The 60,542-nt window shown below is 39.0% G+C and overlaps 1 protein-coding gene across 2 annotated transcripts; it reads right to left on the bottom strand.

Annotated features, from left to right (window-relative positions):
* Positions 1 to 1,017: 1,017 nt before the first annotated feature.
* NDUFS4 (NADH:ubiquinone oxidoreductase subunit S4) lies at positions 1,018 to 44,626 on the bottom strand. 2 transcript variants are annotated; one of them, XM_081322123.1, is made up of 5 exons: positions 44,470 to 44,626; positions 37,469 to 37,547; positions 12,098 to 12,270; positions 5,769 to 5,842; positions 1,018 to 1,232 (listed from the first exon to the last, which is right to left on the bottom strand). In XM_081322123.1, exons 1-5 carry the CDS (start codon positions 44,589 to 44,591, stop codon positions 1,129 to 1,131), a joined length of 552 nt encoding a protein of 183 aa, XP_081178249.1. In that variant the 5' UTR covers positions 44,592 to 44,626; the 3' UTR covers positions 1,018 to 1,128. The 2 variants fall into 2 exon arrangements, with proteins under 2 accessions (XP_081178249.1, XP_081178250.1); XM_081322124.1 differs by lacking the exon at positions 44,470 to 44,626 and adding an exon at positions 38,133 to 39,032.
* Positions 44,627 to 60,542: the final 15,916 nt, after the last annotated feature.

The raw sequence follows: 60,542 nt of genomic DNA, 5'->3' as shown, positions 1-60,542 counted from the left end.
ATGCGACCATCCTAGAAAAGTGGAAGCGGAGGAAGGGAATGAGCTGAACCGATGGCAGCACCCCAAAAGCCTGAGTGAGAGACGGCTTGAGCTGCAGGGCTGAGTGGAAGTGCCAGGATCAGTGCCAGGCTCCAGCTGGAGCTCGATGCTGATCCTGGCGCTTCTGAGCCCAGAAGAAGCGCCGATCAGCTGGAATGTTGCAGCATCTCCAGGGTCTTGTGATTTACATTCAGACGCTTGGCAACTGATTCATATTTATGACGGTCACAGGGTCCCAGGGTCATGTGAAGTGACCAAAACCTGCTGCAACCACCCAGCAGACAGGGGGGGGGGGAATAAAAACCAAACACCTCCCACCCCATCCTCGCTGACAATCCTCAACAGAAATGCTCACACCAATGAAAACCTCAGACAGGAAGAAGAGCACCGCCGGGCGGGCAGGCAGGTGTCTTGCTTGGCTGTGGCTTGGGGGGCACTTTTTTCAGTACCATTGTAACTTCGAACAGTCACCAAGCGAACTGTTGTAAGTCGAGGACTACCTGTACTTCATCACTTTTTCCTTTTTTTTTTGGTCATCAAGTTTTTGACACCTTGCTAGGCGACTGGTGGTACTCAGATGTTGCCATATCCTAAAAGTGGTACAATGGGTGAAAAGGTTGAAAAGCCCTGTTGTATATAACGAAGTAAAAAAAGCCCCACAAATGACTAATTATGTATTAACAGCTAACATACATACATACATACATACATACACACACACACACATATGAACATATATATATGAACATATATATATATATATATGAATATATATTGAATTATAAAATTATTCAAAAGCCAAGGCTTGGTCTTTAATGCTGCAGCTCATTTCAAACATTCCTTTTAATGAATTCCACGTACAGCAATTTCCTAGAGGTATGAACACCCCAAATCTCCTCTCTAAATATAGGGAAGTTTGTAACAGGTTCAATTGGAGACATCAAAAACATTTTAAATAGACACCACAAGACGCATGAGTAGTTTAAAGGTCAAATTTATTAGGAGATTAAGAGATGTATTATACATGGACTATAAATACAGCACAGCTGACTTTATTCACAGTCAGATGCAGAGACAACCAATGCCAACCTATTTTGTGGACACCCTTGTTCTTTTGTTCCAAGAAAAGTTTGCGCCATAAGACTTGGATTTAGGTTTTGGAATCCTCTGCTCTTGAACATCATAGCTCCAGCCTAGGAAAAAACATGTTGAGAATTCTAAACAACACACATATAGTTGGTAATAGTGAGCAAGTGCAACACAAACAAAAGTAACTTCAAACTTTTAAGAGCTAACAGAAAAGAAATACCAACATATTTGATATACAATATGCAATTACTAGTTTATTCTTTTGCAAAAGGCAGTGAACAATAATCCTTTAAGACAGATATGCCTTAAATGTGTCCTACACCTGTTCCCAGGTTTGTCAGATCTCAGGCACTGTGTGTTCCAACTTTCACCGCTCCTGCTGATGGACCAGGACCGACAGTTGACACATCAAGGCTGTAATCTTATGCATTCACACCTCTCTATCAGATGTCAAGCCAAGTTTTGAAAATATGCCTGGTAGCAGAAGATCCCAATGCCACAAGGAAGCAAGAAGGACAAAGAGGTGAGCTTTGGAGAATTTAGAATGTGATCCCTGAATTCAGAATCAGCTGCTTCACATAACAGGAACCTTGCTAATTTTTCCATAGCTTCACATTTAAAACAAATGGAATTGCCTGATACTAGTCTTTTAAATTGTTGTTTTCCAGCTGTAAACATTATTCTGATTATATTGCTCTGTCAGATTCAGAAAATGGATTTGCATGATGATAATTCCTTTCCCTACAGAGGCAGAAAGGAATGGGCAGTCCGGGACAGACACACAGGATCAAGGAAGGGTAAATGTGATTAATAGACTATTCACACCCCAGTAAAAGTGCAGTAATGATACTCTGCACTTGCTTCTGAGAAAGTTACCTGACAGTGGGAAAGGATAATAGGGAATGAATCTTTTTTATTTTATTCACTTTTATATGCAAGATGTAATCTAGAGAAAATTCAGTTTTAGATCTATACATTTCCATGCAAAACTGTTCACTAGATTATCCAACATGGATCTCTATAAATCTTTTGGCCTATATTTCTTAAAATTCTGTCAACATTATGTGTTGTTAGGGATAATTTAAAGAAACTTTATTCTGAAGTTAATATATATTAAACAGGAAGGCAACTTTTGACTTTAGTTCAGGAATGAAATTGAGTTTAATAACTGCATGTTTGCAGAGTGTAGAAACAAGTACATAAAAAATCACAGGATTTGGCATCATTTGATCTGCTTGAAAATCTCTGCACTCATGAGGCCTAATCATGCAATAAGTGAGACTTATAAACCAAGATAAAGATGCCCAGGCACGGGCAGATGGTAAAACATCTCTCACTCACATTCACTGGAATTAAGCCAATGTTCTTAGTTCTCACTTTAGCAAACCGATTTTCTTGTCAAATATTTGTAGGAAATGAGATAAAGTAAAATGTACAGATTTAGTTTAACACCCACATTTATGGGAGATGAAGGCTTATAAGAACTACTCCCTAAAAATTCTCAGTGTATTTAAGATGCCAGGAGTAACATATTCAATATGTTTTAGTTAAGAAAATTGCTAAATCAACATTTTCGGTCCTGCAAAATGGAGGCAGATGACCCCCAGTTAGAGTTTGATCCAAGAGCTGATCTTCCACTAAAAGCAACAATATTAACTACAAATGCATTTGGGTCAATATAAAAGGGGGAAATAGCCTGTGCCTGCAAAGATGAAGTGAGGAAAGCTAAGTCTCAAAATGAACTAAGGCTTATGACCAAAGTCAAAAATAACAAAAAAAGCTTCTTTCAACATGAAAAAAAACAAGAAAAAAGTTAAGGAAATGATTGGTCCATTAATGGGGGAAAGTGGCAAGAAAGTGACAAGCAACAGGGAGAAAGCAGAACTATTTAACTCATTTTTTGCATCTGTCTTTACACAAAGGGAAAAAAAACAGTCCAACCTATCAAAAACAGTGCCATAAAAAACAGAATAGAAACACAAGATAGGTAAGAAAATGATAAATGAGCACCTGTCCAGCCTAGATGAGTTCATATCACCAGGACCAGATGGATTACACCCCAACGTTTTCAAGGAACTGGCAGATGTGATTTCAGAACCACTGAACTATATTTTTCAAAGATCCTGGAGCACTGGGGAACTACCAGAGGACTGGAAAAGAGCTGATGTAGTTTCCATATTCAAAAAAGGGAAAAAAATAGACCCAGGAAACTACAGACCTATCAGCCTGACCTCAATACCTGGCAAGATTCTGGAAAAGATAATCAAACAACGAATCAGTGAACACCTAGATGCAAACAAAGTCATTACTAAAAGCCAACATGTGTTTGTGAAAAACAGATCATGCCAGACAAATCTTATTGCATTCTTTGACCAAGTGACAAAATTAGTGGACGAGAGGAATGCTGTGGATATAATTTACTTGGATTTCAGTAAGGCATTTGATAAAGTAGATCACAATCTACTACTTGATAAGATAGAAAAATGTGGGTTAGATAGCATTACCACCAGATGGATTCGTAGCTGGCTGACAGGCCGTACTCAGCGTGTGGTCCTCAATGGAACCGCATCTACATGGAAGGAAGTGTGTAGTGGGGTGCCCCAGGGCTCTGTTCTGGGCCCAGTGCTCTTCAATATCTTCATTAATGATTTGAATGAGGGGATAGATGGGGAACTCATCAAATTTGCAGACGACACAAAGCTGGCAGGAATAGCCAATAGTCCAGAAGATAGGCTTAAGATACAGGAGGATCTGGAGAGACCTGAACACTGGGTGCTATCTAACAAAATGAAATTCAATGGTGAAAAAAGTAAGGTTCTACATTTAGGCAGGAAAAACCAAATGCACAGGTATAGTATAGGTGGCACCTTGCTCAGTAGTAGTGACTGTGAGAGGGATCTTGGAGTCCTAGTGGACAATCACTTAAATATGAGCTAGCAGTGTGCTGCAGCTGCCAAAAAAGCCAACACAGTGCTAGGCTGCATTAACAGAGGGATAGAATCAAGATCATGTGAAGTATTAATACCACTTTACAATGCCTTCGTAAGGCCACACTTGGAATACTGCATCCAGTTTTGGTCACCACGATGTAAAAAAGATGTTGAGACTCTAGAAAGAGTACAGAGAAGAGCAACAAAGATGATTAGGGGATGGGAGGTTAAAACATATAAGGAACGGTTGCTGGAATTGGGTATGTGTAGTTTAATGAAGAGAAGGGCGAGGGATGACATGATAGCAGTGTTCCAATATCTCAGAGGCTGCCACAAAGAGGGAGTCAAGCTATTCTCCAAAGCACCTGAAGGGAGGACAAGAAGCAACGGATGGAAACTAGTCAAGGAGAAAAGCAACCTAGAACTAAGGAGAAACTTCCTGACAGTTAGAACAATTAATCAGTGGAACAACCTGCCTCCAGAAGTGGTGAATGTTTCAACACTGGAAGTTTTTAAGATGAGGCTGGACAGCCATTTGTCTGAAATGGCATAGGGTTTCCTTCCTGAGCAGAGGGTTGGACTAGATGACCTTCAAGGTCCCTTCCAACAACAACTTCTTCTTCTTCTTCTTCTTCTGATGATGCATATATCAAATTACTTATTAAGAATCTGTTCCTTGGTGTTGGTTTTAATTTCTAAAGCCATAATGGCTATCTGCAGGACCATTTACTACAGATGGATCCTCCCCCTTCCCCCTGTGACCATGTCTTCATTAGGGATGATCAGGATCATCCCTCCAAAGATGCTTTTCTCAGTACTGGCACTATGGCACATCCATCCTGTCTATTATGATAAAATTGTGTCATAATGTGACACTATTGGGGAAGACAATGTTGGATACAAAAAAACCCATGCAATCCAGCACCAGAGCTTGGTATCAATAAAGGTAAGTTTCCCTTTTCCAGTTGTTGCCGACTCTAGGGGGAGTACTCATCTTCATTTCTTACCTGAAGAAGTCAGCGTTGCCTGAAGACATTTCCATAGTCATGTGGCCAGCATGACTATACATCAAGGTGCACGGAACGCTGTTACCTTCCCACTGAAGTGGTACCTATTTATCTACTTGCATTTGCATGCTTTCAAACTGCTAGGTTGGCAGGAGCTGGGGCAAGTAACAGGAGGTCACCCTGTCACGTGGCACTCAGGTTTGAACCCAGGCTGTCAGCTATCCAGCTCAGCATGTTTAACCACTGAACCATCGCACTCCCTTTTGGTATCAATATTCCAAGCAAAATGATACACAAGGGAAAAATCTGCCTGGGATGTTTGCAAGCTAAGACACCAATCACTCTGTGCCAAGGTAGTGAGGATGACTTAGAAAATGAAAGTGACAAGGATCTATGAAGGGCAACTGAACAATTTTTACTACTGATGAGGTTCAATATGTTTTATTATCAACAATATCAAGTGTTAATCCAAACTTCAATTTCAAACAATGTAAGAGAATGTTAATATTTGAATGTTCTACTTCAGAATCATATAGCAGTTCCTGTTGTGCAGTACTTAGTACACTAGGTACTGCTACCCACTCAACAGAACACATCTGCCAAGATGAAATTTCAGCCCAATGCCACTGCTATTTCTTTCTGCTAGTAGCTCAAACTCCCCCTCTCATTCAATAGCATGCACTCTGGTTGCTGCTGTACATACCATTTTTTTCAGCAAATGCAATAGCATCTTCTTTTGTAGAGAAAGTTAGCTGGATATTGGACAGAGGATCCGCTCTGTAAATAATAAAACATGGAAATAGCAGGTAAACATTTAAAAGTTGCACTATGATTTCAGAAAAACTATTAAGATAAATATTTTCTATTGCCAAAATGGCACAATCATTGGCTCCTGTAAATTATCTTTGTATCTCTGAGAGAAAAGGCACATGAAGTTTCAATAGTCACAAAGGTGCTTTTTCAAAAGGCAACTGGACCAAAGGTTCAAGATCTGAAGAAGCTACTCGGATGAGCAGTGAAATGTTTTCAAGGGAAAAAACAAAGAAAGTTTAATTGCCTTCTGAAGCACTTTTGGGACAACCATGACCTGGATGACTGAGAATCTCCATAGACAGCTTCAAAAGAGATTCCTAATGGACATATAGAATGAAAAGATACTACGTATGGTTTTAATGAGTGTTCTGAACTGAGTTGGGAAACCAATGGGCAAACCCTCTGCTTCTGAAACTAAGTAATAAAATTCACTAGTAAATTCTAACAACCATATTCTGTACTATTTGAAGCTTCACAATACATTGCAGTAATGCTGATTAATATTTATTAAACATCACAGCATCTAGACATTAAGAGATAGCAAAAATGGGCAAAAGTATTTGGGTCTATAATAACAGTACTAATGCTGTCATACTGGGAATTTGAGGACAATCCTATCCAGAACTGAAGGATTAACAACTCCACAAATACAATGACAGCACTTTCCTCTTCTTGGAGTTCAGCTCCTGTTTATTTACTATCACCTAGACCATTGTCAAAACCAGACACTGGTTCAGCAGCTCCATGGCCTCACCTGACTCATAAGGCAAGGGAAAAGTGCCATCATATGCTGATCACATTTAACTCCAAATCCCTAGGTGACCACATCTAGTAGTTTCAGAGAGGTTGTTAGAAAAACAACAGATGGTATAGCATAGAATGGAAGCTTGTGGGCACAATACAAGTGTGCCTCAGGCCTGGCTGGAAATCCCATGGATTTTTAAAATACAGATCTGGCTAGAACAACCACACAACCTTGCATGCATTCTTTATTTAAATTTAAATCATATTCTCTATCCAAAAATTGAGACAAATTGCTAGCTGCCTGCTTCTAATTCTAAGTTTCACAACAGCTTATGTGGGTTAGAAATGCATTTTATGACACCAGAAAAAGGAAACAAAAATAATCTAGTTTTTCTCTGTGCATTCTGATTTTTTATTTTAGAGGAGGAGGAGGAGGCTGAACCACAAAAGGGCCAAGAATTCTTAGCCTTCCATTTTCTGAGTAAGCCAAACATCCAAACCCACAGTCCGGACTGAAATGTTAAACATGTGCTTACTTAATTTTTCAGAATATCTCTTTCATGAATAACACCACCACAGTCACTAAAATAGAACTTCTAGTACTACCAAGGGAAGCATGATGAATTCTCAGAATTTATGAGAATAAATCTGTTACAGCAACTCTGAAATTATGTAAAATGTGTCTCAAGGTTATAAAAGTCTGTGTGCAATTGCTTCATTGCAAAAAGTCCTTTTGATCTGCAACTAAATCTTCATAAAATCTGCAGTACTTTCTTCAGTGATGCAGAACTAACTTTCTGACTTTAGAAAGCAAGGAAATAGGTGACAGATGAAGAAAGACTGTAAACCAAATGGCTTCTTTCATTTATTTCATTGATAAAAAAATTAACAAATTGTTAAAGCATTATGGAGATACTACCACATTTATTATACAACAAAAATGCGTCCACTCTCATATTGAGGGCAGCAAGTTTTGAGCTAAGAATGTGAGCAGTTATAATACAAGTTGGAAAATCTTATTTTTTTACTGAAGTCCAAGATCCCATACTGCTTTACTAAGATAAATCAAGATTGATTTGTTTTCTTAAGACACAAATCTATCTAATACAGTACAATAAGGTAAACTAAGAATGTTCCCAAAGAATTTGCTTCAGCCAGTATCTAAAGTGGCATAGTCCACAAAGAGGCAGCCTAATCCTAAAAGTAAGAGTCTTAAGGAACCCAGGTAATTACTTTAAGAACCTAGATCAAATATTACCTAAGCTGGAAGCATCTCTACTGATACATATCTGCTTGTCACATCTGTTTGCAACTTTTAGCAACGCTTTCACTGGAATGTATTCTCTATCTGACTGAATTGATAAGATGTGGGGATTTATCATGTTTATATAGTCTACAGATAAACCAAAAATTTGTTGGAATATAGTGATTATTTCACAGACATTGCTTAGTCACATGCAAAGGGAACAAATCAGATCCTGCAAATTACCACAAAATGTGTTTTATCTATAATTAGTAAATTATATCTTTTATTGTAATTTCTTTAATTGTTGTGAATTGTCCAGATTCTGGGCTAAGATCCATTGTTGTTGTTAGCTGCGAAGTCATGTCTGACCCATCGCAACCCTATGGACAATGTTCCTCCAGGCCTTCCTGTCCTCTACCATCTTCTGGAGTCCATTTAAGCTCACGCCTACTGCTTCAGTGACTCCATCCAGCCACCTCATTCTCTGTCGTCCCTTTCTTCTATGGCCCTCAATCTTTCCCAGCATTAGGCTCTTCTCCAGTGAGTTCTTCCTTCTCACTAGGTGGCCAAAGTATTTGAGTTTTAGCTTCAGGATCTGGTCTTCTAAAGAGCAGTCAGGGTTGATCTCCTCTAGGACTGACCGGTTTGATCGCCTTGCAGTCCAAGGAACTCGCAGGAGTCTTCTCCAGCACCATAGTTCAAAGGCTTCAATTCTTTGGCGCTCAGCCTTTCTTATGGTCCAACTTTCACTGCCATACATTGCAACTGGGAAGACCACAGCCTTGACTATACACACTTTTGTTGACAGGGTGATGTCTCTGCTTTTAGGTGTGCTGTCTAGATTTGCCATTGCTTTCCTCCCCAGGACCAAGCGTCTTTTAATTTCTTGGCTACAGTCCCCATCTGCAGTGATATTGGAGCCCAGGAAAATAAAATCTGTCACTACCTCCATTTCTTCCCCATCTATTTGCCAGGAATTGAGAGGGCCAGATGCCATGATCTTGGTTTTCTTAATGTTAAGTTTCAAGCCAACTTTTGCACTCTCCTTCTTCACCCGCAACAAGAGGCTCTTTAGTTCTTCTTCACTTTCTGCCATTAGAGTGGTATCATCAGCATATCTAAAGTTGTTGATATTTCTCCCGGCAATCTTAATTCCAACTTTTGATTCATCTAGCCCTATCTTTCTCATGATGTGCTCTGCATATAAGTTATTTATTTATTTATTTATTTATTTATTTATTTATTTATTTATTTATTATATTTTTATACCGCCCTTCTCCCGAAGGACTCAGGGCGGTGTACAGGGCAATAAATACAAAAACAATTTTGAACCAATCAGTGGTTCTGTGTCCAGTTCTCATTGTTGCTTCTTGACCCGCATATAGGTTTCTCAAGAGACAAATAAGATGGTCTGGTACGCCCATCTCTTTAAGAACTTGCCACAGTTGGTTGTGATCCACACAATCAAAGGCTTTAGCATAGCCAATGAAGCAGAAGTAGATGATTTTCTGGAACTCCCTAGCTTTCCCCATGATCCAGTGTATGTTGGCAATTTGATCTCTAGTTCCTCTGCCTCTTCGAAATTCTGCCTGTACGTCTGGTAGTTCTAGACCCACATACTGCTGGAGTCTAGCTTGTAGGATTTTAAGCATAACTTTACTAGCATGTGAAATGAGTGCAATGGTGCGATAGTTTGAACATTCTTTGGCACTGCCTTTCTTTGGAATTGGAATGTAAACTGATCTTTTCCAATCCTGTGGCCACTGTTGAGTTTTCCAAATTTGCTGGCAAATTGAGTGTGGGCACTTTTACTGCATGGTCTTTTAAGATTTTGAATAGCTCAGCTAGAATACTGTCACCTCCACTAGCTTTGTTGTTGCTCAGCTTTTCTAAGGCCCATTTCACTTTACATTCTAGGATGTCTGGTTCGAGGTCAGTGACCACCTCATTGTGGTTATCAGGGATGCTAAGCTCATTCTTGTATAGTTCTTCTGTGTAATTTTGCCACCTCTTCTTAATCTCTTCTGCCTCTGTTAGGTCCCTGCCATTTTGGTCCTTTATCATGCCCATTTTTGCATGAAACGTTCCCTTCATCTCTCCAATTTTCTTGAAGAGATCTCTGGTCCTCCCTATTCTATTATTTTCTTCTATTTCTTTGCACTGTTCATTTAAGAAGGCATTCTTATCTCTTCTATCTATTCTCTGGAATTCTGCATTCAATTGGGCGTATCTTTCTTTTTCTCCCTTGCCTTTCGCTTCCCTCCTTTCCTCAGCTATTTGCAAAGCTTCCTCAGAAAGCCATTTTGCTTTCTTGCATTTCTTTTTCTTTGGGATGGTTTTAGTTGCTACCTCTTGTACAATGTTGCGACCCTCTGTCCATAGTTCTTCAGGCACTCTGTCTATCAGATCTAATTCCTTAAATCTATTTGTCACCTCTACTGTATATTCAACAGGGATATGATTTAATTCATACCTGAGTGGCCTAGTGCTTTTCCCTACTTTCTTCAGTTTAAGCCTAAACTTTGCAGTGAGAAGCTCATGGTCCGAGCCACAGTCAGCTCCTGGTCTTGTTTATACTGACTGTATAGAGCTTCTCCATCTTTGGCTGCAGAGCACATCATCAATCTGATTTCTGTGTTGACCATCTGGTGATGTCCATGTGTAGAGCCGTCTCTTGGGTTGTTGGAAAAGAGTGTTTGCTATGACCATCGTATTCTCTTGACAAAATTCTATCAGTCTGTGCCCTGCTTCATTTTGTACTCCAAGGCCAAACTTGCCTGTTATTCCGGTTATCTTTTGGCTTCCTACTTTGGCATTCCAATCCCCCATGATGATAAGGACATCATTTTTTGGTGTTAGTTCTATAAGGTGCTGTAGGGCTTCATAGAACTGGTCAATTTCATCCTCTTCAGCACAGGTGGTTGGGGCATAGACTTGGACTACTGTGATATTGAATGGTTTGCCTTGGATTCGAACTGAGATCATTCTGTCATTTTGGGGATTGTATCCTAGTATTGCTTTTCCTACTCTTTTTTTGACTATGAAGGCTACTCTTGCCCGCAGAAGTATACCTGATGGTGATCTGAATTAAATTCACCCATTCCTGTCCATTTTAGTTCGCTGATTGTTGATGTTCAGTTTTGTCATCTCTTGTTTCACCATGTCCAGCTTGCCTTGATTCATGGATCTTACATTCCAGGTTCCTTTGGAGAAAAAATCTTTACAGCATCGGACTTTCCTTTCACCACCAGATACATCCCCAGCTGAGCATCCTTTCGGCTTTGGCGCAGTCACTTCATTCTTTCTGGTGCTACTAGTACTAGCCCTCTGATCTTCCCCAGTAGTATACTGGATGCCTTGCGACCTGAGGGGCTCATTTTCCAGCGTCATATCTTTTTGCCTTTTGGTACTGTCCAAAGGGTTTTCATGGCAAAAATACTGGAGTGGGTTGCCATTTCCTTCTCCAGTGGATCACGTTTTGTCAGAACTCTCTGCTATGACCTGTCTGTCTTGGGTGGCCCTGCACGGCATAGCTCATTGCTTCATTGAATTACGCAAGCCCCTTTGCCACAAGGCAGTAATCCATGAAGGGGTAAAATCCATTAGGCTATAGTAAATAAAGATGACTGTCTGTTTTGGCCTCTCATTTCTTTATCAGTAAAATTTAACCTAGCTTTTTTTCCCTTTCTGAAGCATTTTCTCACAGGTGCAAGGTCTGCTTTTTTCAAATCAACTGAATGTTGATCAATTGATTGGACAGGATTTGACCAACCAGTTTGTCCCTTGAGCCTGATGTCATGGGCTGAGAGTGAGTGACATTGCCCAAAGTTACCCAACTGGCTTTCATGCCTAAAGAGGGACTAGAACTCACAGTCTTCTGGCTTCTAGCCTGATGCTTTAATCACTACACAAAACTGATTCTTATGTAATGTACCGGTAGCTAATAACAACAATTTGATGTTGTCTGACTCTTGGAATTTTCATGGACTATTTAATGCAACTTCACCTGGTCATTTGTACATTTTACCACCCGATGACCCCCTTTCTCGAGTGTGAGAATCGCTTCAATTTCACATTTAGAAGTTAACAAAAAAAATCCCAAATAAAAATAACATCCTTGGCAAAAACATAACGTTATTAGAACTTTTAAAATCTAATCATGCTTGATAAATGTCTGTTTTAGTTGACCAAAGAATAAACTTTGAAAATGCTAACTATTTTATACTTACGAAGATGCCCAACCCATCAGTGGGTTTTCCCAACGCTCCCTTGTGTCAAATTCCATTTTCCATTTTTTTGTGTTATTAACACCAGCTTGCATGGCATTACGGGCTGGAACAAAAATATAAGCTTTTCTTGTTTTAATATGCTCCTCCGGAACACCAGTTAGAGGGCTAATGTCCTATGAAAACAAGAAAGAAGAGATAAACAAGTGCATTTTTAAAAATGCCAATGACTTATACTTTGGGGTAAGTTAATTTTCATTGAGAGGAATGAAATGCAGAGGTTCCAAATCTATTCATTATTCACGTATAGGATAACAAATATTCAAGAGTCTTTTATACAGCTTACATAGTCTTTCTGGAATTACAATTTTTCACTGAACAGAAGATCATTAACATTTAAACCTCAGGGATGCTATGGTACCTTTGCAATGCCCTGCTGCAAACATTTCTTCTGTAGTGTTTAGGCTAAAACATGTAGCACTACGGGGCACCCCAGAAGTCTTAATGCAGCTTAACACCATAGATTTATCTCAGTGCCATGACTAAGCAGTTTTGCAGGCAGTCCTTGTTCAGTGACTACCTTGCTGTGATTATCGTGATGACTCTAAATTCTATATTTCACCTCCACATTCTACACCACACTTGACTTATGTTTCAAATCTACAGCTTTTGGTACTGCCCAGTTGAATGAAGAATTTTGGAAAGCAAAAAAGTTTGCACATTTTTGTGCGCTTTTGCTGACTATTAAAAGTTTTGACTTTCTCCCCAAACGACCAAATTAACCTAGTAGAGTAATTCAAAACTACCACCTACTTTAGATTTTTGCCTGCACAATGCCAAAGGGGATGGCTTGAACCTCTTTCTTCTGCCTGTCTCCAAAACAAAGGCTGATCTGATACAAGACCAACTCTTAGCAGACAGAAGTAATCCAAACCAGTGATGACACGACTTAAATTTAAGGAGGCAAACAAATTTAAATAGCACACTGTGATTTTAAAAAATAAGCCTCCAGCTACCAACCTCAGTGCATCTGCTGTCAAAGAATTTAAAAGCTGTTCTCAGCAGACCATTCCTGGAAAAGGGGAGGCATGTCTTCCACTCCCCCCTCCCCTTTTTGTTTCACTTTATAAAATCAACTCAGAGAGATCAGTCACAACTGCCAAGTGTGAAATGTTTGTCTTGCATTTAGAACTAAGGGAGGGAAAACCCACAGGAAATTACAACAACACATAAAAGCTGAGCTCAGACTACCTAAAGCAAACTGTCAAAATATTTTAACTGTTTAATCATAAATGTTTCCTTTGAGTCCAAATAGTGTTTATATAAAATTCCAGACTAGTCAAAATATGAAGACACACCAATTATTAGTCAAAAAGTTGCAACATACAAAACTACACTCTCTTCTGACAGACAGGCATTATTGCAAAGGTTGGGCAATCAATTGTAGTACTTCACACAATTTGTTTCACCAATGGTAAAAATAAGGCGAGGCTTAACTGTTGCAGCTTGTCTGTTTATAAAAATCAACTGGCAATTTATTTACATTTACACAGATACATTCTTAAAATTAGGATTTGTGTGCCTCTGCATAAATATGTAACTGACAAAAAAGCAGTTTCTACCGATTCTAAAAGGGATGCCACAAAATTTGCAGACATATACATTAAGGAAAAATAACTTTATGTACCCAGCCTTCATACTATTTACTTTTGGAATAAACTATGTTATGGAAAGTGTAGAAAAATATTAAGAAATGGTAAAGAAAAAATAACCCTAAACATGAGGTAAGTAAAGTAGCTAAATTTAGTTTATACCAACACCATTCCCAATATTTTCCCACAATATTTTTCATTCTTCCAGAATGCTTGTAAAGCTTCTCATGCCCTTCTTTTGCAGGACCTCATCAACTCCATCCAATCACCACTTTCAACTGGGAAGACCATGTCTATATATCACTTCATACGTTGCCTTTTGTTCTTTTAAATTTTTTATTTGTAAGATTCATTAGCTCCATCCAACTACAGCTTTTCTGGTTTTTCCCATTCTCTTGACCCATTCACTCTGCTTCCAGGTATTAGTTTTATAATTCAATCCTCTTTCATTCTCTCTATATGACCCAACAATTTATGTCTTTGAATTAGCCACTCACTTTTGCATTTTGCCTTCCTTCCTTCCTTCCTTCCTTCCTTCCTTCCTTCCTTCCTTCCTTCCTTCCTTCCTTCCTTCCTTCCTTCCTTCCTCCCTCCCTCCCTCCCTCCCTGCAAATTCATGTACTTTCTGGGGAAGTCAGTTAAATTACTGTTGCTAGTCTTCATTGTCCTGTCAAAAGCAACTATCTTCACCACTCATACATTAATTTTCTTATTATACATTGCATCATACAATCTAACATTTCCTGTAAATACTTCAGATTCTTAACCAACAATTCAGGTTCTCCACATACAGTCACATCTGTTTCCCCAACCAATGTATGTAACATTATCACAAAGTTTCTTGATATATTTATCAATAAACAGAGTAAACAACATATACCAATGTGGACTAATTTGCTAAGTGTTACTCTCACTAACTTACTCTCATAAATGATTTATTTCTATCATATAGTGTAATATTGGTATTGCATTCAGCAACCAATTTTTCCTGCTAATGATATGGACAGTGCCATCAGTTTCAACATATTTTGGCCACAAGCCTAGTCAATGCTACAGTCAAAGCCCAGTTTTAATGCACATAATATCATGTCATTCTATACAAACTAGAATCTTCAGAAACTACTTTGCAAACCAATGTATTATTGTCCATATCCTACCAACCATAAGATACATAAAATATGCTTGAGATGCAATAGCCATAGAGGTGTTCCTGGAAATAATGTGTGACTGCAGCCCGATGCATTTTTTTTAGCTGCCATATGCATCTTAAAACAACAAAAAGAAGAAAAAGAAAGTTGTGGAAAAGGCAGCTGCAAGATGGGGCTAGGAGCAGCTTCTCCCATTTGCCATCTGTTTAATGAGATTTTTGTGAATGGCCACAGTGACAATTATTTTGCACATGTATAAGCCTCCTCATGTCAGTTTGTTAAGAGTTCCCATGGTATGATTCAAGATTCCAAATGTGTTTACCGGTCTTCAAAAGCTACTCCTGCAAAAATCTCCAGATCTTTATTGACCCCAGAGATATATTTGGATAAGTATGCATCTGAAGTTAAGACATCAAGGAGAAAATGCTGCAACTTCATTTTACATATTTCTGAATTTTCTTCCTGAACCAGAAAGAGAATATTTTATAAGTAAACCTATCTCATGTAGGATATATGAAAAGTATAATTCAATGAGAATATCTCATTAAAGGAAATTAGATCACTACTTGAAATAAGCAAGGAATGTATTAGGCTGGTTCACCTCCATGGTCTACCCCTGTGGTACTTGGTAAGAATGGGTTCAATGCACAATTTCCCTGTGTTTGTCTCCAATGGATGCTATGAGGAAATAAGACCATTCTGACTAAAAGTAGACACAATGAGGGAAGGCAATCATTGCCTATATTCATTCTTTTAAAATGAAACCTTTTCTAGTTTTCTCAGACATCACCAGGGCATTACTGCTCTTTCCACAGTCTTCACCCAGGGCACTTACAAAGAAAACATCAAACACAGAAGTATAGTAAGATACATGCCTTACAAAGCTGCTAGCATTAGCAAATTACTTTTCAATCTCAGTTTTCACTCCACTAAATCAATTTGCACAATGGATGCAAACTTTAACACAGTGGATCACAATGTTAAGATACTTAGATTATGCTTTACCAAACAGCCACCATAAAGAGGTATACATTAGAAGCTGCAATTTAGCAGGAAAAAAACAAATGTGAGCTACAATTTCTTCCATGGGAAAAAGAGAATATAAAGACTGTTTTGCAAGGCTGGAGGGATTAATCTGCTTAACTACCATAATGTGTGTCACTCAGGAGCATTTCACGAGCAAAAGCCAGACATCTGAACATTAGCTTGCTGGAATAATTTTCATTTTTTAACATAATCAATAAATTTAACTTTTAAATAAATACCAATCATGCTTTTTTATTTTTTGACAAATTACTAATAATCATCTTTTCTTCCATCAGAAAGTTCTATTGATCTTGAATACTGAGAAGCATGATGTATGGACAAAAAAAATGTAGGAGCTATGACTGATACTAGAAACGTATGTTCTGAACATAAACCTCATTTGATTTAATAGATCTGACTAAAATTGAAATATTCAAGAATAACATCTTCCTACTCCAAGTTGCATTTTGAAATGTATAACAATCTACTGTAGTTATTTCATCCACATAGCTTTAGCTGCTGACCAAAGAAACCATCTTTTTAGTCACATTTAAAAGGGTTAAATCTCCTGCTTCTAGATACTATTTAAAATATTTTAGGAATTGGGAGGGGAAAAAAACTAAATTCAATTCTCTACTATGTCACATCTCTGGAGGGAGCTGAAAATGGCTGTCCACCAACAGTTGCCATCCAACCTGACTGAGTTTGAGAGGATTTGCAAGGAAGAATGGCAGAAAATCCCCCGATTCAGTATGTAAAGCTGGTCGTGTCATACCCAAAAAGACTCGAGGCTGTAATTGCTGCCAAAGGTACCTCAACAATGTGATATTTCATTTTTTTCTTCTTAATAAAGTTAGAGAGATTTCTAAAATTCTGTGTTCACTTTGTCATTATGGGGTACTGAGTGTAGATTAATGAAAAATAATAATTTCAACAATTATAGAATAAGGCTGCAGCCTAATAAAATTGACAAAAGTGAAGGGGGCCTGAATACTTTCTGAATGCAGTATGTATGTATTCATGCATTTATGTGTACATGTGTGTGTATACTAATAAAACTTTATATATAAAATGAATTAGTATGGCACATAATTTTATTTTCAAGCCTACTCTCAGGTGTAGTGATCTAAAGAAGAAACCTTAAATATTCCTTTTCGTTTTCTTTTTTTAAAGAGTTAAGTATTTTATAATAGGACTCTTGGAGATTTAAGAAACTCCAATATAATAAATACTAGTATATAAACTAGTATTTATACCATATACTCCCCCAAAGGAAGGGGAATGGAATTACTAACTCAAAAACCAAACAAACAGTGAAATAATGTCCATTACTATGATCTTGCTTTAGTTCTCAATCACTTTGGCCAACTTATTATGACACACAAGTTTACAAGGTGAAGTAAAGGTTTTAAAGAAAAAGGCAGAATAAAAGCTTGTTTCTGCCCCAAGTTATTTATGGACATTTAAGTGTCAGCAGTTTGTGTTTCAAGAGACAGAAATACATCCAAAATTTCCCATCTGCACAATCCCAAAGATACCGTATAGCATCCATGTGAGCAAGTAGCTGTTTAACATTTTCCTCCTCTCTAAATAAAGGAAGCTGGAACAAGCGACGGGAAGTTGATGTCAAAATGCAGAAAACCTCCCAGCAAGCTCCCAGCAGCCACCCAAGATTCCGAAACTTGCTAGCTGCCCTCTTTTCAATGCCAGAATTTCACACATTTCAATGACCATTATGACTTCAAAGAATCAAATTTTCATCATTGTCCATCATCTGCCAGTTGATTTGTATAAAGAAGTTCTGCATGCACTCAAGACAAAAGGCTCCTTACTTCCATGGCTATGTATCAAGTTTAAAAGTACTGTTTGTGACAGTTGTGTCTGTGGTAAATTGGGATAACACTAAAGAAGTGCAGCTGCTCTGCAGGAGCCTCCTTTTTGGCTGCATTTCAGTTAAATAAAAACTGAATAATTAGTCCCTGCTTTTATTAAACTGAAAAAATGCCAGTGGCCTTCATAATTACTTCCGGTTCCCTAGCCTACTTCAACTCCATAATAGATCCTTGGATTAAAAAAAAGAGAAGGATTAAAGACCAAAAACCTCCCATATTTTTTTTGACAAAAGATAGCACAAATATGCAAAAATAATTTTAACTGTGATCTCAAAGATGATGCAAGTTGGCTGAACAGCGTGAATGTTAAACAAAGGCGTATAACAAATTTTATCTGCTGAACTTCAAAAATACTAATGTGAAAATTTGGGTTGCATTAGTTTAGTTGCTTTTCCCATTGCACTGCAGCCTTCTCCTACCCTTGATGGATCTCCATCATTTCCTGACAGGATGGTCCAGCTGCGCTTAAGTTTAACTATAGACCTGCTGGCTAAAAACTGAGGAAACTGCAGGCCCTTTTGAAAAGACTTCAAGACCTCGCTATGTAGCCAGGGCTGGAATTCAGATGGCTCCATTGTTCAGGTGTCCATTTTTATTTTCCCTCTCCTAGGGTTTGGATTTTGTTTTTATGATATTTATGAACATGGATTTTTATTCTGTTGTTTCTTATGTGATTGTTTTGTACCACAGAGTCACTGAGATTGATGGCTGTATAAATTTAGTAAATAATTCTGAAAGGTATTCAGGCAGACGTGTAATTTCTCCTACAGAAAGAAGTGAAGAAAAGTTACATAAACAGGTCTCCTATGAGAAGCAACCTAAGTAAGTTCATTTCCATATACAACACTGTTCAGTTGTGAGTTAATTCTCACAAACAGGTGCAAACAGGTCTGTTCCTTTCCTGTGTAGTGCAGTATGCACTGTGAACTAAGGGATGTGTGAATAATTCAGGGGTTCAAATAGAAAGACTCCTGGTTACTAGGACAACTGAAAACCAATTCCAAAAACAGGTACATCCTCTGAAAGTCTCAACACAACTACTTCAGAAGCTTTCCTATAATGTTTATATACACATGGATGGACTACACTGCCATGAGGACTGTCAGAAAAGGGGCTGTATATTTATTATTGAGACAACTTGGGGAAACTTTCAAAATAGTTGTACCAAGAGCTCTGGAGCATGCAGCTGTGTGTCAAGACAGCAGGCATTGTAAATCACTTCTTCAAATGTTTTGTACAACCATTGTATAAAGTATACCATACAGTGTTTTTCTGCCTCTTTGTATCTTCAGGCTTTTGGAGGATTTTAAAATATGTGGAAATGTGTATAAAATTTAGCCAAAACTACAAGGACCTATTTTAAAATAGCAAGAATGTTACCCGATAGAACACTTGTGAGATACGTGCTGATTTTTTAGTTGATTTTAAAATAAATTTTAAAGAATCACCATCCTACAATAATCAAACTTAACGGCCTCTCATAATTTACCTTTGATTCAGACCTCAAAGTAGCATGCTACTGATTTGCTTAGAAAGGAGAGTATAAAAAAGTAAATTTAGGAAACTCTGTTTTTTCCCCATTTACTTGCCTTACATAAATGATTATGTAGAAATTTTAATATCTGCTTAGCATCTCTGCCCTGAACTCCCTCCACTGGCACTATAACTAAACCATAAAAATTCTCTGAGCACATGTATCCTCTGGAGCATCTGGATATGGACCAATTTCTTCTTCACATTAATTCACCCTTTGTGCATTTATCCACAAGTGCATTAAATTCCATAGAATAAATAAATTCCATAGAATCTTAGAGCTGGAAGAGACCTTGGAGGTCTTCTAATCCAACACCTTGCTCAGGGCAGGAGTCTTATACCATCCCAATCAAACAGTTGTCCAGTCTATTTTTGAAAATGTGCAGTGATGGAGCACCCACAATCCCAGGAGGCAAGCTATTCCATTGATTAATTGTTCTTATTAACTTTTATATTTCTTTTTACTTCTACCTTGTCTCTGTCTATGACAAGTTTCCACCCATTACTTCTTGTCCTGCACTATGGTGCCCTAGAGAATAAATCAATCCTTTCTTCTTTGGGGCATCCTCTCAAGTACTGGAAGACAGTTATCATGTTCCCCCTGATCCTTCTCTTCAATAGGCTAGACATATCCACCTCTCTCAACCATTTGTCACACAATTTAGCCTCCAGACCTTTTATCATCTTTGTTGCTCTTTTCTGCACACTTTCCAGGGTTTCAAGATCTTTTTTGTATGGTGGTGACCACAAATGGTGATACTAGCCCTCTGTTGATGCAGCCTAGGACTGCACTGGCTTTTCAAGAGCACAAGACATTACTGCTGATGCATGTTGGATAATTAAGAAAGGTAAACAAAGCAAAAATAAGTCACTGTATGCTTTGTTGATAACAGAAAGGCCTTTGGTTGTGTCAAACATGTCAAGCTGTGGAATATGTTCAGAAAAAATGGGAATCCCAGAGCATTCCACTATCCTCATTGAGAAACTTTTATACAGGTCAGGAAGCTTTAGGGAATGTTATTTTTAGTCTTTTGTCATGATCCCATCATTCTCTGTTAGCCTTAGAGTTCTTTGTAGCTGCTTTTTACCAAAGGAAGTTGTGGCCCATTAAATTGCTCCACCCTGAAAGCAGATAGATCCTGTTGGTTTCTGAGGGAATTTGGGATTATTCCTGAGGCTCTGATGTGCTGGTTATCTCAGATAAGAGCACTCCTTCTACAAGTGGAACCCCAAAAGCCCTTTGGTTTTATAAGGATTTCTGGGAGATGAAGTGGCATATGAGATGCCTACAGCACTGCTGAAGGAAGATGAATATCAAATCTGATCAAGCAAAAGCAAAATTTTCTATTAAGGTTTTCTTCGTGACAATAAGGATGGTAAAATTTATTTTTCCACTCACTCTATAGATAGCCAACCAGTATCCTTGTTAAGGATACTGTAGATCTGATATTTCCTGAGAAGGAAGTAGGAGAAAAATCTGCAGGGTTGCTGTAAAGAATATGCTTTTTAAAAGTGTTTATATAGCCACCAACCTTATAACTAATTCTGGACAGCTCTCAATCAATATTCTCAGCATCTATAAAGAAAATTCACTCAGATCTGTTTGGTTCATCTTTTGGGTTTTGATCTTTAGTTCTTTTCCAACTGCTTGATCATTGCCTTCAAAGGTTGCAAGTAATTGACCATAATTGAGCCCAAAATTTCTGTTGCTAAGTGAAACATTTGTTAAATGAATTTTATCCCATTTTATGACTTCTTGTCACAGTTAAGTGAATCACTGCAGTTCTTAAGTTAGTAACACGATTGTTAAATGAATCTGGCTTCCCCACTTTGCTTGTCAGAAGTTGCAAAAGGGGATTATAATGTTACTTTGCAGTGTTTCCTGCAGTAGACAAACATTTGCAAGATGTTACAAGAAAACTTTTGAAAATTTGTGGCAACCATCATAAATATGAGTCAGTTGCCAAGCATCTGAATTTCGATCACGTGACCAGGGGGATGCTGCAATGGTCCTAAGTATGAAAAATGGTCATGTCACTTTTTTCAGTGCCATTGTAACTTTGGTCACTAAATGAATTGTAAGTCAAGGACTACTTGTATAAGAATGCAGATATGAGAATTTCAAAAAATTAATAACTACGAAAGGAAGTCCAGTTACTATTGAATATATTTAGTAAAATGAACTGTCACAAGTACAAATTTAGTTTCAAATGAATCAAGTCCAATTATGCCTTCATAATACACAGGTCTAAATAATTATCATAATTAAAACATATGAATAACATTACATCTCTATTCCTATTTAATAGGAAGACAATCTCAATAATATATACATGCTTTATACTGCAGTAAACATGACAGATTATGTTGAAATATTTTAATTTTTTAATTTTTAAAAAAAAATTCTCATTATCATCTAATCAAGCAAACAACCAGAAATTGATTCTGAAAATAACTCACAAGAACATCACAATCTTTTCAGATTGTGTTGATAGGCCTGCAGACAAATTGGTAGACATTTACAGATTCAACAGTAAGCGAGTTTACATGGTTTAAAGTTTGTGAGAAATTGTAATATCTTTTATGATTCTTGCCTTTGGTTAAATATGAAAATTTTTCTTAGCATATACATCAATGCAATAGGAGAATCTGATTCTTATTGTTAGTTACTAGCTTTGTTCTAACATATTTAAAAAAAACATTATTTCAATGAATGATAGTTAAGTGGGAGAAATGATACCAGATGGAAAAGTGACACAATAAAAGAACTCTGAAACAATTCTTTATCTTTATCTTTATTAGACTTATATACTGCCCTTCTCCCGTAGGACTCAGGGCGGTTCACAAGGTTTTTAAAATAACAATACAACAATTACAAAAATTAAGAACAGTTAAAATGATTACATTTAGACCTTGAATAAATATAAAACCCCAATTAAAATCCAATTAAAACCCCAATTAATACTCTCAGTCCAGGCCAGAAAGCTCAAAGAGCCAAGTCTTAGGATCCCGGCGGAATGAGCGAAGGTCAGGGGGAGTCCTAAGCTCTACGGGCAGCTGGTTCCAAAGGGCAGGCGCACCCACAGAGAAGGCCCTCCCCCTGGGTATTATCCGCCAGCAATCTTTTACCGGCGTTACCCTGAGAAGACCCTCCCTGTGGGAGTGCACAGGATGAAGGGAGCTTGATGCCAGCAGCAGGTGTTCCCTCAGATATCCCGGACCCAAGCCATTTAGGGCTTTATAGGTCATCACCAGCACCTTGAATCTCACCCGGAGGGCAACCGGAAGCCAATGCAGCTCGCGGAGCAGAGGTGTTACATGGGAGTATCGGGAAACACCCATCACAACCCACGCGGCTGCATTCTGCACCAGCTGAAGCCTCCGAGTGGTCCTCAAGGGTAGCCCCATGTAGAGAGTGTTGCAGTAGTCCAATCGGGAGGCCACGAGCACATGAGTGACTGTGCACAGGGCATCTCGGTCCAGATATGGCGGCAACTGGCGCACCAGGCGAACCTGGGCAAAGGCCCCCCTGGTCACGGCTCCTATATGGTCTTCAAAACTGAGCCGCGAATCCAGGAGGATACCCAAGTTGTGAGCCCTATCGATGGGGGTAACACTTCACCCCCCCATCATTAAAGGTGGAATGAACTGGTTAGTCCGAGATGCCGGTATGCACAGCCACTCAGTCTTGGCGGGACTGAGACGAAGCCTGTTTCTCCCCATCCAGACCCGGACCGCCTCCAGGCAACGGGACATCACGGCGAGGGCATCACTGGGTTGGTTCGGGGTGGAGAAAAAAAGTTGGGTATCATCAGCGTACTGATGATACCCCACCCCGAAACCACGAATGATCTCGCCCAGCGGCTTCATATAGATGTTGAACAGGAGGGGAAAGAGAACTGACCCCTGAGGAACTCCACAAACGAGAGGCCTCGGGGCGGACCTCTGCCCTCCCATCAACACCGACTGCGAGCGGCCCAGGAGATAGGAGAACCACTGCAAAACATTGCCTCCCACTCCTAACCCACTGAGACGCCGCAGTAGGATACCATGGTCGATGGTATCAAAAGCCACTGAGAGATCTAATAGAACTAGGGCAGAGGAATAACCCCTGTCCCGAGCCCACCAGAGATCATTCACCAGCGCGACCAATGCTGTCTCCGTGCTGTACCCGGGCCTGAAACCCGATTGGTACGGATCCAGATAAACAGTTTCCTCCAGGAACAGAGGAAGCTGATGCGCCACCACACTCTCAACAACCTTCGCCAAAAAGCGAAGGTTGGAGACTGGACGATAGTTGTTTAAAATCGCTGGGTCCAGGGCAGGCTTCTTGAGAAGGGGCCTCACCACCGCCTCCTTCAAAGTGGCGGGGAAGACACCCTCACTCAAAGAGGCAGATATTACTGCCTGGAACCAGCTCCGTGTCTCCTCCCGAGCCGCATAAATCAGCCAGGAGGGACACGGGTCCAATAAACAGGTGGTGGAACTCAGCCTCCCCATAATCCTGTCCACATCATCAGGGGAAACAAGATCGAACTCAGTCCAGATAATATGCTCAAGACCGTCCGATTCCTCCACATCAGGCTCTGCCCAGTTAGAGTCCAAACCGGCCCGGATCTGAGCGATTTTGTCCGTCAGATGATGACTAAACTCCTCGGCCCGCCCCTGCAAGGGCTCCTCCCTCACCTCCTGATTAAGGAGGGAGCGAGTCACCCTAAACAGGGCGGCCGGGCGATTATCTGCAGACGCGATGAGTGCAGCGAAGTAATTAGCCTTCGCCGTCCTCATCGCCGCAAGATAAGACCTTATAAAGGTTCTTAACTGCAATCGGTCAGATTCGGAACGGCTGGACCTCCAACCGCTCTCTAGACCCCATCTCCGATGCTTCATCTCCCGGAGCTCCACAAAAAACCATGGAACCCAACGGGATCTGCACCGGGTCAGGGGTCGTAAGGGTACAACACGGTTGAGTCCCTCAGTGGCCGCCCTTTCCCAGGCACCCACCAAACCATCAACTGGGCTGTGAGGGCGATGGGTATAGACCCAAGCGCCATCTGGAACCGTTCTGGGTCCATTAGGCGCCTGGGGCGGAACCACCTGGTTGGTTCCGCAGCCCAGCGGCGGGGGGTGGCATAACAGAAGACCAGCCACAGGAGATGATTGGACCATGACAGGGGAACAATGACTGGCGAACCCCCTCCCAGATCATCCAACCACTGTCCAGACAGGAACACCAGGTCGAGAGTGTGACCCCCCACATGAGTCAGGCCTTGAATTACCTGGGTCAGGTCCATGGCCATCATGGAAGCCATGAACTCCCGGGCTAACTCAGATGACCCTCCCAGGGAAGGCAGGTTGAAGTTACCCAGAACTATAAGCCTGGGGAACTCCACTGCCAACCCTGAGAGGGTGTCGAGCAGCCCGGGCAGGGCTGTTGCCACACAGCTGGGCACCAGGTATGTGAGCAACAAGCCCATCTGAGCCCGGGGGCTGCATCTCAGGAGGAGGGACTCACTCCCGCCAATCTGGACAATGGTGGTCTCCCACGGACATAAAGTCTCCCGAATAACCACTGCCACCCCTCCACCCCTATCCTGAGCCCGTGGCCAGTGTAGCACACGGAAATCTGGGGGGCATAACTCAGAGGGACCCCTCCCTCTGAGCCCAACCAAGTTTCCGTAATGCATGCTAGATCCGCGCATTCCTCCTCGATCAAGTCACGAACGAGGGGAGCCTTATTAACAACGGATCTGGCATTAAGATAAACCAGCCTAAGCTCAGGGACCTGATCACCCTCATCCCCGGGCAAAAGGGTGCTAACCGGAGGGTCGGAGCGCGCCATTGCGCGAAGACAGCGGGGGCGCAATCCCAGATGTTGATGCAGCCCTCCGTGCAACCACCTGCCGCCATTCCCTATCGTCGTGGGGATTTGAAACCCCACCCCAGCACACACAGAACCAGCAGCCTCCACCCCCAACCCCATCCCGCCGGGACCCCTAACAGGCCCAGACTGAGTACTGGTTAAAAATTCCCTCCCCACCCTACTATCCCTCCCCCTCCCTAACCCTTTAAAATACCCAACTAAAAATGTATCAGGGGCCTCTTAATGCATCTCCACCAGAGGCCCCTAGTTAAGCCCAGCCACCTCTCGGGGTCCCAACAATTGGGCCCGTCATCAAGGGAGATGATAGAAAGGGAGGCTGGTCGTATCCAGGAGGGAGAGACCCCCCTGAGGGCAATCGAGCCATGGAACAATAATGTCCATATAAGCCATTGTCCACGAATGGAGGGTCAGATGTTATTAAGATGTTAAAATGTTAAATCCGGAACATGTCTTCATCCACCAATCCGCCAATCCGGCTCTGCTCTCACCTGAGCCGGTCCAGACAAAGAGCCCATAACTGTCCTCTCACCACAGCCATGAGATTAAACTCACTATAAAAGATATGTATATCCTATTTTTTCTTAATTGATCTGTAAATCTCATGCTAGACAAAATTGGATTGTTTAAATATTTAGAAATCACATTTGTGTTCACACAGTATACACACACATACTACACCCACACACCTATATTTGTTTCTACATTCTCAATTTAAATTTTATTTGTTCTTTCTACCCTTGGTTACTCTTATGCACATGCTGGCTTATCTTTTCTTTTAGTTTTGTATTTTTTTTAAAAAACCAGTATTTTATGTTTTTCTTAAAAATAATAATAATCAGAATCCGTCTTCCTCTAACTCCTAAATAGAGGATGTCATTATCAGGCATTGTTCTTCAAATGTAACCCTACTGTGAGAGGCTGCGATTGTCGATAACAGAAAGAGGCCCCTTTTGGGGATAGCAGTCTTGTGGGGGAATGTTTTTCCTAGATAGGATCTATCTGTATCAACTTTGAATTTTCTTTAGTACCAGATAAAAACTACTCCTCTTCAATATGGATTTTGAAGTCATGGCTTCTTAATTGTGTTTAATTTTACTGCTTAAACACCTTTAGTGATGTTATGCTTTATATTATAATAGAATCTTTACTGTTAATTTTTAACTTTATTAATATTTAATTTTCCCCATGTTATGGAGTATCACAGAATATTATTAATATAAATGGCAAAGTCAAACAAGAAAAGTAAAACAGATGCCTTGCAAAATACATATTTCAAACTGAACATTAAAGCCTACACATATATATTCAACATTAAACATTTAAAAGACCGCTCCGAACTGCCATCACACTACCGTCTGAGTTATTCTTTGATGTAAAGCAAACAAACTCATGAATTAAAAAAGACTCCTGTCTGCCCTTCAAAGAGAAATATTCTTTGACCCACTGCTCCAGACTAAAGCCTTGAAATATCTGCACAAGAACCTTCTACGAGAAAAATTCAGACAAAACAGACACTTGAGATTTTTTTTAAAAAGGCTCAATCTAATTTGTTCCTATACCCCAGAAGATATAGCAGTGCCAATGTGAAATTGAAAAAGCAAAATAAAACTCTGATCTTCTATTCACTTTGCAAACCAAATGCAAATATAGTATGCACAAAAATGTCAGGTTAGTAATTCAAATTAATAGTCTTATCCTCTGAAAAATCTGTCAGATTAATTTTTGCAATGGAAAAGAATATGTGCATTTCTTATATCACCTTTTCAAATAAAATGTATCCTTTTAAACAATAAAACTATGTGTGTGTGTGTGTGTATGTATATATATTTGAAGTGTGACAGTTACAGATATAGTCTGTCGTCTAGCAGAATACTCATTGCCTGCAGTCATTTTACAGAAAGCTCTGTATCACTAGCCAGTTAGCTGAGCTAGCTAACACTGCCACATGCTTAATCACAGTAATTACTTACAAAAGCAAGTGGCAGCAAGCACCGGAGGCTGAATTGAGATATGTTATTCTAATTAAAGAGGGAATTAATTGACAAGTAATGAATTGCAATGAATTAGCGATCTTTTTTTTTTAAAAAGTGAATATATTTATCTAGATATAAATATGCATGCATTGGTTTAGAGGATGGTTTTAATACCTGCATAATTATGTTTGTTTTTCTTTTCTTAATGTTACTTTGCAGTGTTTTCTGCAGTAGACAAACATTTGCAAGTTACAAGCAAGCTGTACTTACTGTAAAAAAATGTACATGGTATCAAAAGGTAGTATTCTGATAACAGTAATAGCTTTAATATCTATTTTAAGAAAACTTTTGAAAATTCGTGGCAGACAAAAGACATGAGAAATAGCGTACTATTTCTACTAATAAAATGTTTGGTAAACATGCCTAAATAACCATGCCTAAATAACTATATGATAGGCGATATCATAGAAAAGATAGAAAGAAAAACAGCTACAAACAGCTACAACTAGTCCTCGCTTATTGCTCAGAAATTGTCTGACGTTGTGATGGCGCTGAACAATTGTACTTACAACTGGTCCTCAAAGTTCCAGATGTTGCACCAGCCTGTCATTTGTGATTGTGATTTGAGTGCTTGGCAATAGACTTGCACTTATGAAGCTTGCAGCATCCAACAATTATATGATTGCCCTTTGTGACCTTTCCTGCTGGCTTCCCATAACCAAAGTCAATGGGGAAGCCAACAGGGAAGGTTGCAAGTTGTTTGGATAAGACTTCCCCTCCTGGCAAGCAGCCACCCCTGGAACTGAAAACACTTAACCGTGCCATTACAGCCACCTGGCAGCAGTCACTTACCTGCCTGCCAACCTGATTGCAAACCACCTGGGACTTAAAACCTCTCGCCAGCTTCCCCTCTAATGTTATTTGTTGGAAGCTGCAGGAAGTTGTGAGAAAGTTCTCGCTTAATGACCCACAATTCTCACTTAACAATGGCAACTGAGACTGTTGGGACCATTGTTGCTACTGTTAAGTTAGGATTACCTGTATTCCCAGAGCTTATTTGTAAATATATTGTTTCCACTTTTCTGTTTCCCCTCTGCAATTATTGCTAGAGCAGAGACAAAGCCAGTTTCTGGTCACACAATGATTCAGTCTTGATGGGATTCAACGTGTCTTCCCCACCCCCCATCCCAAGCCTTAAAGCCTCCAGGCACCAGATCTTTTATTGCACCTGTTTCAAGTAAGTATACTGAGAGATCATGAGATGATATCTACCTCTAAACTGAAAGATGGCTTAGATTTTAGCGATGGACCTATTGGGTGATTAAAGATTGGAATAGGTGAGATCTATATTCAAAGCCTGAATTTTGTCTCATTATTAGCAGGGAATTATTCTTAGCATATAATGTCTTTTGTCCAAAATGACTGAACATCTTACAACTACTTTTGACCTAATTGGTTTCTTCTTTTTTTCAAAGATTCTTTTTTAAACAAACTCAACTAATCAGTACCATAGGACAGTCACCCTCACAATCTGTTACAGTTTTTTTCCTATGTAAAACACTGACTAGGACTAAGCAAGAACAGCAATATTCTTCTAAAGCGTCCAAATGCTATCAAATAAATCAGTGTGTCTATGGAGATTCTCAGTCATCTAGATCAGACATGTCAAACACAAGGCCCGGGGGCCGGATCCGGCCCGCGAAGTGGTTTCATGTGGCCCGCAAAGCCATCCTGGAAAGAGTGAGGGAACGGCCCTCACTGCCTTGGCCCTTGCCCAGAGACCCTTCTTCTGCCAGAGACCCTCAGATCTGTCCCACTCCTGCCCAGGCCCCCATAGGCACCCTTGATGTGAACGATGTAGAGCTGACCATGCCCACCCAGTAGGCCATACGCACTCTAGCCACGCCCACCCAGTAGGCCACACCCACCCTGGCCATACCCACCTGGCCCCCTGAGGGCAACCGCAATGCTGATGCGGCCCTCAATGAAATTGAGTTTGACACCCCTGATCTAGATCATGGTTGTCCCAAAGGTGCTTTTTCAAAAGGCAACTGGATTTTCTTTTTCCTTAAAGATGTTTCACTTCTCATCCAAGAAGCTTCTTTAGTTCTGAAGAGAACTGAAGAAGCTTCTTGGATGAGAAGCAAAATGTCTTCTAGGAAAAACGAAGTCCAGTTGCCTTTTGAAAAAGCATCTTTGGGACAAATAAACCAGTAATTTTAATAATCTTGCAAAAAAAATGAATGTTGTTGGAGGAAACTTGAAATCAAGTAGCAGGAATCAAAGGTAGTCAATAGTTTTTGAAGATTAAAAGCTAGGCAAGCTCACAAATATGACAAACATTTACAAATATTCCAAGAATTGAGATAGAGAAATTGTCAAGAATAAGGATTTATTATTGTTAATTCCAGCTATTTGATTACATTTTTGAAATATATTTATAACTAATGTTTCTCAAACCACTTCCATTCCAGATTGTTCTTCTTCAAATAATTTAATACTGATATTTCTTTGTTTTGTAACCAGATTTACAGATTCTTTTTCTGGCTGTCATGAAACGAGGAGGTATTCTGGATTATTCAAGATTAAATTACGGGGGACTTTCGGGTGGCACTTCAGCGGCGAGGACGGTCGGATTCGACCGCCGGCCCTTCGATCCCGTTGAAGCGGCGGAATAGCCGACGATCAGCTGTTCCGCCACTCGAAAACCCTTCTCCTCGGGCAACGAGGGGAGGGGGAGCTTCCAGGTAGGGATAGAGCTCCCCTAGAGCCCCAGAACATTTGTTCTGGGGCATGAAGGGTGAGAGCCCTCCCCCCGAAGCCTGGAAATGCTCCGGACGAAGGACTCTTCTGCTTTAGCAGAACAAGACACTGAATCCACTCCTGCCGGATCTGATTGACATCTTGAGTGATGGTAGCAGCAGAGCTGATGCAGGAGCAGTATAAATATCAAGTACAAAGCTTTAACTCTGAAACTCAAACTCTCTTCCTGCTCCAACGATCGTTTTGAAAGAAGGGGAAGATGGCGCCTGACTTTTTTTTCTTTTTAGCAAGAAGCGAAAGTGTTTTTTTTCAATGTAAAGTGACTGTTTGAACTGAGTAGGAATATATAAAATGGACTTTTAAACCTTAAAAGAGCTAGTTATAATTTGGAGGTGCTAAAAAGTTATTTTCAAGATTTGGATATTTCACAGTTTAACTACAAAGTAATAAATGGACTGGAAAGTGAAAGTGTGTATTGAAAGTTATTAGTTGCAAAAATGGCTCCCAAACCGCATAGACCCGTTTTTAAAAGTGCGGAGGCATTGTTTGTTCAGCAATCTGGAACGCAGTCTTTGAAGTTACCTCCCGAAGCTGCTGCATCTGTATTGACTTTAAAAGATTTACAATATGCTCTAAACGATGCCTTAAAAATTCAGTCTGAAAAAATATTTGAGAAGGTGGCAGAATTTATTGGAAAGGAGAGCAAGAAAATAAGGGAGGATACTTTGATGGCACTTCAAGTGTTTTCAGGCTGTATTGAGAATCTGGATGAATGTGTGGAAGAAGTGAAAGAAAATAATCTGATGCTGGAGGCTAAAATGGGTGAAGTGGAGAATAAAATGGAAAAACGTGAAGATGAAATGATGATGATGCAATATAGAGATATGGAATTCGCCTTGAGGATCAGAGGCTTGAAAGAAAATCTGCAGGAGAATCTGGAAGAGACGTTAGTGGATGCCCTGGCGCCTATTTTGGGGTTTCAACCTGAGGATTTTTTTGGGAAGATAGATAAAGTATTTCGTGTTAATTCTTGGATTGCTAAACAAAGGAAACTGCCAAGGGATGTGGTTGTGTATTTTACAAAGAGAAGGATTAGAAACGAGATCATCCAAATCTCTTATAATAAAAGACTTAAAGTGGCCAATCAGGAGGTTTTGATTCTGAAAGAGATTCCTCCAAGAATTTTGAGAAAAAGAAAAGATTTTTTCTTTCTGACAGATGAATTAAAGAAACAACAGCTTCGGTTCAGGTGGGAGATACCATCGGGGATTGTGGTGAATTATTCTGGAGAAAGATATTGTCTTAATACAGTAGGGAAGGCACACGATTTTTATTCTAATGTATTGAAAGCAGGCTTACCGTCATCCTCAGAAGTCAAAAAAAGAAAGGAAGAAGGAGAGCGACAGTTACAAGAAATAGTTTCAGAAACTGTGCAATCCTTGGTTTTATTTAAAGATCTTAAGATTCAAAGAATGACACGGGCTGCATTTAGATTTAAGGAATAATAATAATAATAGAGATTAATGGAGACTGATAGAAATAAGATTTAGAAATGGAACTTGTTAAAGATTGTAGGATAATCAAGATCTAATAATGGTGGATATTTGGGGATGGTATTTACAGTAGATCTTAAAAATTAGTATGTATGTATTTAAATTGTTAGTCTAAATGTTGAAGATGTGGTTGTGATGATGCAATGTATTATTATGTATGGTTGAATTGTAAAAGATTACAATTTTAAAAGTTAAAGTAATTTAGTGGAATATGTAAGATCTTTAAGACATTGGAAGAAGGCTGATTTGTTTATTATAGAAGAATGGATTTTGAAAGTTTTGAATCAGATAGAAATGGTAGAATTTGGAATATGTGAAGAATATTTGTAATGGAGATATATTATGATGTTTAAGGAGAGTCAAAGCGCAACTAGATTTAAAGTGTAATTATAGTTAGTATATTTTAGATTAAGATTGTGAAAATAATACCCTGTATTCTGCTTTGGGAAGTTGGGGGGGGGCTGGGGGAGGTAGGGGTATTGGGTGGGTTAGGGTATGGGTTAGGGGTAGGGGGGATGGGGTTTATGTTCAAAAATGTATTTTAAAACTTTTTAATAAAAAAGATTAAATTAGGCACAGAGAAACGTTGTAAAAAATTATGTAAGTACATAAGAATCCAGGAACTTCTGATGCTCATTTTGTTAATACAAAAAAGCTAAGAAACTATTATGAAAGAATTGCAGCAGCTGCTCATTATCAAGTTTTATTTATAATAATTAATTTGTGGGGGGCGTTGTGTCTTTTTCTTTTTGCAATAAAGAGTTATTCTCTTTTAGATAAGAATTACAGTTTCTATCCCGCCACCTTTTTTTGGTAAAAGACAGATCTAGTATCAGGTTTAGGGACGCGGTGGCTCAGTGGGTTAGGACGCTGAGCTTGTCAATCAGAAGGTCGGCAGTTTGGTGGGTCGAATCCTGAGTGCCGTATAACAGAGTGAGCGCCTGTTACTCGTCCCAGCTTCTGCCAACCTAGCAGTTCGAAAGCACGTAAAAATGCAAGTAGAAAAATAGGGACTACTACGGTGGGAAGGTAACAGCATTCCGTGCACCTTTGGCATCTAGTCATGCCGGCCACATGACCACGGAGACGTCCTCAGACAAGCGCTGGCTCTTCAGCTTTGAAACGGAGATGAGCACCAGCCCCTAGAGTTGGAAACGACTAGCACGCATGTGTGGAGGAAACTTTACCTTTAGTATCAGGTTTACTGTGACAATTAACTTTTATTGGGAGACAGCCACAATTCTTAATTATACTGCTCAGATTCAACCCATTCAGAAGACAGAAGACATTCAGAAATTTCCTATTATGTGTGTGTGCACGGATGCGCATATGCACATTTATGTATTTATATTAGATTGAAATACATTAGAAAAAATGGAAAGAAAGAACACACATTCCATAAAACTGACCAGAATAGAAAAATATTAATAAATGTGGCAAAAATGCAAGACTTGATTGAACTTTTTATGAAAATACAAGAATTATGTTGAAATAAAACAATAGAAAAAACAATAATGTAAAAGTCATTTGAAAATACAGTGTACATATTACCAAAGTTGCACTGTGTCATTCACCAACTGACTTAACAAAGACTATATTTTTTTCTATATTTTATTTCGGTAAATCTTTGTCAGAGGCAAAGAAGAAAAGACACTTTTGTCAATGACACAACCTTCAATTTAAATACAAAGCTTTGGTCATAAGGTTATTATAATCCTTCCACTGCCTGTGTCCAAGGTACAGCTGTCCTCAACTATGCTTTGAACTGGTACTAGCTACAAAAATATAACTGGATGGACATACAACAGTAAAGTAAATCATCAGTAGCTAAAAAGGGAAAACAAACAGAACTCTTCAGAACACAAATTAAACAACATTATTCTTGGCTACACAAGGTATTCTTGAGTAGTGTTATTCAGCATAGGGATGAGCAGCGAGCAAATAGCATTACAACCAAATAGCATTACAGCATATGTAGTTGGATTGAACTGGACTGTCATTGAACTGGACTGTCCATTTGAGATAAATCCTCAGTAAGTAATATGAGTGACTAGGCTTGTACCACTGGAAGTAAAGTAGTAGTTCAAAAGTCTGCAGCCTGTTTCATATGTAGACTGTTAGGTATCAACAAATGGAATCTATTTGTTTCCTATCCATATGTCTACATTTCTGAAATTCTGCTACTTCACCTCAACATATCTGATGGCACAGCACAAATGAATTTGCATATTGTAATGTTTCCAAGGATATTTAAGGAATAAAATGACTCCAAGAATTTCATTAAGATTTTTGATTTGTCCCATACTGGTGATGAAGATGATGGTGATGTTTTACAAGATTTCTAAAATTCTCTAATAAAAGCCATATGCAAAAGCCATAATGTAATAATAATAATAATAATAATTTTATTTTTATACCGCCCTTCTCCCGAAGGATTCAGGGCGGTGAGAATTCAAGAAGAATGTTTCTGAATATGTTGATTTTGAATCCCAGAAGAAAATAAAGCCCAAAATCCTAAGTCATAAAAGCCCATTCCAATTTACTTGTTCTTTTCACTTTATAAGCTTAATTTATGTTAATTTAGTTTATGTTATCCTTGCCTTTGACAAGATTATCAGTTTAATTTTTTACCAGGAAATCCACAACCATTAAACTTAAAATAATGAACATGTTTTATTACATTATCATATGTCACTAAGTTCCAGAACATTTACTGAAGTCTACAAAAATTCTCCAAACAAAAGTCATGATGAACCTTCTTTTTGGGCCTCTAAGCATAACCAACCCAAGATAAAGACAAATATTTCAACTGACAGTATTCATTCATCTGCAGGCTCTGTGGTCAAGCAGATCAAAGAAGCAAACAAGGATCAGAGAAATGCTTTCAGGACCCCCACAGAAAGAGAGACCATGAAAAATAGTCTCGCATTGCTGGTCCTCACTATCACTAATGGATGGACAAACCATTGATTAGAAGAGAATAAAATCTGCCTTCTTCAGTCTATGAATAAAACCTGAACTGAATTTAAAGTCACCCTCTAAGTTAACTTGAGCTGAGTTAGTTTAGCAAAGGTAGCCTAGACTGGACTGAGACTAGATTACACAGATGGTATAAAAGTTCTAGTTATCTATTATGAAGTATTATAATGCCCTTCCTTTTATATATAAAGTCACACATTGTTGTGATTAACTGGTCAAATCTACATCAGAATATTTTCTGACTGAAGTCCATAATTTTAGAAGATATTTCCCCTCTTTTTTCCTTATGGAAAAGTAGAGTATTAGGACAACTAGCATATTAGGAATTCCACTTTCAGTATTCTAGGAGGATTTATCTGATACAATAATTTACAATCATTTATGATGCAAACTTTCCATTAATAATTAGACACTAATATTAATAATAATCTTATAGTATCTACTATTAACATGTTATTTTAGCACCAAGCTGAATAAAGACACCTAATTCTATGTTTCTGGTTTTAAATGAAAAAATAATGAAATGCTACCAATAAATTCAAAATTTGAGCTGGATTAACAGACATAATGACATGGTGACTCAGGCCAAAAACAGTTGAAGGCAGAAATGGTTGAAGAAAAACCATATGTAACACACAAGGAGAAACATAATTTATATAACAGCGTTGGAACTACTTTTGTTTCATATGTGAGACAGTAAATCATTTTAAGCTTCACTGAGGGAGATCACCACTGAAATCTCACTTCAGCAACAGAGAAACCCTACAGGAGCCACCTCTAACTCTAAAATCAGTTAAGATCAAATAGCTTTCAGCTCTTTAGGCCACACTCCAGATCTCTAGAACTCCAACTGATGGTTTAGATGTAGCTTGCTGTAAAGTAGTAGGAAATGCTACTACTTAGGTAGGATGGAACTATATTTTAGAACTCTTCCACTTTACCTTCCTAGACATACACACATACACACAGAGAGAGACACACAGACACACACAGACACACACACACAGAGAGAGAGAGAGAGAGAGACAGACAGACAGACAGACACAGACACAGAGACAGAGATGCAATCTGTGGATTAGCAAGTTATTAGAATGCTTTTTAAAGTACTCCAACTTAAAATGTCTATAGAGATTCTCAATCATCCAGGTCATGGTTGTCCCAAAAGTGCTTTTACAAAAGGCAGCTGGACTTTCTTGGTTTTTTTCCCTTGAAAATGTTTTGCTTCTCATCCAAGAAGCTTTTTCAGTTTCTGGACCTTTGGTCCAACTTAAAAGATATACAAAATTTAATAGCAAAATAATTTTCTACTAGATATAGAATTCTGTTCATTTAAGTTGAATGAACACATCCAACAGAAAGTATCATTTTGATTCCCAATCTAGCAGTTATTACAAAAATGTTGCCTCACTTACTAATTCTAAGAATTACTACTATACAGAGGAAAATAGGAAAAATAGTAGTTACAGATAGTAAATAATTCAATTAAAGTTGTATAATACATTGGCTTCAACTTGAAAGTTGAGACCGCAACTGACAAAATATTTGAAAAAACCAAACAAAATGCAACTGAAGTATATATTACTAAAGAGAAATGTCATATACTCAATTAAACTGTCACTTCTTTTTTTATTTAAGGACCAAAAATGAATAGTGAAAATTTCTCTAGAATACATCAGTTATAACAGCGATAAATTCAAACAATAAAACAAACTTCCCTTAATGTTACATGTTTTCCTTACTTTTTTGCATCCCAATCCAGCCAATAAGAAGAAAAATAAGAACACTTTCTTCTGCTTTAAACTTTAAATTTATGGAATAGCAGTTGCAAATCATCACCACCATCAATAAAAATGATGGTGATGATTATGAACTGAGCTTGCATTGTTTCAAAATAGTAGTCTATTGTGACAAAATCATCCCTGCTTAGAGCTCCAGCAATACATTATTATAAGCTTTTAAAACTCATTTTTTTAAGTGTGACTTTATACAGATCAATTCTAAGTGTGTTTTGTATTTGATTTAATAAGAGATTTGTTACTGCTTTTCACCTCCAAAAATAAAACACAATGTCAATGGAGATTATTATGTAAGCCATGATATATTAAGTCCCTTGAATGCTTTACAAAAAAAATCTGATTAATGAATAATATAAGTATAAATATTACAGCATCACTGTTTTGGTAATAGGCCACACATTGTAATATATTGGAACTTACTGCCAAAATTATGAACTGGTAATGATTAGCAAAAGAATGCTATACAGTTGTTTCTAATTGTGATCTTTCATGCACATTTTGGACAGAATATATGAGCAGATTTTACAATTTATAAGGTGCATTTTTATTAATTTTTTTAGAAAAAGGGTCAATTAACAATTTTAATATTATTGAATCATGTATGACTTTACTTCATTCAGAAAAGTATTTCAAAATGGTATATTGTATATTAAAACATTGCTTCCTAAACATAATGTAGGTATAGTGAAACGTCAGTACTTGACTGCTTTGAAATTCATCAAATTTAGTATTCGACACATTTTGACATGAAAATTTTGTCCTGATACTCATTTGTTACTCAACAAGCAAAGTAGAATTTGTCAGTGTCAGTTGCCATATGATTAATATATTATTTCTTATGGGAAAAAATTGTTTGGTACTCATCTTTTTGGTACTTATTGTGCTTCCCATCATTCCCAGAATAATGAATACTCAGGTACCACAGTAGTCATAATACATAATTTTATAATACATGATTAAATATATGGAGTTCATTTATTAAGCTTCTATGCATCCCTATGACTTTTTTTTAACTTTGAACGCCTTTTGATAAGTTACCATAGTATGTATTTTACTTGAAGAACTTTGATATCTGGCAATTGAACTTACATTATTTCTCAACTACAGTATACAATTCGTAGTACCTGATACACAGAAACATCTTCAAGGGAGCATATACATCAGAAAAGCCTTACCAATTTTTGATCAACTGGGATAAGTTGTGTATCTTGGGTTTGATCCTGTGCCAGCGGCCATGTGGAAGTCTTCAAAGGCCTGCAGTGCAAGATTTAAAGTGAAAAATGATTTGTCCAATGAAAAAATATAGACATACAAATATAATAATGATTTCCAAAGCACTGGTGCACAGTTCAGCTGAAGTCTTAATTGTAGCTTGGAATGAGCAAATGATGACAGCCTTAAATTGGATCGCAACCTAGGTGACCATGAATTCTGTAATGTACTCTGGACACAAGAGATGTCAAAGAACAGTGTTTCTCAACCTTTTTTCCACCTGTGAACCCCTTCCATCCTTGTTTTTTTCCTGTGCCCCCCCCCCGTGTCCAGGACCCATCACTAGATATGGACATAAGGTGGCAACTGGTGTGTTTTCTGATGTCTGTAAGGCAGCATTTGCTTCCCTGTAGCACTCTTAATACATGTCCTGACCTCTTGTTACATGTTTTTCAACTGTGGCCTTTTTCAAATGTCCTAGCGCTCCAAAGAGGCCATATGATTCCCAGTTGAGGATTGGTGACTGAAGCAGTATTGAAGCAAGATGAAGAACGAATCCTACTGGGCACAGATAAATGTCTACATTAGGAATAATTTTGGGTAATAAAAGTAGTGAAATGGACTTACTTCTCTGCTCTTATAAACATGAAGGTAGCTGTCTATCTCCTTATTTCAGATGATCAGATCCCTTTTGGGTACAAGGAAGCCTAGGGACTTCTTACTGGATCACTGTGTGGGCTAATCTGTTAGATAAAATTATTCAGATTCACTCTGAGTTGAATTCTGGCTGGTTCTATAGAAGTGACTGATGTATGATTTTGTTCCATTATCTGGGACATGTTCCAGTTTGTTACTCCTGAAGAAATGGACAGAGTCCTTAATATTATGATCTCCGCCACCTGAGTTCTGGATCCATGTCCCTCCTGGTCAAGGACTCCTGAACAATGGCATGCAGTTGGTTCCAAATGGCAGTTAATACCTCATTATGAGAGGTGGCTCCACTTGTCTTGAAGTAGACAGTGGTCCACCCCTCCTTAAGAAACGAAGTGTGTTTGATAACTGTCACTCAATCTCTTAGCAACTTCCTTTTTTAAATAAAACTGATTAGTGGTAGATGCTCAGTTCAACAGGCCTTGGAGGAACAGGTTATCTAGTTCAGCCAGGGTTTAGGCCAGGTCATAGTACCGTAACAGCACTGGCCACGTTTGCAGATGATTGTTTACGGAGATTCTCAATCAATTTGGTCATGGTTATCCCAAAGGTGTTTTTCAAAAGGCAACTGGATTTTCTTCATTTTTCCTTGAAAATGTTTCATTTTTCATCCAAGACACCACTACCCAGTTGCCTTTATAGAAGGGAGGGTACCTTCTGAGATGTTTGCCATGTACACATATCTTCTGCAGGCTAAACTCCACCACCTGTCTCCCAATGCCATTGTCCTGTTCCATTACAATTCTCTCTCCATCTCAATTTAACATCTACTAGTAGGCAAGGTCATTTATTGGCACAGTAAAAGACATCATCAAAATTATTATCAGACACCCAGCTGTACATTTTTAATCCAAGGAACTCTGTTGAGATGTTTAATCCCATGTCTGGAGGCTTTCAGGACCTAAAAAGGAACAAGCAGACTGTGACTCTCAACCCTAGCAGGTGGTAGTAATCTTCAGGTCCCCTGAATCTGGAGATTTTTCATTTCAACATTTCATGGGATAGCACTGAGAGAGAGTTGGATTTGAAAGTCCTCCTGGCTTTTACTTGAAGAGGTGGCAACAAGGAAGCAATTCATTTTGTATGCAAATTGCCCCATTTGTGAACTGGGAGGTCCTGCCCACAATTATTCATACCCTAGGGCAGGGGTGTCAAACTGGTGGCCCAGGGGCCAGATGTGTCACATGCAGGCCACACCCACCCTGGTTCTGCAAAGGCAAAAAACATTGCAATACATCACGATACGTCACATGACACAATCGAGTTTGACATCCATGCCCTAGGGACTTTCCAATTGGATTACTGTAATGCACTCTCCATGGAGTTGTCCTTTACAATCACTCAGATGTTTTGGTTTAAATGATAATTTGCATGTTTTGCAGCATATTGGTTGTTGTTATTTATTTAAATAAATATATTTATTTAAATTGGTTGTTGTTATTTATTAAAATTGTTGCCAACTGCCTGCAGTCACTCACTCATATAAGTGTTCGGAGTCAGACCTTGGCAGCATATTGGTTGTTGTTATTTATTTAAATTGTTGCCAACTGCCTGCAGTCACTCACTCATATAAGTCTTTAAAATTAATTAAATAAATAACTGAAATCTGTATATTAAATGGCTTACCTGTATGAGATTGGCTCTTTCTACTGCAAAGGAAATCTTGCCCAACTCAGAGCAATTAAAAAACAACAACATCTTATGATCTTATTATCCAGTGGAAATCCAGTCAAAGCTAGTACTATAAAAATCCCTTGGCAGTTAGTGACATTCTGTGAGGCTCTGTGTGGTAATAAAACTCCCTCATCAAACTGGACTCTTTGTGAGCTACATGGAGATAGTGATGCAGTTTTCTTGGTAAGGATATGGAAGTGATTTGTCTTTTTATGGGGATTTTTTTAAAAAAAATTCCCAGTCTAGCCTACAGCCTTCAGGTTAGCCAAGAATACCTCCTCTAAGTAATAATCAGGATTGCCCTGCATAGCTTCCTGTACCTACATATATATAAAAAAGCATTGGAATGAAGAAAACAAAAACATTTCTGACAGATATTTCAGTAAATGGGAAATGTAGCAGAACATGGTAGCAGGTGTTAAGGCATTGGTTGTAATCAACTTTATAATGACTGGATTCTGTAATTTGTACTAAGGTAGGTGTTGAGATAAGAAATATTTGCAGAATGCAGCAGTTGTCCTGAAAGTGCAAGACATCTCTAGGGAGCATGTATTCGACATACCTTTTCACTCTGACCTGTTTAATCTTTACTGAACATCCAAGGCTTCACTATTATTCCTGACCATTACTTCATGGTGACATGAAAAAAAAGTTGACAACATCTAGTTCTTGATGTTAGTTTTAACCCTAACCTACGGTAGTTTTCCTAAAGATATGTTAGGAAATGAGATGTACATTGTCCAGAATCATCACAGAAGTTCGACAGTCATATAAAACTTCTAAATAAATTAAGAAACACATTTAAAATTGCTTTAATATTCTGAATAATAAGCAGATTATATTTTTCAGTAATTACTGCTTGGAATCTTACTCACTGGAATTCTGGAAAAATGGTGACAGTTTCAGCTGAAGTTGATGCAAAATTACTAACATTACTAAGGCAACTGTTTAATAAAACCTCAAACATTATTTCAGAGAAGACCATAATATAAAACATATAAACATATCACAGAAAGTGAATCATATTTTCAGATTTCTATTAACACTGCTGAAATCGGGTCTATGAGAGCTAAAACAGAGCCATTTTAAATTAGAAGAAAAGAATTTCTTGATTATTCTTTTTTAAATGGAAAAATGTATTTTCTGTGGCTCTCTCCAAAAGTCCTATCAAACATATAGACACACACTAGCACTTAAAATTAACCCTGGCTCAAATCTCAAACAGTGGATTTTCAGTGCCAAATTACACTTACTGAAATTACAGAACTGTTTTTAAAACCTATCCCATCTAGATTGCAGTAGGTTAATCTAGAAGTTTCTAAAGCATGCAGAATTGACACCAAAATTCTCTTTTCTAGCCATAGCAGATACAAGCCATCATCTATATCACCATCACCTACACAACACTGAAAAGAGCAAAAACCACAAAGCTACTGAAGTGGAACACAAACCATCCATACCAGAAGAGACTTTTTTTTAAAATAGGGAGTTTTTTAAAAATAGGATATTTTCAAAGAACATGGATAACTGCTCTGAAAATCAATTTCTGGTATATATCTCTCTTCTATCTCCACCATTTTTTAATTTCACAGTAAGGCATTATCAACTCTATCAGATCAAAAGTGTTTTGTGGTATCAAATATTTAAATTTTGGGTTAAATAATTACCAGGAAGATTCAGTTTAATGATTTAAACAATAATAATCATATTTAGCGACTGTATAACATCAAGACGTATTTTTCAGTATTCTGGAAAAGATGTAGACTTTTTAGAGGGCATATTATCATATATAGTAATCATTCATAGAATGCTTTCAAATTATTTTTTATCAAAAGCTGGAATAATCAAACAGATTCGTAATAGTGAATAATTAACATATCCCACTTTAAAGTTAACTTACCAATATTGCATTTTATACAAATGATCAGACTCCCTAAACTTCCTTTTCAAATACATGAAAGATTAAGAGGATAATATCTATGCAAACTACCGTACTATGATTAGTATAAACTATATAAGTATTTGGAAGTGAAGAATTCCTCTACTCATTAGCTACACTGATGGCATCTTGTTCCATTCCAATGTGCAAAAGCAAAACCAAAACAAAATATTAATTCAGGCCACCCTCCCATTCATACATCTGTCTTAAGAGCCATGGTGGCGTAGTGGTTAGAATGCAGTATGGCAGACTACTTCTGCTGACTCCTGACTACCAGCAATTCTGCAGTTCGAGTCTGACCTGCACAAGGCTGACTTAGCCTTCCATCCTTCGAGGTCGGTAAAAGGAGGACCCAGATTGTTGGGGGCAATATGCTGACTCTGTAAGCCACTTAGAGAGGGCTGTAAAGCACCATGAAACGGTATATAAACTTAAATGCTATTGCTATTAACACTTTGCTATACAACTCAATTCCTTGTGATTGCACAGATGTATCCATAAAAGTTTGTTATAATAAGACAAAAGTAGTTTCTTTTTCCAGAATATTTTCTTTATTTCTCAATCTAGCCTACAACAATAGTATCTGGTGGAGTCTGCCATCCAAACACCAACCAAACCTAATCTGACAGTTTCTCAATTTGGATAAAGTAATTTACATGTTGCCTCCTGCTGAAAGGTTTTTTTTCTCTTCTACAGTTAAAAAAAATGTGAAGTGTTTTGAAGATAATTGGATTAAAAACATGGACTTGAAAAATAGTCATACTTTAAAATAGGTAACACAAGTACTTAACACTCTTTTTTCATTCTCTCACACACATATGCCAAACATTGTCTACATTTGCCTTTTAAGACATTAACTTCAAAAATATGCAGATGCTGCTTTTCTGAGATGTAAATGAATACAATAAAATAAAGCTAATGTGAACATTGGCTGTCAAAGGTGAAGAACATACATGGTCTCAGATATCAAAGTCAATCAGTACAGAAAGTTCACCTGTCTTTTGTAATTGAACTCATGACCCCTCAAGTACTAAATACATTATTAAGAAAACACACAATTAAAAGGCATTCAATTGGGTATTACAAACAACTCCAAATCCATAAAATTTAAGTCTTTCAAAGGAATAGATGGCTATAAACTGTCATAAATTCTTCAACATTGTTTTTAATGGTTTTACATTTCTGAAAACTTTCACTGTTTAAGAAAAATAGTTTTACATTCTGGGTAGAGGAAATTTTATTGCTCATTGTGCCTGCTTTTTATATTGAAATAAAAAGATCATGAGAGTCAGTTTGATGTAATGTTTAAAATATTAGACTAAAAATTGGGAGACTGTAAGTAGTTCCACCCTTAAACACAAAGCTAGCTGGGTAACCTTGGGCCAGTCAATTTCTTTCAGCCTTAAGAAGGACTCAGTGGCAAACCACTTCTGCAAAACCTTGCCAGGGAAAATGCAGGAACTTGTCTAGAGGCCTCAGAGAGAATTGGAAAGATTGAATAGGAAAAAAAAACCCATGAACAATATTGTTCTAGAGAAGAAAAGCAATGGTCTATCATATCATAGCATCAGAAGCATAAAACTTCTGTCTACTCAAAAACTCATTTCTAAATACCCAAACCTTTGCAGTACACTGGCCATAAATAACAGACAAGCTATTTATGTGGAATAATTTTGCTTTCTAGCAAAAATATGCAATTTTACACTGAGAAGAAAATCTATACTTTCTTAAAAAAAATCTAAATCCATCTAAAGAGAGGCCTGCTGTCTCAGAAACATAACCATGATAAAAATTCTTTATACCACTTCTATGTTTTGAAATTTTGAGAGTATTTCAGTAGATGAAACTGTTAACTAGAAAGAATAAATTTTATTAAATTTTTTACGCCACCCATCTCCTCTACAAAGTGACTGAGTGGATAATTATTATTTCCAGAGAGTGGTCACTTTTTCAAAACCCTGGAATCTAAAAAAAGAAATGGATCTGAGAATATGGGAAGCTTTAAAAAGGATACATATCAATTAACTGGACCACGTTCTAGAAACATAACCTCTATCACAGACACGAAGGGAAAACGTATGATTTTCATTCTTTTCTCCATATATACAGACAATCAGGAAAGGTAGCATTGTCAGAACGACTGCTGCGGTGAAAGAGCCATCCTGTTTGGACTGATAACGACACAGCCCGGCAGCTTTCCTTGCTTGGCTTTCAAGCTTCCTTGTTTCAGCCTGCAAACACGCAAAACCGATCAACACGCAAAACGTTTCACGCACGTCTGAGTACTTCTACTCAGGAGCATTCCCCGCTTAGTTTTTCTTCTCAGATGCCGCAGGGTCCGCTTCGTTTTGACTGACTGCCTTCCGCTACCAGCCCTCTTCCCCCCCCCCCCAGGCTCAGAGATGGCAGAGGCGGGATAAAGTCCGCTTCGCCGGGGTCTCCTCGGGGGGATTCCAAACAGGGAGCGCAGCTATTACAGCCAGAGAGGCGAAGCACCCCAAGGCCTCCGGCTGCCGGTGTGACCTGGAGGCTAAACGCCCTCACCTCCTTCCATGTTCGCGGGACAAGAGATGGGCAGGAAAAGATGCGATGGGGGGATCCGCCCACCCAAGGAGCCACCCGTCCCTTCTATATAGATACCTGGCCCCAATGCCGAGGACAGCTTCGCTCCTTTTTCCTCCGCCTCCCCCGCGCAGCAAGTGTCTCGCCGCAGCCCTTGTCATTGAGACTTCCCGCAGCAGCAGCACCGCCGCCGCCGCCATGATGGTGTGAACAGCTGCTTCCGGGAAGGAGTGCCGCTAGGGACAAACTACCTCCGTCCTCGTCAGGAAGGCGAAGCGAGGCCACTGAGTCGCTGACGCTGGCCGAGCAGCAGAGGAAGGCGGGTTGGAGAGCGGATACGGCCAATGCAAAATAAAGGGCGGGATGGTGGCGGGCAGGGCGATGTGTGAGGAGAATGCTTCGGGGGTATATACCTAGGTTAGTCCCTTTTGAGCGTGGGGTGGAAGGCGAAGCTTTAGGAAGTGATTCTAGAAGTCGGGGAATTAAATACACCCACGCATGATTGACTCTTTCAGCCTCCTGAAAAGAAACAAGTTTGTTTTAGGCGTTCTGTGTGTTTTTGGTGCAAGAAAATTTTTCCTGTTTTGTCGGTTTACGGAGGAATAAACGTTTGCATTTTATGGGACCTCTTCCACGGAAGGCGCGTATAGAATTGCAGCTAGGGTGGATACATAGGTACCTCAATTATTTTTGAAGGAAATGCATCAGTAAAATACCGTTTGGCATAAAACGTGCATACTGTCTACAACGAACTAGTGAAGCATATTACTAGGACTATGTTCAGAAATGTATATGTAAATGTAAAGAGGGAAAACTGACTTTGCTGTGCCTGATTTGCTGCTTGCAGGAAACTTTACCCATGTTTCCTTATGTTTGGATTTGATTGCGCTGCACTTCCGCATGTGCTTATTTTAATTGCATCCATATTTCATTAAATAATTTTGCTGGGTGGTGTCTGAATGTTGGGGTCAGAAGAAAAGATAGGTTTAAGGCTAGTCCGTCTAACTATCTGAGTTCAACTTGTTGTTTTTAGACCGGGATCTTGAAGAAATTGAGATGTCATGTTGTGATCCTTCAACTGAGAAGCACTTAACATTTTTGCACTCCAGTACTTTATAGCTGCTTCCTGATTCAGCAAATAAATAAAAATTTCAGATATGTTTTTTGGATAATCCATGATTAGGTAAATAATGAGTATGAATGAGATTTGACTTGGCGGGGGTAGCAAAATGTTTTTTTGTTAGTTGCGAAATCGTGTCCGACCCATTGAACCTCATGGACAATGTTCCTCCAGGTCTCCCTGTCCTCTACCATCTTCTGGAATCCATTTAAGCTCACGCCTACTGCTTCAGTGACTCCATCCAGCCACCTCATTCTCTGTTGTCCCCTTCTTCTATTGCCCTGAATCTTTCCCAGCATTAGGCTCTTCTCCAGTGAGTCCTTCCTTCTCATTAGGTGGCCAAAGTATTTGAGTTTCAACTTCAGGATCTGGCCTTCTAAAGAGCAGTCAGGGTTGATCTCTAGGACTGATTGGTTTGAACGCCTTGCAATCCAAGGGACTCGGAGGAGTCTTCTCCAGCACCATAGTTCAAAGGCCTCAATTCTTTGGCGCTCAGCCTTTCTTATGGTCCAACTTTCACTGCCATACATTGCAACTGGGAAGACCATAGCCTTGACTATACGCACTTTTGTTGACAGGGTGATGTCTCTGCTTTTTAGTGTGCTGTCTAGATTTGCCATGGCTTTCCTCCCCAGGAGCAAGCGTCTTTTAATTTCTTGGCTACAGTCCCCATCTGCAGTGATCTTGGAGCCCAGGAAAATAAAATCTGTCACTACCTCCATTTCTTCCCCATCTATTTGCCAGGAATTGAGAGGGCCGGATGCCATGATCTTGGTTTTCTTAATGTTAAGTTTCAACCCAGGTTTTGCACTCTCCTTCTTCACCCGCAACAAGAGGCTCTTTAGTTCTTCTTCACTTTCTGCCATTAGAGTGGTATCATCTGCGTATCTTAGGTTGTTGATATTTCTTCCGGCAATCTTAATTCCAACTTTTGATTCATCTAACCCTGCCTTTCTCATGATGTGCTCTGCATATAAGTTAAATAGGCAGGGCGACAGTATACAGCCTTGCCGGACTCCTTTCCCAATTTTGAACCAATCAGTGGTTCCGTGTCCAGTTCTCACTGTTGCTTCTTGACCCGCATATAGGTTTCTCAAGAGACAAATAAGATGGTCTGGTACTCCCATCTCTTTAAGAACTTGCCACAGTTTGTTATGATCCACACAATCAAAGGCTTTAGCATAGTCAATGAAGCAGAAGTAGATGTTTTTCTGGAACACCCTAGCTTTCTCCATGATCCAGTGTATGTTGGCAATTTGATCTCTAGTTCCTCTGCCTCTTCGAAATCCTGCCTGTACTTCTGGTAGTTCTCGATCCACATACTGCTGAAGTCTAGCTTGTAGGATTTTAAGCATGACTTTACTAGCATGAGAAATGAGTGCAATGGTACGATAGTTTGAACATTCTTTGGCACTGCCTTTCTTTGGAATTGGAATGTAAACTGATCTTTTCCAATCCTGTGGCCACTGTTGAGTTTTCCAAATTTGCTGGCAAATTGAGTGTAGCACTTTTACTGCATTGTCTTTTAAGATTTTGAATAGCTCAGCTGGAATACTGTCACCTCCACTAGCTTTGTTGTTGCTCAGCTTTTCTAAGGCCCACTTCACTTCACATTCTAGGATGTCTGGCTCGAGGTCAGTGACCACCTCATTGTGATTATCAGGGACGTTAAGCTCATTCTTGTATAGTTCTTCTGTGTAATTTTGCCACCTCTTCTTAATCTCTTCTGCCTCTGTTAGGTCCCTGCCATTTTGGTCCTTTATCATGCCCATTTTTGCATTAAACGTTCCCTTCATCTCTCCAATTTTCTTGAAAAGATCTCTGGTCCTCCCTATTCTATTGTTTTCTTCTATTTCTTTGCACTGTTCATTTAAGAAGGCATTCTTATCTCTTCTAGCTATTCTCTGGAATTCTGCATTCAATTGGGCGTATCTTTCTTTTTCTCCCTTGCCTTTCGCTTCCCTCCTTTCCTCAGCTATTTGCAAAGGTTCCTCAGACAGCCATTTTGCTTTCTTGCATTTCTTTTTCTTTGGGATGGTTTTGGTTGCTACCTGTTGTACAATGTCACGAACCTCTGTCCATAGTTCTTCAGGCACTCTGTCTATTAGATCTAATTCCTTAAATCTATTTGTCACCTCTACTGTATATTCAACAGGGATATGATTTAATTCATACCTGAGTGGCCTAGTGCTTTTCCCTACTTTCTTCAGTTTAAGCCTAAACTTTGCAAGGAGAAGCTCATAATCTGAGCCACAGTCAGCTCCTGGTCTTGTTTTTACTGACTGTATAGAGCTTCTCCATCTTTGGCTGCAGAGCACATCATCAATCTGATTTCTGTGTTGACCATCTGGTGATGTCCATGTATAGAGCCGTCTCTTGGGTTGTTGGAAAAGAGTGTTTGCTATGACCATCGTATTCTCTTGACAGAATTCTATCAGCCTGTGCCCTGCTTCATTTTGCATTCCAAGGCCAAACTTGCCTGTTATTCCGGTTATCTTTTGGCTTCCTACTTTAGCATTCCAATCCCCCATGATGATAAGGACATCATTTTTGGGTGTTAGTTCTATAAGGTGCTGTAGGGCTTCATAGAACTGGTCAATTTCATCCTCTTCAGCACTGGTGGTTGGGGCATAGACTTGGACTACTGTGATATTGAATGGTTTGCCTTGGATTCGAACTGAGATCATTCTGTCATTTTGAGGATTGTATCCCAGTATTGCTTTTCCTACTCTTTTATTGACTATGAAGGCTACTCCATTTCTTCTGAGGGATTCTTGCCCGCAGTAGTATACCTGATGGTCATCTGAATTAAATTCACCCATTCTTGTCCATTTTAGTTCGCTGATACCTAAGATGTCGATGTTCAGTCTTGTCATCTCTTGTTTGACCACGTCCAGCTTTCCTTGATTCATGGATCTTACATTCCAGGTTCCTATGGAGAAAAAATCTTTACAGCATCGGACTTTCCTTTCACCACCAGACACATCCACAGCTGAGCGTCCTTTCGGCTTTGGCCCAGTCGCTTCATTCTTTCTGGCGCTACTAGTACTAGCCCTCTGCTCTTCCCCAGTAGCATATTGGACGCCTTCCGACCTGAGGGGCTCATCTTCCAGTGTCATATCGTTTTGCCTTTTGGTACTGTCCATAGGGTTTTCATGGCAAAGATACTGGAGTGGGTTGCCATTTCCTTCTCCAGTGGATCACGTTTTGTCAGAACTCTGCTATGACCTGTCCGTCTTGGGTGGCCCTGCACGGCATAGCTCATAGCTTCATTGAATTACGCAAGCCCCTTCGCCACGACAAGGCAGTAATCCATGAAGGGGGAGCAAAATGTAGCCTTTGGCTATTGTTCACAACTACACTCCAAAAAGTGTACAGCAAGGATAGAATCTAAAATTGGTTTTGTTTCATTTACATTTAGAATTGATTGAAACTAAACCAATTAGGATTGTATAATTAGTCTCCAGACATTTAATAATTTCCCTATCATATTGCATGTTTTAAATTCATATTTTTGGTGGCTGCCTCCCAGTTATGACTAGGAACGTCTAGTTTACTGTGTTGTGTGAACACAACCCTCTTCTCTGCACATAGTGGCAGAATTGGGCTGCCAATCCTTCCTATATGCCAAAGACAGACCACAGATTCAGGAAAATTTATTAAATTTTGCATCCTGATGGAAAATTAACTTGTGGAATTCATAACAAGGTCTGGAGATTGCCATTTGCATGGTTGCCTTGAGAAGCTACTCAGCTACTTGTGGAAGATAGGTCCATCAAGAACCTTTGGTCTTCAAGACTTAGGGTTATCTCTTGGTCAGGACAGTACATGCCTCCAAACATCAATTGCAGTGAAGAGCAACAGGATAAGACATCTTTGAGTAGCCCAGAGATCTCTAATTTAAACATTGTGACAAACAAACTATTGAATTAAAATGACTCCTGGGCTGATTCAACAGGGTTATTTGTATGTTCTTAGCCAGCAAAAGGGAGTTCACTGCTGAATACATCCAGTGAAGGGGCCCCAACTACCTCTCTGGGTATTTGGGTCTGCTGTCAAACTGCTATACTCTTAGGAAGCTTTTTGGAGTGTACGTTGCTACAGATCAAACTGTTGCACAAGATGTGAGAGAAAAAGTTGGCCACTGTTCCTGGCATGTTTACAGTAATTCACTATATTTCATAGGCTGATTGATGAAAGTTATGCAATAATGAAATGTTTAGTCTTGAAAGATTTGGTGAGAACTTTATTTAAATAGCGTTGAACTAGTTTGCTGCATGTTTAACGGAAGTTAGTCTCAACTGAATTCTGTAAATATTTCCCCCTGTATTTTCTATACAGCATGATTACTATTGCACATATATACTGGCTACATTTATTTTTTAGAATAAGTCTCAATATGATTAACCGGAGCTCTTCCCCATTAAACAGCTTTAGGAAGGATGGATGGAAGGTGATAGATAGATAGATAGATAGATAGATAGATAGATAGATAGATAGATAGATAGATAGATAGATAGATAGATAGAAATACACATACAGATAGATGTAAATAGATAAACGCCCACAATATATGTATACTTATACACCAACAAGGCAAGAGCTAGAAACTAGGAACCTGTGACTGCTAGTTTTGCCTTGGACATGAAAGCCAATCGGGTGACTTCAGTCACTATCCATTAGCAAATGATGTCAGGATCAGGTAACAAGCTAGTTGGTTAGTTCCTGTTGTAACCAATGGATCAACATATGGTTGATCCACCCCAAAAAGCAGACCCTGCACTTGTGGGAAAATGCTAGAAAGACAGATAGATTCTAGCTAAATTTCTCTCTCTGTGTGTGTATTCTGGTGTTGTTTTATATATATATATAAAATCACATAGTTTTATCACTTAGTTATTTCCACATGCAAAGCTGTTTTTCCTGACTGATTTGAATAAAATAACTCTTACTTTGCAATTCTGTTAGGTAACAACAGATCTTATTTTTATACTCCAACAATTTTCATAATTCAAAATAAATGAGGGTAGACATCTGACATTTTATTTATGATTTTATGCACTCCCCAAGCAATAGTCAAAGAGTGGATGAGAATGGGACGGAGTGGGAGATTTGTTAAGCTTGCTGGACTGCACATGAAATTCACCATGAAGTCAGAACTATCTGGTTCTAATTTCACACCCCACACCCCCACATACGGTCCCTTTTGTATGAGTCTTCCATAAAATATCACAGTCCATGGAGGAAAGGAAAAATTAAAAACAGGCAACTTCTGCTAAATTGTCCATTTCATATGCAACCAAGCATATGGCATAGTCCTATGAGAAAATTCCTCCTTTTCCCCCTGCCAAATAAATTAAAAGAAAATATATAAAATACAATTCATTTTAATGTGGATCATTTTGAAGCCACATACCTATAAGCCTTTCAATCATACCCTTTCTGTCCAAATAAGTCAGAGAAGATTGTTTTGAGTAGCAGCCTGTTCCCAATGCTTTGTAAAAGTCCACTTTAACGCAGTAATCTGGAAAAGGGTGTAAATGAAATGGGGAAATGGAGATTCTTCTGAAGATAACAACTCTGCAACTACAATATGGATTCCCTGATGTGAAGTTAGAAATAGGTGGAACACCTTCAATGAATCCTAGTAACTATTATGATTGTTCACAGCTCCAACAACCCTAAACTCACCAATTTTTATTAAACAATAGTGGAATAGCATTTAGCACTGTTTCAGGAAACTCTATTTTCTGGTGATAGTTGGAGGTCCTTCTAGCCCAGCTTCTTTTATTCCAACCAAGAGTAGTTCTCTAAGATTTAATATAGAAATTCCTGAAGGTTCTGGAGACTGAGAACGTTTGCATCAAAAACATGGACTTTTTTCATTCAGTCATGATCCCGTTCCTCAATACTGTCACGGAGTTGCATAAATGTTCTATGTTATGATCCCACTCCTTAGTTATAGTACTACCCCCTACTTGAATGATGAACATGCAGCAGATCATAAATATGCAGGCTTTCACAAGGTCATATGAGACAAGTTGCATATTTTTTAATAATGGTTTTAAATGTTTCAGTTGACTGTTTTTCCAAAATGCCCTACTTCTTTCATTGGGCATTTTTATAAATATATATATATATATATATTTCTATCTATCTATCTATCTATCTATCTATCTATCTATCTATCTATCTATCTATCTATCTATCTTCAAATAACTTTTAGGTCCTTTTTTTGATAGAGCCTATACAGGAAGATCTTAACTTATGACCACAACTGATACCAGAATTTTCATTTCTAAGTCAGGCAGTTGTTAGTCACGTCTAACTTTTTTTTTGCCACGGTTGTTGAGGAAATCACTATAGTTGTTAAGTGAATCATGCAATCATTAAGCCAATCTTTGTTGCAAGCCAGCTGGGAAAGTTGCAAATGGTGATCACATGACCCTGAGACACTACAATGATTGTAAATGCATACCAGTTGCAAATGTCCAAATTTTGATCATATTGATGGTGGGGTTGCCGGCACAATTGGTTGGATGTCACTTTTTTGAAGGCCATTGTAACTTTGAATGGTCACTAAATAAATGGTTGTAGTTGAGGATTACCTCTATAGGTCAATTGATAACCACAGATGCCAGTTCTAAGTTCTAGGTTCTTATCTCTCCTTGTCAATCAGTAATTTGAAATTTAGATAGGAAAATGTTGAACATCAGTAAACAAAATTATGACACATTATGGATTGGAGCAGCTGCTGTTATGGCATGACTGCTTTTAGCAGCAAATATCTGTATTTGGTTCTGCTTATAATTGTTTATGTGAAGCTTTTTGATATAAGCAATTGGCAAGTGCAAAAGACCGGCCGGTCACTATTTTTCTTCTTGATACATTCAATGGCTGCAGTTTATCACTTAAAGACAAAACGTGGAGAAAGAAAAGAAATTTCAGTGTTTAAAGACATTTTAAAATTGCATTTCTTTGTTCCTTGCACTTATGAACTGTTCAAAAAATAAAGTTTGTTGACATCTACTATTTTATAAAACAATTCTATAGATTCTTCCCCATTTCCAGTTATGTTTCTGTGTTTATGTCTGTCACTTTTTATAAAGTTTAGGAAGACAGTGAAATTCTTTTATAAACTAATATTGCTGACCTAACAGGCACAAAGAGACTTTTACCCCCCACTTCAAACCAGCAGGACGAGTGAATGGTAGGCCATTAGTTTTTTCAAAGTTAAATTTATTTCAGGCTTGTTTAGTGGTTGACAGTATTTAGAGACTGTTCTTATTGTTTGACGTAAGGCAGGGATTTTCTTTTCTTCTCTTTTTTTTTCTCATTTCCTTTGTTTCTTTTTTCCATTCACTGCACAAACAAGCCCCCTCTTTCTTACAGCTTCTTCCATGGGGGTATATTTAATTATGTTTTCTCCGAAGAAAATGAGGTAGAAGAGATTTTTGTCTTTGAATTTTTAGAACCATATGCTCTAAGTTCTTTTTTTCGGATCTTGTTTTTTTTTTTTAATATCTTGGGCGTGCCTAAATCAGACTTGAGCCCTGTGAACAATAAAAGAGAAGCTACTCATAATGGCTCTTGTGCCTCAAGCAGCGTAAATCAGACACAACTTGGTGGATAATAATGTTAAATGCTAATCGTTCTTTGCTGAGAAGAAAATCTCTCTTTGTTGTTCTTTTTGAAGTCTGGTGGTAGGAAGAAACAGACTTTTGAAACTGTTTTAGCAAAGCCCCAACATATTGTACATTTGACGGGTGCCTTGTCTTCTAGAGCTCTCAGCTCAATGCTAAATAGACTCTCTTTCGCTGATCCATCTTTAGAATGTCTGATATTTTCAACAGTCTGTCCCTTCCCCCTCCCCTCCCCTCCCCTCCAGGGTTGTCAACAGGCCATCAGCACAGCTGTTGAGCCAAAGATCTTTCTTTGCTGTGTTACCTGAGATGCCCATGTTTGAATGTGGTGTCTCGAAGTTTGGCACTGTTTCCTATTCTCACTAAAGGTGAAGGCTTATGTAAACATTTGCAGAGCACTAACTGGAAACTTGCATTACCTTTCACTTCCTGGCTTGAGCTCTGAAAAAAAGCTTTACAAATTTGCAATAAAAGCCAGCTGTGGATAGTGCTGATTGGTTAGTACTTATGATGTCCCCAAATCCCCTTCTAATCCTTGTTTTTCAAAACAACCCAGCTTTAAAAAAAATGGACAAGGACATAAGACAAGTAGACAGAGCAGATAAATGTTTGTTGCTATTTAATAGTCTATTGCGAATCATCCATCAATTCTTTTAATTGAAGAATTCTCCAGAAAAAATTCAAATGAATACATGGTTTTAAAAAAGAAGCAATAGCAGACAAAAAAGTATGTGAGAAAAAGCAGCTAGTGCTGAACCAGTGTTGATTTGCTATTATACAAAGTCTAAATACCTTGAGGGTCTTGAAAAACACATTGAGAGAGGTTATTTTTAATTGTAAGTCAAACTTCAGCTGGATTGAGTACGAAAATCCAGTTCCTGTCCTTTGGTTTTGGATTAAGTCATGTAGTGTAAAGTGTCCTAAAATTATTTCTTATTTCTAAATTATATGAAATTGTTTCTTAGTTACCATTAGTGATCCTCCTACACAATCCATAGTTCATCATGTTGCTGTCAGATGTTCAAATAACACTCTCACCTCACTCAAGGCCTAGTAGATCTTAATAGCAATTAGTGTAATCTGGCTCTTACTGGATTCTGCAGTGAGCTTTGAGGATAATTAATTAATGCAATGTTTTATTTTTGGAAACTCAAGGTAATGTACACTTTACCTTCACTACAGCTCTATCTTGTAGATTGGAGTGGGAAGTAGTGACTTGTCCTAAATTGCCCAATGAATCCAATGATCAACTAGACTATATTCAGACAACACGCCACATTTGACTAGTATTAATCATGTTAAACATTTTGTCGTTTTACCCAGAAAAAATTGTCTGTTATGAAAACCCAGAAAATAACTGAATTTAGGTTACATGAATCATGGGAAGATAGTCTGTATTGTTGTGATGTTTTCATGAATTCAGTTCCTTTTATTGTTTGTTTAATCTGTTTAGCGTATTAATAAACCTCAAAAAATCCTGATAAATCTTGAGAAAACATTCATGATTGCTAATCTTTTTCTTACATATTTCTTTCAAGTCCCTTCTTCTGCTCTTCTCCCCCCCCCCTGGTTAATGGACAGTTCCACTGTCGTCATCATCACCATCACCATCATCATTATCGCAAAACAATTGTAAAAACTTAAAATTGTAAGCTGGCATGGGAAGAGGCTGATTCTTTCAATTTGACTTCTGTAGCTGCTTTTCTCCCTGCAAAATGAAGTCTATACCTGTCAGGTGTTGCCAGCACTGCAGTGTTGTTATGCCATATTTTTCCCTGCTGGATGGAATAGCCACTTAGAGCAGGTTTTCCAAAACTATGAGGTGTACCACCCTTATGGAGGTACAGACACCATCCAGGGGAGATAATAATAATAATAATAATAATTTTATTTATATACCGCCCTTCTCCCGAAGGACTCAGGGCGGTGAACAGGGCAGATATATAAAAAATACAAAAATACAAAAGTTAAAAGAAAATTAAACATATGCCCAACTAAAAACAGTAAATACATATATTAAAAATGACAATAAAAACCCAACCCATCCCCCATCAGGCCAGGCCGGCTTGTTCAAATAAGAGTGTCTTCAGATCGCGACGGAAGGAGCGAAGGTCGGGCGCCATCCGGAGCTCAACCGGCAACCGATTCCATAGCTCCGGGGCGCCCACAGAGAAGGACCTCCCCCTGGGGGCCACCAACTGACATTCTCTGACCGGTGGCACCCTGAGGATGTGAAGAACCCTTTAGATACATTGTTACAATAAATCCATCTTTCTTGAAGTTTCATTTGTGTTCATTTTAGTCTTGGGATTTTTCGGGGAGTGGTATATGTTAAGATTACACAAAAGAGAGGTGTGATGGCAAACAGTTTAGGAACCCCTGATTTAAAGGACTGCTTTTGTTTGCAAACGATAAGAACAGTTACGTGCATTTTCAGTTTTACACGCACACATACACATATACACTGATGAAATAAAATTCTGTACTGTATTGACATCGGTGCATATATTTGTTAAATGCTAATGTTGACATTGTTTTATGTGGTGCTTGACTGGATTTTTATGGTTTCATACGAACAGAAATAAATTATATTTTCTACTATACGCTTTATTATGTGGTAAATACCACATTTTAAATCCTCAGATGCATTCCATAATTATCTGCCTACTAAGGACCACATACTGTAATATTTTTTTGTTTTTTGTTACAGGTATTCCTCACCTTACAACTATTCATTTAGTGACTGTTTGAAGTTACAACGGCACTGAAAAAAGTGACACAACTGGTTTTTACACTTTACAACTGTTGCAGCATCCCCATGGTCATGTGATCAAAATTTGGGCGCTTGACAACTGGCATGTATTTACGACAGTTGCAGTATCCCAGGGTCATGTGATCACCATTTATAACCTGCCGACAAGCAAAGTCGGGGGAAAGCCAGATTCACTTAACAACTGCAGTTTGATTCACTTAACAATTGTGGCAAAAAGGTTGTAAAATGGAATGCAAATAATAAGAAGAAGAAGTTGGAAGGGACCTTGGAGGTCATCTAGTCCAACCCCCTGCTCAGGCAGGAAACCCTATACCATTTCAGGCAAATGGCTGTCCAGTCTCTTCTTAAAAACTTCCAGTGTTGGAGCATTCACCACTTCTGGAGGCAGGTTGTTCCACTGGTTAATTGTTCTAACTGTCAGGAAGTTTCTCTTTAGTTCTAGGTTGCTTCTCTCCTTGACTAGTTTCCATCCATTCTTGTCCTGCTTTTAGGTGCTTTGGAGAATAGCTTGACTCCCTCTTCTTTGTGGCAGCCCCTGAGATATTGGAACACTGCTATCATGTCACCCCTCACCCTTCTCTTCGTTAAACTACACATACCCAATTCCAGCAACCGTTCCTTATATGTTTTAGCCTCCAGTCCCCCAATCATCTTTGTTGCTCTTCTCTGTACTCTTTCTAGAGTCTCAACATCTTTTTTACATCGTGGTGACCAAAACTGGATGCAGTATTCCAGGTGTGGCCTTACCAAAGCATTGTAAAGTGGTATTAGTACTTCACTTGATCTTGATTCTATCCCTCTGTTAATGCAGCGGTGGCTCAGTGGGTTAGGACACTGAGCTTGTCGATCAGAAGGTCGGCAGTTTGGCGGGTCGAATCCCGAGTGCCGTGTAACAGAGTGAGCGCCTGTTACTCGTCCCAGCTTCTGCCAACCTAGCAGTTCGAAAGCACGTAAAAATGCAAGTAGAAAAATAGGGACCACTACGGTGGGAAGGTAACAGCGTTCCGTGCGCTTTTGGCGTCTAGTCATGCCGGCCACATGACCACGGAGACGTCCTCGGACAAGCGCTGGCTCTTCGGCTTTGAAACGGAGATGAGCACCGGCCCCTAGAGTCGGAAACGACTAGCACGCATGTGCGGGGGAACCTTTACCTTTACCTAGCACTGTGTTGGCTTTTTTGGCAGCTGCAGCACACTGCTGGCTCATATTGAAGTGATTGTCTACTAGGACTCCGAGATCCCTCTCACAGTTACTACTATTGAGCAAGGTACCACCTATACCAGGGGTCGGCAACCTAAAAAAGAAAAAGAGCCACTGGGAACCGGTTCCATCACAAATTAAAAAAAGAGGGAGCCGCGTGCGTGTGTCCATGCACGCGCATGCGCAAAAAGGTTTTTTGCGCATGCGCGGACGCACGCGGCTGCCATTTTTTTAAAAATGAGATGGAACCGGTTCCCGGTTGCCCGATGGCGACGGCCCGTCTGCAAAGCTGCCGCTTTCGGCAGCTTTGCAGACGGGCCGTGGCAGCTTCCTCAAAGAGCGGCGCCCCTGCCCATTCCGAGAGGTGCGCGCGCACCTCTCCGAACGACCGGAGGTGCGCGCGTACCTCCGCGCGAATGGGCAGCGGTGCCGCTCTTTCAGGAAGCCCGCCGCGGCCCGTCTGTGAAGCTGCCGAAAGCGGCAGCTTAGCAGACGGGCCGCGGCAGCTTCCGCAAAGAGCGGCGCCCCTGCCCATTCCGAGAGGTGCGCGCGCACCTCTCCGAACGACCGGAGGTGCGCGCGCACCTCCCCAAACCTTTGGGGAGGTGCGCGCGTACCTCCGTGCGAAGGGGCAGCGGCGCCGCTCTTTCAGGAAGCGGGCTTCCTGAAAGAGCGGCACCGCTGCCCATTCGCGCGGAGGTACGCGCGCACCTCTCCAAAGGTTTGGGGAGGTGCGCGCGCACCTCCGCCCATTCGGGGAGGTGCGCGTGCACCTCTCCAAACGGGCGGTGCCACTCTCCATTTGGAGAGGTGCGCGCGCACCACTGCCCGTTGGAAGAGGTGCGCGCGCACCGGGCGGCTGGGAGCCGCAAGAGACGGCTCAAAGAGCCGCATGCGGCTCCGGAGCCGCAGGTTGCCGACCTGTGACCTATACTATACCTGTGCATTTGATTTTTCCTGCCTAAATGTAGTACCTTACTTAACACTGTCTTGTTTAGTAATAGAAATGTTGGTCATAGTTTCCAAAACTACAAGATCTACCAGGACCTTCAAAAATATTATTGTTGTTAATGTTGCAGTAGCAGTTTTGATCTGTTGCAGTTTCAGTACATTGCATTTCTTTATGTGCCTTATTGTAGTTACCTAAAAGGAAGACAGTTTATTTTCCAATTATTATTATTATTTTAAATGTGAGGATATTTCCTAAATTTCTTGAGAATATTGTACTGGTAAAGTTTTTCTTTCTATCTACTTTTGAATAAATATGGTGTTTTCCAGTTTTATTTTATGTTTTTTTTAAATCAGGCAATTAGGTAACATACGTTAATCATGAAAGGGAGGGATGTAAATTAAAATGGAAAATGTGTCATATCTCGCATCTCATATTCCAGCCTTTAACACCCCTAACCATGTACACCTTCTATTGAAAAGTGAGACATATTGAATTCATTGGAGCTTATTTGCCAATGGAGCTATCTTTTCTTGTGATCTCTTAAACTTGAAACAAGGTGGGTGGGCAGTCATTTTTGCTGGCCATAACTGAATAACATCTTAAGGTTCTTGGATAATGTTCAATTTCCTGAGAGGCCTATTCAGGAGGATTGAGTTTTGGACACAAGTATATGATTGCAGCTCTGTGCTGTTGTCTTGTCCTACACAATAAATCCCAGCAAATCCATTGGATTGTCTGTTTTGGCATTGTCTAGTGCAGGGGTCAGCAACCTGAAACAGTGAAAGAGCCACTCGGAACCGGTTCTCTCACAAAAGGAAAAACTGGGAGCTGCAAAAAAATTGTGCGCATGCGTGTACATGCGTGCATGCGCAGAACAGGGTTTGACTGAAGAGTGGAGCCAAGGCGAGATATGCACCTACCCTGCATATTTGAATTGATTGGTTGAACTTTTTTAGTCCCACTTTTTTTTTTTTGGACTGCACATGGCAGAGGACTGGGAGCCGCAGGAGACAGCTGAAAGAGCCACATGTGGCTCCGGAGCCGCGGGTTGCAGACCTGTGGTCTAGTGAAATACATTATTTGCTTACAACCCTAGAAATTAAGTAGATCAATTTGTGTTCTTCTTAATTAGGAATTCCAATTGTCCAAACTTTGATTATCATTCAGGCCATGTAATAAAATGAAATGTGGGGTAATATAATAAATTTTATAAATGCATTACCAAAACAACAATATATAAATGAGATTTTTTTTAAAAAAAATATTTTATTTTATAGTACCTAAGTAGAGATTCAAACTTCAGGAATAATTAATAATCATGTGATTCTTCTTTTTCACAGTGAAGTGGAATTTATACCTGACTACAAAAAAGTATTCTGATAAAACTTGTCAAAATTTGATTCTATTTTTATTAATATATATTAGTCTTTAAATTATATCAGGTTAAATTATACAAGCTTACATTTCTTTAAGTCAAATTATAAATCAGGGAGCCAAACTATAAAATTGGAGAGAACAGGATGGTGGTATCCCATGCTATTAAAAGGCTTAGCATATTAATAGCCCTTTGACATTATCAAGCATTCAGCTGCAGGATTCTGTCATAGAGAAGAAAAGACTTCTTAACCCAACAGGAAGCATTGGCAAAGCAAAAGTGACATTAATTCTCTATCCCATGCAACCAAATTCTTGTTTTTGAGACGCACCATACTTGAAAAGACCTTCTGCAAATTATGTTTTGTAAAATCTATGTATTCCTAGACAGTATTTCTTTACCTTATTTTATGTTTACCATATTTATTTCTGTCATTTTAATTTGCAACATAAGAATTCCTATTACAGTACCATTCAGATCACAACACGTCACCTTTTACAAAATTAAAAATGCACATTTTTCATTATCCATTTATCAAGGTTTCCTCTGTCTGCTCATCAATAATTTGCCTAAACTGATCCTTCCAGTTAAAACAAGTTCTATTCATTCTTGTTAAAGAGTGTTAATGTTATTTTTTAGTATTACTATTCCAAATTTTATCAATGGAACGTTGGGGAAGTTATGAAATATTTATTTTATTTAAAAGTGTCTTTCATGCATGCATTATTTTTATAAACATGTTCCTATCATAGCTGTCCTATATTCTTTACATTGCAAATTATTTTTCCCTTTCCATTAAAATTTCAAAAGAAGTCAAATAAACATTAAATACAGATCACCACCTCTGTAACAAATCAGAAAATCAGATTTAAATAAGACTGACTACATCAAAGATTATTGTAATCTTCCCATCAATTCCCATTAGTTTACAAAATTTATAAAAAAATCCTTAAAACAAAATAATTATGTTGCTCTTTTTATTGAATTCATCACTTTAGTATTGCATAAATGCCACTTAGTTAATACAGTAATTTAAATTACCCATGAAGTTACATTCATTAATATGCAGATGAATTAAATATTATTGT

Source organism: Vipera berus (genome assembly GCF_964194415.1).
Source record: "Vipera berus genome assembly, chromosome: 2".
Classification (NCBI taxonomy): Eukaryota; Metazoa; Chordata; class Lepidosauria; order Squamata; family Viperidae; genus Vipera; species Vipera berus.
The sequence above is the reverse complement of the archived record's forward strand: the minus strand, read 5'-3'. Positions and strand labels throughout refer to the sequence as shown.

What these genes read in the sequence shown, in the direction of transcription:
- NDUFS4 (XM_081322123.1), bottom strand. Translation starts at nt 44,591, where the DNA reads ATGGCGGCGGCGGCGGTGCTGCTGCTGCGGGAAGTCTCAATGACAAGG. An exon ending in CTGATGGGTTGGGCATCTTC is followed by an intron (nt 5,843 to 12,097) that starts GTAAGTATAAAA and finishes TATTATTTACAG; the next exon opens with AGCGGATCCTCTGTCCAATA. An exon ending in TGCATTTGCTGAAAAAAATG is followed by an intron (nt 1,233 to 5,768) that starts GTATGTACAGCA and finishes GTTTTTTCCTAG; the next exon opens with GCTGGAGCTATGATGTTCAA.